We start from the raw sequence: 72089 nt of genomic DNA, 5'->3' as shown, positions 1-72089 counted from the left end.
TGGTGATGCTTGCATTCTTAGTTCCTGTTCTTTTTCCTAGGTTCCAATCTTCAGGTTTGCTTGCATTTGTGTTTTCTTTATTGTTTCTCTTTTGATGTTTATGTCTTGAAAACATTTACTCATTCCTTTACTTGCTTAATTGTATTACCCTGTATTTCTTTAAAGGATTTATTTGTCTCCTCTTTAAAAGGCCTCTACCTGTCTGAATGTAATTTTGGTCTTTTTAAGGCTTTGCTTATTTCTTCTTTAAAGACCCCATCACCTTCATGAGAAGAGATTTAGGGTCATTGTCTTGGTCTCTAGATATCTCAAGAAATCCATGGCTTATTGTAGCAGGAGAATAAGGTTCTGATGGTAACATACTGCGCTGGATTTTGTTGATTGTGTTCTTGTGCTTGCTTTTAGGCATCTAGTTATCTTTGGTGTTGACATGTCTAGTCACCTTTGGGACTAGCAAGCTTCTGGAACTGGTTGTCCTATGTGGCAGCAGGCATCCCGAAACGCAGGCAGAGCAGTGGGCTGGTTGTTCTGGTTGGAAGTAGGCTACCTTTGAGGTAGGAAAAGCAGTGGCTGGGATGTGCGATGTTGATTTTAGATTGCAGGTGGAGGTGAGGACCACAAGAAAGACAGAACTCAAAAAAGATGTTATAGAGCTCATAGCCGACGTGCTTGCTGATGGCCAATCAGGCAGGGAATTGGGGTATGGGTGTCTCATCTGATTGTCCCTGGTAGGAGCAGACCTCCAAGGAAGGAGACAGAGATATAAGCTGGGGAGTGAGATGTTAATCCAGGATGATAATTAGAGATATGACTCAATACCATTTCTTTATTGTGTTTCTAACATTATTATCGATAATACAAGAGGAAGATACTTTTTCTAATCCTGAGTGTTTGGTGTTCTGTCATCTTTTTGTACTTGGGTAAGCATCAGTTTTATTGAGTTAAGGAAATTTTTTGTGTAACTTAAGTGAAGATCCTTTCAATGCCTTTGCTAATCTGTTCTCCTCTGTCTATGATCATAACGTAGAAACTTGGTCTTGTCCTGTTATCTCTACACTCTCATATTCCATTCATACACATTTTAAATTTTTTATTGCCTGTCACTAGGTGATCCAGTTCCTCTAGTTAATCTTCTCTCACCAACTCTGCATTTTCAACAATAAGATTTCCATTTGCATTATTGCATTTTGCTTCCCAGCATATCACAATGCAGAATACATTCATTGTCTTAAGCTCCTTATCACTAGGAAATCGAGCCTGCTCAGAAAAGCTTTCCCTCAGATTATTAGGTGAAAACACACTCAGAGTATTAGGTGAAACACTGTGATACTTTTAAATAGATTTTGTAGAACATAGAAGGCATTCTTCCACACTCTAATGTCTTCAGAACAAGGTGATCAGTGGGTGAATTTGCTCTTCTAGATGCAAGAATAGCTCACAGTGATACCTCTACTCAGTGATTGATCCAGTATGAAAGCAAATAATAAGAATGGGGAAGTATGAATACCACAATATGAGCAGGGGACTTTATTTTTGCAATGAAATCAAAATGATACATTGGAAGTGAGGAATAGAGTGGAATATCAGTTTTTTCATACTGGGAAATACACTGATTGTGTTGAGTGAAGATATAAATGTATCATACAAAAAATTGAAGACATATATATTCAGGAAGAAGAATAGACTCCACTGGTTATCTTTGATTTGAAAAGCATGGTTCACTTATTTTGCCTGTGCATGCATTGTCATGGACATTTTCCAGTCCTTCTCCCTATTCACCTTCATGGTAATTTCTGATGTATTATGATTCCTCCAGCCAACACTGCTGGTTTCTGAAAATTTTCTTGCTTCAAAGTTGGGCAGAACAGCCCAATAAGGAAGCTAATTAGGGAGCTCTTGCTGTCTATCTTCTTGCCATAAATCATGGTGTCTGGGGCTGTAGAATATCCAAAACATATTCCTAACTTGTTTTTAAGCAGGACATGGTGCCTCATATGATAAACCTAAGGAAAGAAAGAGTTTCAGACTCGCACTGGCAGTGGAGGAATGCCAGGAAGAACATGTGGGTAATTAGTGTGACAGCTGAACTCATTAACAAAGTTATTAGCATTTGTGATCACAGACTCTTGGACTCAATATATATCTCCTGGTGTCATTAGATTTGTGTCCATCAGTGTTAAGGATGATCATGTACATGCGTTAATTGGTTATTATGGATTTTTATCTTTGGGCTTCTTTATATTCCCAAATTGTGTGCATGCTTTACTGACAATGACTCATTTTTAAAAATTAAGGAATATTTTTGCCATGATGGAGATGTGATAGTTGGTACGCTTTTTCCTACTTCATATATTCTATGCATGGAACAAAATTCCCAACATAAAGAAATCATAACATTTCAAGGACATTCACATAGTGTAATTACAATTATTCATTCTAAGAATTTAGAATTTTAGTGACTAAATGAACTTATGAATTAAAACTTCCTTGAGTATTTCACAATTACTATTTTACATCATCAAATTTTTTGGCAGTTTTTTTAAGACATTTCCTTTATTTACAATTCAAATGTTTTCCCCTTTTCTGGTTTCCTCTCTGAAAACCCCCTAACCAATCTGCTCAACAACCCACCCACTCCCACTTCCCTGTCCTGGCATTTCCCTATAATGGGGCATCGAGCCTTCTCAGGACCAAAGGCCTCTCCTTTCTTTGATGTCTAACATGGCCCTCCTATGCTATATATGCAGCTGGAGTCATGGGTCCCTCCAGTGCACTCTTTCGTACATCAACAATTTTTTAAGGATAATTTCATGTGTACATCTTTTCCTCTTTACAAGGAAAAGTGATCATTTTGATGTTATTCATTTCACTTTCCTACATAATTTCAGAACATCATGGTGTTCCACATTCATGAGTAAAATGAATCAAATTAAGATTTTCTTATACATGGTGGGTAGGGTATTAGCAGGAGCAGCCCATATCCCTCTGCCCCCAGTGCAGCCCTGCCCTGCCTCCCAGGCAAGCCAACCCTGGAGCCTCCTGACCTGCCCCTCAGCTTGGGCCCACCCCATGCTCTGGCGGCCCCACCCCAGTCCTGTCCGTGCGTCCCTCAGTCCACCTGCACCAGACAGGAATGCAGGATCCTGCAGCTCCATGACCATAAGGCGCTCAGTGAGGCCAGAGCTTTGGGCTTTTCCTCCCAGGTGGAGGAATCCACAGGCAGCCTTGCAGCACTGAACCTTTGAGGCAGGGGCAGCTATGGCAGCGGAGGCTGTGGCAGCAGTGCATAAAAAGGCCACTGCAGGGTAATGTGGTCACCTCTGCTGCAAGTCCAGAAGCTGAGTGTGCCTCGGCCATAAGCTTGTCAGATCCGTGCTTGTCATCTCCCCGTCTTCTCTCTAGCTCCCCATCTTCTCCCGTCGACTTGGGACCACTCAGCGGGTCTCAAGCCCCCTCGTCCTTTTCCCCTGTCCCTCCCCTGTCCCCATCCTGGTCCTCACCCCGGGGGCAGTTGTCCCCATTTCCATCATTGCTCTGAAAAGAATCCAGCAGAAATTGAAAGATCTGGGCTGAGATCCTCCAGAAGTGTTCAGAAGGTCCGGTTGGAGATATGTTTCATTGGCAGGCTACAATAATGGGGCCAAATGATAGCCCCTATCAGGGTAGAGTACTTTTCTTGATAATTCATTTCCCAACATATTACCTATTCGAACTACCTAAGGTTGAATTTACAACAAGAATTTATCATGCAAAAATTAAGAGTAAAAGCAGCATTTGTCTTGATATTCTACGGTCACAGTGGACTCCAGCACTGTTTCAAAAGTACTTTTGGCTATCTGTTCTCTGTTGTGTGATCCCAATCCAGTTGATCCTTTAGTTCCTGAGATTGCTTGGATCTACAAAACATATAAAGTACAACAGAATAGCTCAGGAATGGACTCAGAAATATGCGATGTAATTAAAGAAATTATTAGATAACCTCTACAATTAAAGCTAGGGGAACTCTGAAAATGAAAGTCCTTTTGATTTTCATTTGACTGCTTTCTATGAGCCCAGACCTCATCTTCCTCTGTGCACATATTTACCTGTCACAGCAGTGCTGCATGTTGTACATACTTGGAGCAACACACTAGAAATACTGTACTTCTGTACCAACATTGCCTCCTAGCAGAGAAATGTGTTCGTGTGTGAGAAGTCAGTCCTCCGGGCATAACCAAGGCATGAGACTAAAAGCTTTCCTTATTGACTTAACTTTGGATAATGGCAAAAAGTGAGGGGTAGTGGGTACACAGTGTATGCTTGAATGGGAGGAAAAAGGTCCAGTGACCCATAGGAGACTGTCCTTAAGTGGAATCCATCCAATCAGGAACACCCTCTGCAACACCGTCTCCAAGTGGTGCAGGAAGCCAGCTATACACCCAGCAGCCAGCAAGGAGGAGGTAACCTGCACAAGTGAGACCAGCCCCGCAGATCAGAGGATCCAGTCCAGAGGACTCTGGCAAGATCCTTATGGTTTCCTCCTTCAGGATCAGGAACACCCTCAGCCACAGCATGCCATCTCCAAGTTGTGCAGGAAGTCATCTATACACCCAGCAGCCAGCGATGAGGAGACAGCCAGCACAGCCTGCATCCAGAGCTGATCCAGGCCACAGAGCTACATACCTAAATACAACTACAAGAGGGTGAGTTTCGGCCGCCATCTTTGCTTCTGTGACTGTGTAACAGATTGGTAGTCAGGTTACACCAGTGTAGAGGGTCACCTGGGATTCACCCCACCAGAACTCCAACTGCAACCAGGAACACAGCAGCACCACAACAACTTGTGCCAGGGGAAAGCAGCTCACCCAGGGTTGCAGAGATAGGCCTGCAGGCACACAGGAAGGGCAAGCTCCAGCCAATGACAGCAGGCCCAACTAACACCAGAGATAAACAGATGGCAAAAGACAAATGTGGGAATATTGCTAACAGAAATCAGGGCAATATGGTACAATCCAAGCCCAATTGTCACACAACAACCAGCCCTGGATACCCCAACACACCAGGAAAACAAGGAATACCCAAGACACAATTCACATATCACATGATGCCCAAGAAGGAATGAGTGGCCCCTGGTCCTGGAAAGGCTCAGTGCAGCAGTGTAGGGATCACCAGGACAGGGAAGTGGGAAGGGGTAGATTGGGGAACAGGGGGAGGGAAGAGGTCTTGTGGGACTTTCGGGTAGGGGGGATCCAGGAAAGGGGAAATCATTTGAAATGTAAATAAAGAATGTATTGGAAAAAATACCTGAATGCAAAAAAAAAAAAAAAAAAAAAGGAAACCATCCAATCTTAGTCATAAAAAGCAAGGTGAAGAACGTGAAGCTGTTTCTGTATTCATTCCATCCTGAAGGACCTACAACTTAGGTGAATGTTATGAACAAACAGAGTAAACTCCGTGTTGTGTTTTAAGGTCTGAGGTTAACTGATCAGCATTGAAATGGACTGCATCTGTTAGTACATAGAGTGTGGTGGACTCTGATCCCTGCATCCTCCCATCTCCCTGCCCTTTCAGCCTTTCTCCTTTTGACTCCTTTCCATAATCTTTGATTTGTATGTGGTTTCTCAGTTAATTCATAGCTAATATCTCTTATTTTCTTGTGTTTTATACTGCTTTAGGACTATTTCTATGTTAAGAGTGAAAATTTATTTGATGGAAAACACTCATGTATATTTAAAGACCCAGTTTGCTCCTGTGGAGCTTGTACATTCCAGAATGATTAATCTGTGTAATAAACTGATTACCTCCATCATTACATATAATTTTGTGTGAATAGGCTTTTGTTTTATAAACTTGGTTTAGCTAAGATTAGTGGTGGATTTTTTCCTCACCCCTGAATGGTTTTCATTTATATTCGTTGCATTTCAAAATCATGAAACAATTCCAGTTTACATACTAAAACAAATACAAGAGTAATTTCATTAAACAAGATAGAGAAATAAGCTTAAAGGCATCTTCATGAATCTTATATGTGCACCATTCCAGGAACAGGACTTTTATACTAAGTAAATTCTCTTTGTTAATGAAACTGAGCAACATTTCACCAAAACCTTGTGACAGTGTCTTGGTACACAGGACATAGAGCATAAAGGTGTTGCAGTTTGACAAGTTAATTAATTGTAATTATAAAGAGTAACTGACCAAACCTGGAAAATATGAGAACAATCTTGTATTGGAGAGTCTACATTATTACTTTGAACTAACATTTGTGGGATGTCCATTGGTTTTAAATTGTACTGTATGTGACAGTACAATTTTGAAGTCTTCCCTTGACTCTAGTAAAATGTAGCTTGAAATTTATTTTTTTTAAAGTTTCATTCATCATCTTTATTTTTTAATTCATATTCTTTTTGTTTTGTTTTGTTTTTGTGTTTGTTTGTTTTTCTTTTTCTTTTTTTGTTTTTTGTTTTGGATTTTGGGTTTTTTGGGGGGGTGTTTTCAAGACAGGGTTTCTCTGTTGTGGTCCTGGCTGTCCTAGAACTCACTCTGTAGACCAGGCTGGCCTCGAACTCAGAAATCCACCTGCTTCTGCCTCCCGAGTGCTGGGATTACAGGCGTGCGCCACCACCGCCCGTCGTAGCTTGAAATTTATAAACAACTGTTAATCCAGAAACATTCATGTGAACTAGGCAAGTTCCCACCTCATCCCTTCTCCTAACCTTGATGTGAGTCAGGCTGGCTTGAAGGCCATGGCTGATGCTCTCTGGTCCTCATGACCTGTGAAAAGCTTCTTAAAACTCTTGCACAAAACTGAGAAATAAATGACCACTGCTTTTGGTTTTAAGAAGGATTCTGCATATAGAGAGAATCTGGAGACAGGATGCTTCCAGGCTCCACCTGCTCTCTGGAAGTAAGGCTATCCCACAGCCCTCCAAACCCAAAAACCTCCCAGAAGTACTCTCACTCCTAAGTCAAAAGATTAGATCACCACTTTTGTTCCAATAGCTGTCCAAAGAGGGGCCCACCAGAAGCAAAAGGACACAGGAACAGTGGAGAAGCTGGGTACAGGATACTCTCAGTCTCCATCTGGCAGCAGAGCTAAGGTTGTCTCACAGGTGTCTGCACTGAAATCACACCCAGGGGAGAGCTGGTCTCCCTAGAAGTGCTGAGAAAGCTAAGATCACAGGTTCAGAGTCTCACAGACTCACAGGTTCACAGGCTCACAGACTCACAGGTTCACATGTTCACAGGCTCACAGGCTCACAGGTTCACAGGCTCACACGCTAACAGGCTCACAGGCCCATAGGAACTCCTGTCAGAGACAGCAAGACCAACTAACACCAGAGATAAGCAGATTTTGAGAGACAAGTGCAAGAACCTTAGCAGCATAACACAAGGGTATTCGGCATCATCAAAATCCAGTTTGCCTACGACAAGGCCTGGATACTTCATCATACCAGAAAAGCAAGATTCGGATTTAAAATCACATGCCATGATAATGATGATAGAGGACTTTACAAAGGAAATAAAAACCTCTCTTAAAGGAATACAGAAGAACACAGGTAAGCAGGTAGAAACTCTTAAAGAGAAAACAAAAATCTCTTAAAGAATTAAAGGAAAGCACACCAAACACTTGATGGAATTGAACAAAACCACTTGGGATCTGAAAATGGAAATTGAATCAATAAAGAAATAACATAGGGAAACAACCCTGGAGATAGAAAACCTAGGAAAGTGATATGGAGTGATAGATGCAATCATCACCAACAGAATACAAAAGATAGAAGAGATTATCACAGATGCAGAAGATGTCATACTAAACCTTGACACAACAATCAAAGAAAATGAAAATTCAAAAGGCTCCTAATCCAAAACATCCAGGACATAATAAAAACACCAAACCTAAGGATAATAGGTATATAAGAGAGTGAAGATTCACAACCTAATGGGCAGTAAATATCTTCCACAAAATTATAGAAGAAAGCTTATGTAACCTAAAGAAAGAGATGACTTTGAGAATACAAGAGGCTTACAGAACTATAGACTGGACCAGAAAAGGAACTCCTCCCATCACTTAATAATCAAAACACCAAATGAACAAAACAAAAGAAAAGAATATTAAAAGCACTAAGGGAAAATTTAGGTAACATATAAATGCATACCTATCACAATTTCACCAGACTTCTACCAGAGCCTATGAAAGCTAGAAGATCCTGGCCAGATGTCTTAGAGACCTCCTTCAGTGAATGCAGATGCCAGTCCAGGCTACTAGATTCAGTAAAACACTCAATTACCAAAGATGGGGAAACCAAGATATTCCATGGCAAAACCAAATTTACACAATATCTTTCCACAAATCCATCCCTACAAAAGATAATGGATGGAAAACTCCAAAACAAGGAGGGAAGGTACACCCTACAAAAAGCAAGAAAGTAATTTTCTGTCAACAAAACCAAAATAAGATAGCCACACAAACATAAATCAAACTCTAACAACAAAAGTTACAGGAAGCAAAAATCACTACTCCTTAATATCTCTTAACAGCAACAGACTGAATTCCCCAATATAAAAGACATAGATTAACAGACTGGATATGTAAACGGTACCTAGAATTTTACTACATACAGGAAACACACATCAGGGACAAAGACAGGCACTTTCTCAAAGTAAAAGCCTGGAAAAATCCAAGCAAAAAGAAAGAAAGAAAGAAGGAAGGAAAGAAGGAATGAAGGAAGAAAGAAAGACAGACAGAAAGAGAGAGAGAGAGAGAGAGAGAGAGAGAGAGAGAGAGAGAGAGAGAGAGAGAGAGAGAGAAAGAAAGAAAGAAAGAAAGAAAGAAAGAAAGAAAGAAAGAAAGAAAGAAAGAAGTTGGAGTAGCCATTCTAATATGTAATGAAACCAACTTTCAACCAAGTTATTAAAAAAGATGAGGAAGGACACTTGATATTCTTCAAAGGAAACATATACTAAGATGAGAACACTATCAATAGGAAAAAACGGCAACAAACAGATTGGGAAAAATATTTAATAAACCCTACAACTGATAGAGGGCTAATATCCAAAATATATAAATAAATCAAGTTAGACTCCAGGGAATCAAATAACCCTATTAAAATTGGAGTACATATCTAAACAAAGAATTCTCAACTGATGAATACTGAATGCTTGAGAAGTACCTAAAGAAATGTTCTACATCCTTAGTCATCAGGGAAACGTAAATCAAAACAGCCCTGAGATTCTGCCTCACACCAGTCAGTATAGCTAAGATAAAAGTCAGGGGAAAGCAGATGCTGGTTAGGATGTGGCTATAGAGGACTACTCCTCCATTGTTGGCGGGATTGCAAGCTGGTACAACCACTCTAGAAATCAATCTTTCAATTCCACAAAAAATTGGACCTAATACTACCTGAGGTCCCAGCTATACCACTTCTGGCCATATACCCAAATTATTTTGCAACATATAAGAAGGACACTTGCTCCACTATGTTCATATTAGCCTTCTTCATAGTAGATAGAAGCTGTAAGGAAGCCAGATGTCCATCTACAGAGGAATAGATGTAGGAAATGTGGTATATTGACACCATGGAGTACTACTCAGGTATTTAAAAAAATGCATTCATGGAATTCTTAGCCAACTGGATCCAATTAGAAAATATCAGCCTGAGTGAGTGAACACAATCACAAAAGACACAATTGGTATGCACTCACTGATAAGTGGATATTAGCCCAAAAGCTCAGTATACCCATGATACAACTCATAGATCACATGAAGCTCAAAAAGGAAGATGCTTCAGTCCTTCTTAGAAGAAGGAACAAAATACTCAAGGGAGAAAATATGGAAACAATATGTAGAAGAGAGAAGGAAGGAAAGGCCATCCTGAGACTGCCCTACCTGGGGATCCATACCATACGCAGATACCATATCCAGACACTATTGTGCATGCTGAGAGATGCTTGTGAACAGGAGCCTGATATATCTGTCTACTGAGAGGTTCTGCCAGAGCCTGACAAATACAAAGGCAGATTCTCCCAGTCAACCATTGGACTGAGCCCTGTGTCCCTAATGGAAGAGTTAGCAAAAAGACTGAAGGAGCTGAAGGGGTTTGCAATGCAACCCAGAGGAAGAACAATAATATCAACCAACCTTCCCAGGGATCCCACAAACTGAACCACCAAGCAAAGAGGGAGGGACCCATGGCTTCAGATACATACATAGCAGAAGATGGCCTTGTTGGACATCAGTGAGAGGAAAGGCCATTGGTCCTGTGAAGGCTCCATGCCCAAGTGATGGGGGATGGCAGGACAAGGAAGCAGGAGTGGGTGGATGTGTAGAAGAACACTGGCATAGAAGCAGTAGGAGGATGGGTTGGAGAAGGGATTTCTGGAGGGAAAACTGGGAAAGGGGATACCTTTTGAAATGTAAATAAGTAAAATATCCAATTAAACTGATTGTGCATATATTACTTAATGCTGGAAATTAATGTGGCACCCCCATTTATTTTTTGTCTTTTTTAAATTCTTTAATACTTTTTTTTACAGTCTGTCTTCATAGCTCTCCAGGTTTGCGCTCCCAACCCCTTTCCATCCCATACCCACCCCCTGCCCCCTAGTTTCCAAGAGCATGTTCCCACACACATCCTGAACACAGCAGACCTTCCCACTACCTAGAGCCTCAAGTCTTTTGACCATTATGTGTGTCTTCCGTAACTAAGGACAGACAAAGCTATCCTCCACTTTATATGTGTTAGAGGATTCATATCAGCTGATATATGCTGTCTCATTGGTGGCTTAGTATCTGAGAGATCTCAGGGGTCCAGGTTAATTGAGACTTCTGGTCTTCCTAGAGCGTCTCCCTTCTCTGTTTCTTCCAGCTTTTCCCTAATTCAAACACAGAGGACTGCAGCTTCTATTGGTTAGGTGTAAATATTTGTATCTTCGGGCTTCTGTTTGGGTCTTTTGGGGGGCAGTCATGATAGGTCCTTTTTGTGAGCACTCTGTAGACTCAGTAGTAGTGTCAGGTCTTGGAGCCTCCCCTTGAACTGGATCCCACTTTGGACCTAGAACTGGACCTCCTTTTCCTAAGGCTCTTCTCCATCTTTGTCCTTGCATTTCTTTCAGGTAGGAATAATTATGGGTCAGAGGTTTGACTGTGGAATGGTAACCCCATCTCTCACTTGATGCCCTGTCTATCTCCTGGTGGTAGACTCTACTAGTTCCCTTACCCCACAGTGGGGCATATCTTCTAAGGTATGAGTCCTGAGACTCTCTCACCTCAGGTCTCTGGTACATTCTAGAGGGTCCCCTAAACTCCTACCTCTTGAACTTGCCTGTTTCCATATTTTCTACTGGCAGTAAGGGCTTCAGTCCTGTTCTTTCCTCCATACCTGATCATGTTTCTACCATCCTCTCCCTGTTAACTCTCCTACCCCTGTTACTATCTCTCTCTTCCCCACATGATTGCTTTCTTCTCCCTCCCATGTAGGGTTGAGGTTTCCTCACTTGGGCCCTTTGGCTTGTTAAGCTTTTTGAATTCTGTGGCTTGTATCCTGGGTATTCTGTACTTTTTTCTCTAATATCTACTTATTAGTGAGTGAATACCATGCATGTTTTTTAGGTCTTAATTACCTCACTCAGGATGATATTTACTAGTTCCATACATTTACCTACAAAACTCAGGATGTCTTTGTTCTTCATAGCTTAGTAGAATTCCATTGAGTAAATAAACAACATCGTCTGTATCCATTCTTCTGTTGTGGAACATCTGGATTGTTTCCAGCTTCTGGCTATAAGCAATAAAGCCACTGTGAACAAAGGGGACCATGTGCCACTGTGGCATGGAATGGCATCTTTTGCATACATGCCTAAGAGTGGTATAGCTGTGTCTACAGTTAGATCTATTTCAAATTTTTTGAGGAAACTCCAGATTGATTTCCAGAGTGGTGGTACCAGTTTTCAATCCCATCAGCAATGGGGGAATGTTCCTCTTCTCCACATCCTTGCCAACATGTGCTATCATCTGATATTTTGATATTAGCTATTCTGATTGGTGTGAGGTAGAATTACTGGGTCATTGTGACTTGCATTTCCATGATCCCCAAGAACTTTGAAAATGTCTATAAGTGCTTCTCAGTCATTCAAGATTCCTCTGTTGTGAATTTCTGTTTAGTTTTAACCCACATTTTTATTTGGATTGATTGATTTTGTTGGGTGGTTACCTTCTTGAGTTCTTTATATATTTTGGATATTAGCCTTTGACAGGGGTTAGTGAAATTTTTTTCCAAATCTATAGGATGTTGATTCATTCTTTTGGCGGTGTCCATTGCTTTACAGAAGTTTTCCAGGTTCCTGAGATCCCATTCATCAATTGTTGATCTTACAGCCTAAACCACAGGAGTTCAGTTTAAGAAATCCCCCCCTGTGGCAATGAGTTCAAGCTATTTTCCACTTTTCCTACTATTAGATTCCATGTACCTGGTTTTGTGTAGAGATCCTTGAACCACTTGGACTTGAGCTTTGTGCAAGGATGTCACATCATTTGTCCATGACTCTATGGCTGTAGATGTGTGATATTTGTGTGTGGGTCCTCAGTTCTAATCCATTTGTCAGTGAGCTGATTTTTGGCTGTCCCTCAGGACTTCAGTCATTTTCCCCAACCCCCAGTACCTGATCATGTTTCCAGCATCCCCTCCCTGTTCCCTTTCCCACCAACGTTCCTCCCTCTTTCTTTTCCCCAAGGTTGCTTTCTTCTCCCTCCCAAGTAGGATTAATGTATCCTTATTTTGACCCTTTGGCTTGTTAACCTTTTGGAGTTCTGTGGATTTTATCCTGGGTATTCTGTATTTTTTGATCAATATATACTTATTAGTGAGTACATACCATGCATGTCCTTTTGGATCTGAATTACCTCCCTTAGGATGATATTTTCTAGTTCCATACATTTGCCTGCAAAACTCAGGATATCCTTGTTCTTAGTAGCTGAGTAGAATTCCATTGAGTAAATGAACCATATTTTCTGTACCCATCCTTCTGTTGTGGGATATTTGGGTTGTTTCCAGTTTCTGGTTATCAGAAATTAGGACACTGTGAACATAGGGGATCAAGTGTCATTGTGGCACGGTAGGGCATCTTTTGGTTACATGCCTAAGAGTGGTATAACTGGGTCTACAAGTAGATTTATTTCAAATTTACTGAGGAAACTCCAGATTAATTTCCAGAGTGGTTGTGCAAGTGTGCAATCCCAACAACAATGGAGGAGTTTCCGTTTTTGCCAACATGTGCTGTCACCTCAGGTTTTGATCTTAGCTGTTGTGTAAGGTGTTATCTCAGGATCATTTTGATTTGCATTTCCATGATCAGTAAGGACTTTGGAAATTTCTCTAAGTGCTTCTCAGCCACTCAAGATTCCTCTGTCATGAATTCTTTGTTTAGTTCTATACAGCATTTTATAGTGTTGTATGGTTATTTTAGGTGGTTATCTTCTTGAGTTCTTTATATATTTTGGATATTAGCCCTCTATGGGATGTGGGGTTAGTTAAATTTTTTTCCAAATTTGTAGGTTGCTGATTTGTCCTATTGCCTATGCCCATTGCCTTACAGAAGCCTTCCAGTTTCCTGAGGTCCCATTCATCAATTCTTGATCTTACAGCCTAAGCCACGGGGGTTCAGTTTAAGAAATATTCCCCGGAGCCAATTAGTTCAAGGCACTTTCCCACAGTTTCTTCTATTAGATTCCATGTACCTGGTTTTATTTTGAAGTCCTTGATCTACTTGGACTTGAGCTTTGTGCAAGGATGTCATATCATTTGTCAAAGATCATATGACTGTAGAAGTATATTTTTGTGTGTGTCCTCAGTTCTAATTCATCTGCCAATGAGTCCATTTTTAGACAGTGCCATACTGTTTTTAATACGATAAATCTTGAATTTAATGTTGAACAGGTAATTGAGATGCCTCTAGCAGTATATTTTTTAGATTTTTATTGGTTATTTTATTTATTTATATTTCAAATGTTATCCCCTTCCCAGTTTCCCCTCTTCATATCTCTTATCTGAACCCCCTCTCCCTTGTTTATATGAGATTGTCCCCAAACCCACCCACCCATTCCTGCCTTACTGCCATAGCATTACCCTACATTGGTGCATCGCGTCATCACAGGACCAAGGGCCTCCCCTCCCATTGATACCAAATAAGGCAAAACTCTGCTAAATATGCATCTGGAGCCATGGATCCCACCATGTATATTTTTTGGTTGGCAATTTAGTCAGAGAGAGTTTTGAGGAGTCTGGTTGATTGATATTGCTGTTCTTCCAAAGTGGTAGGTCCCTGACCTCAGTCAGATTGTTGACTGCAAGCATCCATATCTGTATTGATCAGGCTCTTGCAGAGCCTCTAAGAAGGTAGCCATACCTGGCTCCTATCAGCATGCAGTACTTAAGCATCAGCAATAGGGTCCAGGTTAGGTGTCTGAAAATGGGATGGATCCCTAAGTGGGGCAGTCTCTGGGAGGGCTTTCTTTCAGTCTCTGCTCCACTCATTTTGTGGAGATTACATTGAATACTTGCTTTTTGTAAGATAGAAATTTTCACAAGGTCATTCCTGCCAATCCACAAACATTTGTACTTCTCCAGCTTTTGGTCCTTTTCAGTGTTTTAAGAGTTTCCTCCTTTCTGTTATATCCACATGGCATATGTCTGTTAACTCTGGAATTTCTTTTATTTTTTATTTTTTATTTTTATCTAATCTTCTTTTTACATTCCAGATTTTATCCTCCTCCCAATCCACCCTCTGACTGTTCCACATCCCATACCTCCTCCCCCTCAACCCCTGTCTCCACAAGGATGTCCCAACCACCACCCCTACTCCACCAGACCTCTCCACTGCCTGGCGCCTCCAGTCTCTTGAGGGTTAGATGCAGTCAGAGGGTTCTCTGACTGAACGCAGACACAGCAGTCCTAGCTGTATATGTGTTGGAGACCTCATAACAGCTGGTGTATGCTTCCTGGTTGTTGGTCCAGTGTCTAAGAGACCTCAGGGGTCCATCTAAAGTGAAATAGTTGATCCTCCTAGAGAATCACCCTCCTCCTCAGCTTCTTCCAGGTTTTCTCTAATTCAACCAAAGGATACAGTAACTTCTGCCCATTGGTTGGGTATAATTATCTGTGTCTGACTCTTAGCTGCTTGATAGGTCTTTCAGAGGGCAGATTTGGTAAAGTCTTTTCTGTGACTGCCATGCCTTAGAGTCTGACCTTGAGCTGGAAATCACTTTGAGTCTGTAACTGAACCTAATTTTTCTCAAGTTCTTCTCCCTTTTGTCCCTGTAGTTCTTTCAGATAGGAACAATTATGGGTAAGAGTTTTGACTGTGGGGTGGCAACCACAGGGCACTTGATGTCATGTCTTTCTGAGGGTCATGAGCTTAACAAGTTCCTTCCCTCCACTGGAGGGCACTTCATCTGAGGTCCCTCCCTATTAATCCTGAACATCTCTCTCCTCCTAGGTTTCTGGTATATTCTGCAGGATTCCCCACCTTAAACCTCCTGTGTTTCCCTGTTTCCATTATTTCGGCTGTCCCTCAGGACTTCAGTCCTTTCCCTCCTGCCCACCCCCCAATACCAAATCATGTATTCCTCTTCCACTCCTGGTCCTCTTTCCCACCCATGTACTTTTCTCCCTTCCACCACTCCAGTAATTGTTTTCTTTTCCCTCGCAAGTGGGGCTAAAGCATCCTCACTTGAGCCCTTCAATTTGTTAACCTTTCTGAGTTCTGTGGACTGTAACTTCAGTATTCTGCACATTTTTGGCTAATATCCACTTAGTAAGTATATACCATGCATGTCGTTTTGGGTCTGAGTTACCTCACTCAGGATGATATTTTCTAGTTCCATCCATTTGCCTGTAAAACTCAGAATGCCCTAATTCTTAATAGCTTGAGTAGTATTCCACTGTGTAAATGAATCACATTTTCTGTATCCATTCTTCTGTCTTGGAACATCTGTTGTGTTTCTAGCTTTTGGCTATCACAAACAAGGCCACTATGAACATAGTGGATCATGTGCCCTTGAGGGACATGTTCCACTATGGTGGGGCATCTTTGAGTATATTCCACAGAGTGATATAGATTGGTCTGTAGGTAGATATATCTCCAATTTTCTGAGGAACGTTCAGATAGATTTCAAGAGTGGGTGTACTAATTTGCAATAACAACAGCAGTGAAGGAGTATTTCTTTTTCTACACATTCTTGGACACATGTGCTGTCACCTGAGGTTTTGATCTTAGCTATTCTAACTGGTATAAGGTGGAATCTTGGCTTTGTCATTTTGATTTGAATTTCTCTGACCACTAAGGCCTTTGAAATTTTCATTAGGTGCTCCTGAGCCATTAAAGACTCCCCTTTATGAATTCTTGGTGATTTATATAACTCATTCTTTGATTGGGTTGTTTGGAGTTTTGGTCGTTAGTCTCTTGAGTTCTTTATATATTTTGGATATTAGCCCTCTATTGGATGTATAGTTAGTGAAGATTTTTTCCACAATCTATAGGGTGCTAATTTGTCGTATGGACTATATCCTTTGCCTCACAGAAGCTTTCCAGTTTCATGAGGTCCCATTTATCAGATCTTGATTACAGAGCATGAGACAATGGAATTCTGTATAGGAAATTTCCCCTTGTGCCAATGTAACCCTGGCATTTCTAAGATTAATCTATACCATTACTGGAGGCAGTTATTCAGTTTGCCAATTTTTCTTCTCCTCTTGCGCTGATCATAATTATGAGATTTGGTCTTTTCTTTGTATGCCCGAACTCTATCATGCTCCCTTCATATACAGTTTTGAGTTTCTCAGTGCCTGTTACTGAGTGATCCAGTTCACCCTTACTAGGTCTTCTGTCCTCAACTTTCTGTTTATAACATCAATGTTGTTAGAGTGGCATTACACTGAGGTTTGTATTTGCTTTATTAGGCTTTCCCTTTGGGAATAGATTCAGTTGGGTTTTCTTGAAAAATTCACACTATATGTTCATATCATAGTTTGAATTTCCTATTTAATTGTCCTTTACTTTGTACTACATTTAAAGTCACTCTATTAAATTCTTTGTAATTTCTTCCTATTAGTCTCCTTGTATCATTTCCATGGGATTTTTAATTTTGGTAGGTAAATTCTTACTTTGGTTTTTCATGTATACAATTTTTTTATTTTTAGTTAAAACATAATAATGTCATTTCTGCATTGGAATATACAAATGTTTGGGTAGTGTTTTTTTGAGGGGATGGCAATTTTTTTCCAAAATCAACTTTGATCTTTCATTAGAAGTGTTTACATTGTTCAGAATGGGGCAATTCAAAGCAGCTTTGGAAAGATTTGAGCAATTTACTATTTTTATTTTGTTGCATTGGAATTATGCCCACATATAAGCTTGTGAAATATATGCATGCCTGTGGTCTTTCCAGACCAGAAGTAGTCTTTTGATTTCCTAAATTTTAGGTACCAATAGCTGTGAGCTACAATTTCATTGCTGGAAAGAGATCCCAAGTCTTCTGCAAGAGCAGCTAGTAGCTTTAAATGCTGAGCCACAACTTCATCTATAATGATGGGGCCTTGATTTACAGTGTCTGCTATTTGAGGATATAGTCTGAATTCAGGTATTCTTTTTCATGGCTTAAGCCCCTTTCTTTCGATAGTTAGAAAAAGGAATCTTCAAAAACTTTCCTCCAGTAGTGGGAAGTGGTTCTGGGTCACAAATGTGGATAGAGCACCTTAAGAATGCTAGTAAGGCATCTTGCACCAATCTATGACTCTGTGCCATGTATGGGCCTACAGATTCTCTAGGTGTGCCAGTTGGAGTATCTACAACTTTTGTCATTGTATGAGGTTTTAAATGAGACCCAGAGGAATAGATGTTAGAGGAAATATAAATTTAAAACTTTGAATTTACTCTCATAACACAGAAATTGATAGTTATAAGGGTAAGCATAATGTCAACATATGCTGTTCCTGCTAGAGATGTGTACATGAGGATGAGGGCTACACAATTTCACCTTAAAAGTCAGGGCATGACCACATTCTTCATAGGCAGTCTCTTCTTCTCTCTACCTAATTCATTTTTTTAAATGTTTACCCTTAACAAAAGAATTTTTTATTTTTCTCAGATTATGGTATCTATGTCAGTAATGAAGAGATTGCATTTTCATAGTCACTCACTTCAGACATTTTAATAATGATTTTTGTCATAACATGCTAAGAACAAAAGAGATTTTATAGATGCCAGGTCCTGTTTCCAGGACAATTCCTCAATCCCATGTATTTAAGTATTATGATTATCTGTAAACAAAGAATCTGCTTGAAAAATTCATCCATGTTCTTCCTGTGCTACAGTTCACACCAAAAAATAAACAGTTAAATTTTTTTTTATTGAAATTAAATAGGTAATTTGAAAGTGAGAAATGAAGCAGGACTATTAGCTTTTCCAAAATAAGAAATGAATTGCTGTGCAGACATCATTCTTTTCTGCAGATAAAATATATCATAGAAGAAAATTCTGAGACAAGAAACAGTAAATAGGAAGAATAAAATCCAAAAGTTGTCTTTTGATTGTGACAGCATGGACCAATGTTTTGTCCTGTGCATGAATATCATGTACATTTTCAGGCCTTCTTCCAATTCATCTACCATTGCAACCTCTGAGGTAGCATGATTTCCTCAGCCAAACTTGTATTAAAAGTTTCAAACTTGGCCAAAACAGCCCAGTCAGGAAGTTGGTCCTTTAGTTCCTGGTGTCTACATAGTTGAAATCATGGAGCCTCTGGCTAGAGTAGAAGATCCAAAACATATTTTCTGACTTGTTTTTAAATAGAACACAGAGCCTCAGATGCAGAGCCTAAGGGAAGAAAGAGTCCCAGAACTCTGATTATCAGTGGAAAAAGAGTCATTAAGAACTTGTGGGTGATTAATGTGACAGCTGCACTCATTATCAGTCAGAAGAACAAAATGTTCAGAAACATGTGAACTAAATATATACAACCTGAGCATCATTAGATATGTATCCATCAGTCTTTTGGCTGAGCAGATATATATGTTAATAGAATGTTCTGGATTTTTATTTTGGGGCTCCTGTATATTCTCAGTTTTGTGTGTGCCTTTACGGACAATGAATGCTATGTAACAAGCAATGATTACTTTTACCACAATGGAGATGTGACAATTGGTGCAATTTTCCCTCTTCATATTGCATACACAGGCAATAAAGTTCCTGATAAATATGTGCCATACAATTTTCAAGATCTTCGTATACAGTGAGTACAATTATTCATTCTAAGAATTCAGAATTCTTATGACTTAGTGGATATAGGGGTTAAAACTTCCTTTAGTTTTTTTTTCACAATCCTGCTCGTCCATTCTCAAATCTCTTAAAGTATATTTTCTTGTGTACTTCTCTTCCTCTTTAGAAGGGAAAGTTATGATTTTGTTGTTGTTCATTTTGCTTTCTCTGTTGTTATTTAATATCCACAATCTTTTGTTTATCATGTGTATGACACCAGATAATTTGAATATTTTCCATGTTAGGATTTCAGAGTATGGATAAGTTAATCTGATTATGACCTTGAACTGCTGGGTTTTCTTGAAGTCCAGATGTGCTCCTGAACTTGTGTAACTGAGTGAAGACACTCATGTGTGCCTAGAATGTTGTGAGAGTGACAAATACTGACTATGTTACACCCAGCTGATTTCTGAATAGAACTGCCAAAATTAAAATTTGCAAGCAATTTCTGTTCTAGATAGCTTTTCATATCATTGAGCTTTTTTTTTTTTTTTTTTTTTTTTTTTTTTTTTTTTTTTTTGGTCCTAAACTTTTTTCTCTCAGACAAATTTTAAAAGGTTATCTGCTTACCATATGTGTTGATAGCGATTTTCCTCCTTCATATGTATGTGCTCACAAAATACTCTATCTGGGATGATCCACACTTGCGGCAGTTTTAAGCTTTTCTGAAATTTGCTTCAGAATTTAAGAAACCGCTTCAGAATAGTCTGATCTCTTCAGAAAGTAAAGGGAAGAATTAAGTTCTTTCCCTTCATAGAGGAAATAGAGAATGCCTACCCAAAGCATATATCTGGAATCTCTATGGATCAATTAAAAAATACCATGAAATAGAAAAATAGAGCTTGTAAATATCTGTGAACATATGAGAAAATCAGTAGGAAGAAAATGGATAAAAAGAAAGAAAACATACTTATGAATGTGTATTGTGCTCAGTGTGACAACTCTGTTTGATTGTTAAATCCTAGGTGGAGTTTTAAGTAAAACAAAAACAAAAGGAAAAAGAGTAGATGAAGGAATATGTTCAGAAGTAACAACTCGTGAGATATTAGGGGTCTTGACAAATATATAATTTGAGCCTAACACAGCAAAGATGGCCACAGATCCAAAATTTTATATCTTAATTTTTAACTTTTTATATTTTATTTTGTGTGGTATGAATTGTACATTTCAGAGGACAAACTGTGGGAATGAGCCCACTGTGAGGTTTGGGTTTTAAGCTCATATCATGTGGGTTAACAGCAGGCATCTTTGTACCTGCTGACCATCTTGCCAGGTTGTGGCCCTGGCTGTCCTGGAACTAAGATATCAGCCTGTTTCTCCTCCTCCTCCTCCTCCTCCTCCTCCTCCTCCTCCTCCTCCTCTTCCTCCTCCTCCTCCTCCTCCTCCTCCTCCTCCTCCTCCTCCTCCTCCTCCTCCTCCTCTTCCTCTTCTTCTTCTTCTTCTTCTTCTTCTTCTTCTTCTTCTTCTTCTTCTTCTTCTTCTTCTTCTTCTTCTTCTTCTTCTTCTTCTTCTTCTTCTTCTTCATCATGTAATTGCTGGTTGCTGGGATTTGAACACAGGACGTTGGAAGAGCAGTCAATGCTGTTAACCTCTGAGCCATCTCTCCAGGCCCCTAAATTTTATATCTACATGCCATAATTCATATCTCAAAGATCTAATTCATGGTAGACACAATTGCTTAAAGATCACATCTTAAATGACATCACAGATATGTGTTATATGCCTAGCAGCCTGGGAACACTGGATGCAGGGTATATGTCATCCTATTTCATTATAATTAAGACCTCTTCTTCCTCTCAGTTTCCTCTTTTCTCTACTTTCAGCAGCCCAGGCACTAATGTATGTGGTAGTTTGTACATCATTTAGCAACAGGCCCATATGTGGAAAGACGCTACTTTCCGACCCATGAGCCATAAGTAGCTGGCTTATACATGATAACTGACAGAATTTTATCCTATAAAATTATTCATTTTATAGTCAATTTTTATATAGTCAAAAATAAAATCAAAGTGATGCATTACTGGAAAAGAATATTTTCACTATAAAATATTAACAACCATGTATTGTTTTAATTTTTTTTTTTTTTAGTTTTTTTTTTTAAGACAGGGTTTTTCTGTGTAGCACTGGCTGTCCTGGAACTCACTATGTAGACCAGGCTGACCTCAAACTCAGAAACTTGCCTGCCTCTGCCTCCTCAGTGCTGGGCTTGATTAAAAGTGTGTGCCACCACAGTCCAACAACAAACTTGTCCCATAAGTTCCCAGACAGTTTTTCTATATACAGTTACATTTGTACTGTATTTTCACAAGTAAAACAATAAAAAATGTAGCTCCTGCAAGTTTTCTAGGACATTTTTGGTGTCTGAAAGAGATGCAAATTTGCTTTGTCTAATTTACCATTCTGTGTATTCCCAGTGAAAATAGTTCTATCACTAAATGTATCTTTATCATGAGCCCATTTCTCCACTCTTGCCTGTGGCATTATAATTGAGGTCTCTACTTCCATGAATTGCAGCCCTCTGAACTTTGTTACTTACACAGTCAGAACGGTCATTGAGTATTCTTTAAATCCTTTGCTGGAAGTCTATCAGTTATTGGGATTGTATTCATTTATTTGAGATGTACAACTGTGGTGTTTGCTTTAGTGTATTCTCTGATATTTTGTCATCTACACTTTATTATTTAACTGGCCCTTGGGTTGAGCTTTCTAGCTTCCTTTTTCTTTGGATAATTAATAAAGAAGCTTTGATATACAAAGGTAATTTCCTGCACAGGAAACACAAACACAAGCAGCCCTTCTAGTGTGTACCACTCACTCTGATTTATGAGATTTTGCCTTGTTTTGCTTAGGTGAGTGATGATAGAAGTCATTATCAGCACTGTGGATATTTTTCTACCATATATGTCAAACTATCACTTTCAGAAATAGATATAGATTACAGAAATAGATGTAGAAAATATTTCGAACTTTGTAGGTTAATTTTCTTTTAAATTAAGAGATTAAGAAATTATTGAGTTGTATGATGTTTTAATTTGATCTACTCCAATTGAATAAGAAAATAATTCATAAAGTATTCTCTAAATTACAATGTAAGTTATCTGATGTGCTAAACATTTAGAAATAATACAAGAAATTGTTCAGAATTCTGACCATTTCTCCAGATTTTTCTGCATGTTGTTAGTGTTATTATTCCAATAAGAATCTTTTAAGTAACCTATCGTTAAGATTATTTTTTGAGTTTTCATTATCCTATACATTTATTAAACTATTATTATCAATTTTATAATATTTTCATATTGTCTAAAACATTTGTAGATTTTTATCTCATAATTTTTTGTTGCTGGTTAGTTTTATGTCAACTTTCCAGAAACTAGAGTCATGGGAGAAAAGGAAGACTCAATTGAGTAATTGCTTCAATAAGATCAGCAAAAGTCAGGACTGTAGGGTATTTTCTTAAACATTCCTTGATGTGGGAGGGCCCAGACCATTGTGGGTAGAGTTCTACTATGGCAAATGTGGTCCTGGTTACAATAAGAAAGCAGATGTTTTGTGAGATATACCAATCCAAGGCTTTCTCTGGGGCTCTGGGGTATGGAGGAGGAACTGATTTGGCAAAGAATGTAATAGTTTAGTGTTTGTGCCTTAGGGGAGCCTTTTCCTGGGGTTCTGACCCCAGGAATAGAGATGTAATTCCTTGTCTAAAACCAGGAATATGCTTAGCAAGGCCAGTAATGGCCTGGACCTTGGGCTTTAAGGAAGTTGTGATTTTTGGATCTTGGAAACCCACTTCATCCCCCTACTGAAGGGCTTCAGTTATTTGTCCCAAGGCCACTGTGTCTCTGAGCACTGGAGATATCCTGAGTTCCCTTTGTGCAACATTTCTTGATTAATTTCCTGATAACTTTTCCTCATGTATGATGGATTTCTGCCGATTGTCACATTTTCCCTTGCAAACTTTATATAATACACTATATTTATTAATAAACTTCCTTTGTATAAGGAATCAGCTTTAAAAGAAAGCAGACTTAGCAAGCCACAGTAAGCAAACCAGTAAACAGCATTGATCCTTGGCCAGTGGATCAACTCCTGTGTGCAGGCTCGTACCCTATTGGAGTACCTGTACAGACTTCCTCCAATAATGAACAGCAATGAAGAAATGTAAACTAAATATGCTGCAAAGTTTTGTATCAACGTGAGACATGCTAAATTCATCAAAAACGAGGGAACCATCAACTAAGAAAATATCCCCATGAGATTGCATATTTTGTAGGATAAACTGTAGTGTTACCCATTTTGAATGAATCCATTCTGAGGCTGGTAATCATGAATTGTAAATCAAAGCAGGTTGAGAAATACATTACGAGAAAGCCAGTATGTAGAATCTCTCTGTGTCCTCTGTATCATCTCCTGCCTCCACATATTGGCCTTGTGTTATATTTTGTCCTGAAGTCTTCCTGAGATGTGTCTTTCAGGGATGGATTATAATGTGGAGCCAGTCACCTGATAAAATCTTTCCTCCATACTCCCCATCTTGCTTCTGGTCAGGGTCTCTGTTTCTCTGTCTCTCTGTCTCTGTCTGTCTCTGTCTGTGTCTGTCTTTCTCTGTGTCTCTCTCTGTCTCTCTGTCTCTGTCTCTCTTTGGCTGTCTCTGTCTCTGTCTCTCTCTGCTTCTTTCCTCTTTTTTTCATTTCTTGAGACATGGATTTCTTGTGTAGTCTTGGCCATTCTGAAACTTTCTATGTACACCAGGCTGGCCTGTAAATCAGAGGTCTACTTGCTTCTGCCTCTTGGACAATGGTATTATTGGTTTGTACCATCAAACTCAAATTCCCTGTTTTTTGAAATAAGTGTTTGATTCTTTATCAATGTTTTTTTAAACACACAAACACACACATGAGAGAAAGAGAGAGATAGAAACAAATATAGAGCATGGATCTCAATGGGTAATAATATGGTGAGAAAAAAGAAAGAAGTGAGACAAAATAAAAAAATGTAGTCATCATAAGCAAATAAAAACATACATGTTCCTGAACAGCAGATTCTTTAAATATATTAAAATGGATGTTTAATGTGAAAGATCTGTATGACAAGAACTTCAAGACTCTGAAGAAGGAAATGGAAGAAGACCTCAAAAAATGGGAAAACCTCCCATGCTCATGGATCGGTAGAATCAATATAGTTAAAATGGCCATTTTGCCAAAAGCAATATACAGATTCAATGCAATACCCATCAAAATCCCAACTCAATTCTTCACAGAGTTAGAAAGAGCAATTATCAAATTCATCTGGAACAACAAAAAACCCAGGATAGCTAAAACTATTCTCAGCAACAAAAGAAAATCTGGGGGAATCAGTATCCCTAACCTCAAGCAATACTACAGAGCAATAGTGTTAAAAACTGCATGGTATTGGTACAGTGACAGGCAGGAGGATCAATGGAACAGGATTGAAGATCCAGAAATGAACCCACACACCTATGGCCACTTGATCCTCGACAAAGAGGCTGAAAACATCCAATGGAAAAAAGATAGCCTTTTCAACAAATGGTGCTGGTTCAACTGGAGGTCAGCATGCAGAAGAATGCGAATTGATTCATCCTTGTCTCCTTGTACTAAGCTCAAATCCAAATGGATCAAGGACCTCCACATAAAGCCAGACACTCTGAAGCTAATAGAAAAGAAACTGGGGAAGACCCTTGAGCACATCGGTACAGGGAGAAAGTTTCTGAACAGAACACCAATAGTGTATGCTCTAAGAGCAAGAATTGACAAATGGGACCTCATAAGGTTACAGAGTTTCTGTAAGGCAAAGGACACCATCAAGAGGACAGATCGGCAACCAACAAATTGGGAAAAGATCTTCACCAATCCTACATCAGATAGAGGGCTAATATCCAATATATATAAAGAACTCAAGAAGTTAGACTCCAGAAAACCGAACAACCCTATTAAAAAATGGGGTACAGAGTTAAACAAAGAATTCTCACCTGAAGAACTTCGGATGGCGGAGAAGCATCTTAAAAAATGCTCAACTTCATTAGTCATTAGGGAAATGCAAATCAAAACAACCCTAAGATTTCATCTTACACCAGTCAGAATGGCTAAGATTAAAAATTCAGGAGACAGCAGGTGTTGGAGAGGGTGTGGAGAAAGAGGAACACTCCTCCACTGCTGGTGGGGTTGCAAATTGGTACAACCACTCTGGAAATCAGTCTGGCGGTTCCTCCGAAAACTGGGCACCTCACTTCCAGAAGATCCTGCTATACCACTCCTGGGCATATACCCAGAGGATTCCCCACCATGTAATAAGGATACATGCTCTACTATGTTCATAGCAGCCCTATTTATAATTGCCAGACGCTGGAAAGAACCCAGGTATCCCTCAACAGAAGAGTGGATGCAAAAAATGTGGTATATCTACACAATGGAGTACTATTCAGCCATTAGAAACAATGAATTCATGAAATTCTTAGGCAAATGGATGGAGCTAGAGAACATCATACTAAGTGAGGTAACCCAGACTCAAAAGGTGAATCATGGTATGCACTCACTAATAAGTGGTTATTAACCTAGAAAACTGGAATACCCAAAACATAATCCACACATCAAATGAGATACAAGAAGAAAGGAGGAGTGGTCCCTGGTTCTGGAAAGACTCAGTGAAACAGTATTTGGCAAAACCAGAACGGGGAACTGCGAAGGGGTGGGAGGGAGGACAGGGGAAGAGAAGGGGACTTATGGGACTTTTGGGGAGTGGGGGGGGGGGCTAGAAAAGGGGAAATCATTTGAAATGTAAATAAATTATATCGAATAAAAAAATTAAAAAAATGGATGTTTAATCAATCAATATAACCTATTTTAAACTCACTTAATGAAAAAAGGATAAAGTATCAAGTAAGATTTTGTTGCATTTAAAGAGTTTTAATTACCATATATGTGTTTTCTCAAAATATGAATCTAAAATAAATCTTAAAAATGAAGACCCTATCCCCTTATCATTGCTTTATGTTGGGAAGCTTGGATTCCCCTGAGCTGCTTCATCATAAAATATGAAGTGGTGATTACACTGGATAGTCTCTTTGCAAGCCTTTGTTTACTTGTATGAAATAGCCAAAATGATACATATCATATTTATATATGTGTGCATTTAAATCTATACTGTCTACTAACAAAAATATCTTGCTTCTAACAGTTCTGACAAAATATGCTTTCATTACATATACTTTTATAAATTTAATTTTGCCTTCAAATGCAGTTAATTTTTATGAGTTTCACACAAAGTATTTTAACCATATAAACACACACCACCCCATCATCTAATATCCTTTCTTTTGACCCCTATTCTCTTATGAAACTTGTTTCTTTTCATTTTTCCAGTCAAGTACAGTTTGTGTTCTGTAAGCACTATTTCACTAGAACCTTCCTAAGGGTCACAACAGTGAAGAAATTGAGTATTGCTCACCCAGTAACTACCTAATCTCAATAGGATTTTGACTCAGGGTGACATTATATACCTATTTCATCAATGTTGGTATTTTGTCTTGTTTAAATGAGTACACATAGTCTTGTACATGCTTTCATAATCATGCTCGGTTCAAATGTGCAACTCTTGAGGACTGAAAATATTCTTTCCTTGAGGTTATCCAGAGCTTCTGGTATTCACAATCTTCCCACTTCTTTTCTGTCAGCACCTTGTTGGGAGGAGTATGATATCTAACCCACATTTATGGATTAGCACTGCATAGTCTATTATAATCTGTATCATGATCAGCCATTGATTCATGTATTATTTGTCATTTTGTATAAAAAAGAATTTATCAGGCTGGCTGATGGATGTGCTAATCTGTGGGTACAATGATAAGTCATTAGTGGTTAATTTTGTACTTTCGCATAATAAGATTATTAAGTTATCCCTGTAGATCTATGACTTACCTTATCACAAAGTCTTGCCATTTTTGTGGTGTGATGCATGTTTTCTATTCTATGGAGTGAATCCTATATTAAATCAGACAAAGTTTGGATCCACATGTAACGTGTATGCCCAGTATAGTACCAGATGGCTTATCAGATAATCCCAGTCATTGCTATATCCCTCAAGATTCACATCTTGGTGAGAATAATGATTATTTTATTTTCCTTGGTAGCATGCATAGCATCTTACAACAGTATGAAATCTAGCCAGGAGAAGTAAAGTAAGTAAGTAACTGTGTGATTTCTCCATGTTTTGTGATTCAAGTATGTAGTGTCCTCAGAAATGGAGACTTTCCATAAAGTTCTACAGGATCCAATCTTGTATCTTCCTGATATATATTCTAGATAAAGAGTATGAAAGACGTATGATATTTGACTTTCTAATGTGAATTAGAATGGTTATTCTGATTTCATGGAAGTTTACTGAAATGTACATACTCATAGTGTGGCTAATTGTTATTCTAGTGCTTTTGATTTAAGAATTCCTTTTTTTTAACTATTCTTTAATCCTCTTTTACAGTAAGTCTGCCCCCAAATACTCCCTTTTCCATACCACATCCCTCCTGTCTTCTAGAGAATTTCCCACCCCCATTCTCCTATCCCACCAGACCTCCCACTTCCTGGGACCTCATTTCTCTCAAGGGCTAGGCGCATCTTCTCTCACCGAAAGCAGACCAGGCAGTCCTCTTCTGGACATTTCAGTGGGCATATGCTGCCTGGTTGTTGTAACAGTGTTGGAAACATCTTGGGCATCAAGGTATATTGAGACTGCTGGTCTTCCCATGAGGCCACCCTCCTCCTAAGCTTCCTATATAATACATTTTTTACTTAAAATATTTTCATTGCTGCTCTTTCCATTCCTGTCTTAGTCTATAGTCGTTTCTGCTCCTTATGAGTTCTGTGATTGTCATTATTTCATCCTAATAAATACGAGCACATCCTTACATATTTGTTTTAAATTGTGATATACACGAAGTCTTTTGTTTAATTTTGTGCCATGTTACTAGAAATATCCACATGGTTTAAAAGAAACACACATCATGGCATGGAAAGAGGTATGGAGAAGGGAGGAACAAAGTGAATATTCTATGACTCATCATACACGTCACATATGTGGCATACCAGGAGCTACATGAGTGGAAAAAAGGAACTTTAGAGAAGGAGTAGTGAAATAAAAAAATACCAGAAATGCACACATTCATTAAAGCAAAAAAAAAAAAGGAAATGACAAAAATGAAAATTAAAAAAAAATATTAAAAATGACAAAATTATGCAGAAACTTCTACATCTAAATATGCCTTGTTTATTTTCTTTTCAAGTATATTTAGAGGAGAAATAGTCTCCTTCCCTATATATAGAAAACATAATGCTGCTTTTTTGTGGAAACCCTGAAAATGTCTTATAAAATATTTTTATATCCAACTGAAGAACTATTTGCTAAATATAAGTTTAAGGAAACTGTTTTGGGAACAGCATACTTAGATACTAAATTCAAAGCTCTTTCATTGTGTGTGTGGTTTTGGCATCATTAATGGTCTAGTTTTTCTCTTATCACATTGTTATTATTAGACAAATCTACAGCTGCCTTACAAGATAAACTGCTCTAGATTCAATTTGAGGACCTGAGTTCAGACCTCACAAAGATAACAATTATGTGGAAGGTAGAACAATAAGATGTGAATCCTGCAAGTTGGCTGGCTAGAGTTCAAGGCTTATGTGCTGAAAACAATAAAGGAACTGCAAAGTCAGTTTGCATGATACTCTTTTTTTTCTCTTCTCAGGAGCACTGGGAAAGGAGAGATAGAAAGTCTTCATAATTTCGAGTTCAAATTTGTTTACAGAGTGTGTGCTGGGCCAGCCAAAGCTACATTGTTAGATTCTGTCTCAAACAATCAAATAAGTTAGTCTGTGAGTCAATAATTAAACAATTCATTAAGAGATTGCATGTGAAATCATGTGGACATTTGGGACTGACCCTGGATGTCCTTCTGTCTTGCTTTCATAGTTCATGAAACTGATGAAATCATACCTGCACAAAACCTCATATGCACAAAAGTGGCACACATAACTCATAAATACACACAAAGGTAAAATAAATTTGGGTGTGGTTTCACATAAATTAATCCCATCAATTAGAAGTAGAGCCAGGAAGCTCTTCATTACTTCACAACAGCCAGTTCTATATAGTGTGTTCCAGACCACCTTATGAAAAAGACACAAACATGACACTTGTGGGAATATATTATTTGAATTAATTTTATGCTAATTTTTAAGGTGAATATTTTCATAGAAAAGAGGGTGATTGAAACGAGATACATTGTCCTTTCATAATTGTAGAGACTGAAATGCAAAGATTCAAACAGCAAGAGTTCTGATGTTTTTCAGAACCTAATTCTTTATTCAAAGACCTTTTTCCATTCATGAAACATGAATAAAGCAATATGATGATAAAGCATAGTCCTAGAGACCATAATTGATAAATGTAGGACATTACTAACCTCATCTGCTTAAAATTTCCATTCTGATGCCAGTTATTTATGAGACGATATTATAATAGTGATTTAATAGAACCATTGGCATTTACATTATAAAACCACTGCACTAAATAGAAATCTTGTATGATCTATGGCTTCCTCCTGTGTAATTTTGTGAAATCTCTGCAGGTATAAATTTAAGAACTACCAGTTTGTCTTGGCTCTCATGTTTGCCATTGAGGAGATCAACAGAAACCCTCATCTTCTACCCAATACTACTATTGGATATGATATCTATAATATGCTATATACTGAAAAGAATATTCTTTATAGTGTCTTTCTTTGGCGTACATGGATAAGACATCCCCTTCCTAATTGTGACTGTGGAAACAAGAAAAAGTCACCTGTTGTACTCACAGGGCCATCATGGTCAGCATCTGCCCACATTGGAGCACTTCTAAAACTCTACAAAATACCTCAGGTGAGGAACAGGATGTGGCAACTAGGAGACAAGCATCCTTTGTTGACATTATAGGTGTCTGTAAATTTAAAATAGGGGCATTGGACTTAGTAACCTATCAAAGAAAAATAAGGAAATACTTTATATTATTTCCATAATCACATTACTTAAAATAGAATGAAAGGAGAGGTGGGTAAGACTAGCTACATTTTTGCAACTAGAGACCTGTCAGCAATTTTTGTAGGAAAATGTAATGGGTTTACAAGACATGACAATCTTGATCTTGACTGTTTCCATCTGTGGATTTTGGACTAAGATTTTGTCTGATGCCAATGTATTTGGTTATCTCTTCAGCTCACTTTTGGGCCTTTCGATTCTATCTTGAATGACCAAAGTCAGTTTAATTCTCTCTATCAGATGGCCCCCAAGGACACATCTCTGTCACTTGCCATAGTTCTTTTGATGCTTCATTTCAGCTGGTCCTGGGTTGGTCTGATCCTCCCAGATGACCACAGAGGGACTCAGATTCTATCAGACTTGAGAGAAAATATGGAGAGCCATGGCATCTGCATAGCCTTTTTGAAAATGATCTCTGGGACATGGAATGCATTTTCCAATGCATTATGGAAAAATATGGAGAAGATTGAGAAATCATCAGCAAATGTGATAGTTATATATGGAGATATTGTTTCTGTACAAGGTTTAATGCGACATATTGTGCATCTGTTAGTGACATGGAAAGTCTGGGTCTTAAACTCTTCATGGGATGTTGATACCCATTCTGATTATTTTATGGTTGAGTCATTTCATGGAAGTCTCATTTTTTCACACCACCATGAAGAGATAGTTGAGTTTATGAATTTTGTCCAAACAGTTAATCCCTACAAATACCCAGATGACGATTATCTTCCTAAGTTTTGGTATTTGTTTTTCAAGTGCTCATTTTCTAAATTTGATTGTCAACTTTTGGAGAACTGCCAACCCAATGCTTCTTTGGATTTACTTCCCAGACACCTTTTTGACCCAGCCATGAGTGACGAAGGCTACAATATATACAATGCTGTGTATGCTGTGGCCTATAGTCTCCATGAGATGAATCTTCAACAAATACAGACCCAACCATATGCCAATGGAGAAGATATGGTATTCTCCCCCTGGCAGGTAATATCCCTTCCTGTATTTTATGTCAGCCATGTGGCATTTTTATTTTTTATGAAGGCATTAAATTGAGCATCATTTGTTCTAGGCTATGCTGCCAGTAAGCAAAGGAGTGAATATTGTTTCTCTGTCTAGAGGTCAATGTTAAATCCCAAGTAAGTGTTATTTATACATGGAATGCTAGGAACAAGAGAAAAACTTGAGATAATATTGAATTCATCTACCAATTTGCCTCACAGTTTTGTTCATAATATCTTCAATGTGAAAAGCTGAAATGTCCTGTATATATTTCTCAGAGAAGAGAACAGAGCAGTAGATCTTAGCGTTAAGATGCCCCTGAGCACTACCACAGGGTTATACAGTGAAGCATTACTTTAAAGTATAATTAAGATGTTCAGGCCCTATCTTTAAGGACAGAAATTCTAAATATATTCCAAAAGTGCATCGGTAGGGTTAGCTTATCAAAGAAATATGAATTAGCTCAATCCATATAAATTGTTACCTGTGTGTCTTGGCTGTGTTCAGTTCAAAGATTTATATTGTATAGAATGAGCCTTTTGAAACTTAATGCACTTCAATCTAAGTATCTTTCACTTACTCAGTATGTTTGAAAGCTCCTTTCATGATTTTTCTTTCTTTTTTTAAATGTTTTTATTTTCTATATTTTTTGTTTACATTCCAAATGATTTCCCCTTTCTCGGATCCCCCCTCCCCATATGTCCCATAAACCTTCTTCTCTCCATCCCTTCTCCAATCACCTCCCTCCTTTTTCTCTGTCCTTATATTCCCTTCTCATGCTAGATCAATCCTTTCCAGGATCAGGACCCTCTCCATGCTTCTTCATGGGAGTCATTTGTTATGCAATTTGTGCCTTGGGTATTCAGGGCTTCTGGGCTAATTAGTATCCATTTATCAGAGATTGCATTCCATGTATATTCTTTTGTGATTGGGTTACCTCACTTAGGATGATATTTTCTAGATCAAACCATTTGCCTAAAAATTTTGTGAATTCATTGTTTCTAATTGCTGAGTAGTATTCCATTGTGTAAATATACCTCATTTTCTGTATTCATTCCTCCTTTGAGGGGCATCTGGGTTCTTTCCAGCTTCTGGCAATTATTAATAAGGCTGCTATGAACATAATGGAGCAGGTGCCTTTATTGCATGCTGGGGAATCCTTTGGGTATATGCCCAGGAGAGGTATAGCAGGGTCCTCTGGAAGTCTCATGTCCAGTTTTCTGAGGAACCTCCAGACTAATTTCCACAGTGGTTGTACCATCTTACAGCCCCACCAGCAGTGGAGGAGTGTTCCTCTTTCTCCACATCCTCGCCAACACCTGCTGTCTCCTGAGTTTTTGACCTTAGCCATTCTGACTGGTGTAAGGTGAAATCTCAGGGTTGTTTTGATTTCATGATTTTTCTTATCATGTGGGCTTAAAAGAATGAGGTCCAGGGCCAACACTGTGAGTTGTTAGGGTTTCTCAGGAGAAGATAATGTGTCTGTGAGAGAGGAGACCCAGACATGATTATAAGGGGAATCACAAGTCTCTGTCTAACTAGCAGCCAGGTAGGTTCATCATTCATATGGATTCCACAGAAGAAAGACACCCTAAAGATAATACAAGAAATATAGATAATATAATTTTGTCTCCAGACATGGTTTTGATTTTTTCAACACATCTTGGGGTTCAATCAAAATTAGAAAAGAACAATGAGAATAGATTTTATTTTTATTATCTAATCTAAATCATCAACTCAATGAATTTAGGGAATGTACCCACCAAAGCAAGTATATTACATGGTACCTGCTTTTTAAAAAATATTTTTATTTTCTATATTCTTTGTTTACATTCCAAATGATTTCCCCTTTCCCAGGTCCCCCCTCCCCATATGTCCCATAAATCTTCTTCTCTCTGCTTTTAGGCTGAGAGTGTTTTCACTTTTAAAGCACTCCAGACAAACAGAAAATTTTTGAACTAGTTGTTTCATGAATGGCGATACTAATATATAATGTTTTTATATCATTTTATCATGTCTACTCTTAAATAGTAAAAGTTCATTTTAGTCAATCTAAATTTAGTCAATACTTACTAAGTTCTGATACTCAACTAGTATACCAAATACGATGCCCTATGCTTAAACTACATTTTCAGACAGCTCTAAGTCTGAAAGTAAAAAAAAAAAAATGGTCTAGATTCAGTTACCAGTTCTCCTGGCCAGTCAGAGTTTGTCAAATATTTGTAAGTTTAATCTGTTCCATCCATAATGTTTGGGTTTGCTTAGGGGGCAGAAAATCAAGAAGATCGCTGGAGTCACTGCCTCACTTAGAAATTTCTAATTTTGTGCTTATCTGTGTTTCTCACAATCTCCAGGACATAAGGAAGACTTCCAAATAGAGCCAAATGAAATTATTTTCTTAAAAATCAGAAGGACTAGTAAGTTTATGACTTTCCTAAAAATTTAGACAAGATTTTCTCAGGAAAATACATATTATGAATCATAATGCAGAAAGTTCCCAATAATGCAAGAGGCAGAGACCAAAACCAGAATGGAAATAGAATAACACTGACCCAAGCATTTGGCTTACCTTTGCTGGAAATATGACAAACAGCTGTCCTGGCTTCATGACTTTCACCATTTCCATTGCACATGCCTGTTTCAAATGAGATTATTTGTAGTGTTTTTAAAAATCATTTACTATCTTAACTGTTTTAAAACGTTTATTTTTGCATTTTTTTTTAGCTTCTCCCTTTCCTAAAGAAAATGGTAAAGAAAAGTCATGTGAGAGGACACACAGTAATTGATGCAGAAAGAAACTTAGACACATATTATGACATTCTTAATTTTTGGAATTTCCCAAGTGGTCTTGGATTAAAGGTGAAAGTGGGAAGCTATTCTCTAAGTGCTCACCAGGGTCTACAGTTTTCTTTATTTGAACAGATGATACAATGGCCTATGGGGTTTACAACGGTGAGTTGTGACTTCTCTTACTGTTCTGACCTTTCATAAAAAGTAAGGTAATTCTCAGGATGTCATGATCATTGGACTCTCACTCAGTACCAATAAACTTTGAATTACCAGTAAAAATCTTCACATAAAAACAGATAACATAACTAACATATAATATAACTATTACTTATTCCTTGTTTGGATGAATGGATATGTTTATTTTAACTTTGTTAATGCCCAAGCATTTCTTTTAAAAAGAGTGTCTATTAGTTACTGCCTCAGAACACTGATAGGTTCATTTTGTTACCTAGATGAAGAAATTACATTAAGTAAAGTGACATTTTACTTTCCAAGCCTCTGAAAAGGAATAATTGCATGACAAGTGTGTGTGTGTGTGTGTGTGTGTGTGTGTGAGTGTGAGTGTGTGTCTGTGTGTAATGCTTGACTTGCTGCTTCATGTAAATTGTCCACAAAAGTAACTGAGGGGGGCAGGTTTTTTCGCTGACTCTGTGAGCATTCATTATATTGTGGGAAAAGGATGTTTTAAAAGCCAATGGAGGTGATGACAACATATTCATAGAGAAGAATTAGAGGGAAATTAGAGATCAAAGAATGTGGTTGCACACTTCTGTCACCTTTTCTTTCTGTGTGTGACAGTATCCAGTGAAATACTGACCTCGATTTTGTGGTGGTTTTTCTTATCTCAGGTAAGTGCATGTATAAATCTGCTCATAATGATATGTAAGATTTACTTCTATGATGAATCCAATTCCTGTAAAGTTGTCAGTCAACATTAACAACCACTTTCACCATAAACATTCTCCCTAGCAGCCAATAAGCATAAAGACAAGTTAAATCTGAATGAATAGCATTACTTCCTTGTACACTACTTCAAACACCTATACTTATCAATGTTTTCAGGAATTGGTCCAAAAGTTAAACATGTGAGCCATGTAACCCCAAACCTGATAAAATTAGTAATACCATCAACCATTAGCTTCAATTGTAAGTGTAAGCTGATGTAATTTGAAAATTAACTGCTCAATTATACTTACTAATTCTCTATTACTCAAAGCATTCAAAGAAGTCCAGGTATTTGCTAATAGCTTTTATTTCTCTTAGATTCCTCGGTCTGTGTGTAGTGAAAGCTGTAGGCCTGGATTCAGGAAAGCTGCCCAGGAAGGCAAGGATGTATGCTGCTTTGATTGTACTCCCTGTGCAGACAATGAGATTTCCAACGAGACAGGTAAATACAGGCTTACAAACAAGTTTCCAGATTGTCCTGGGAGTCTGCTGTACCTAAGCCAATGGGAAAAGACTGGAGATAAGTTAGAGAACATCTCTTATTCACTGATTAAAAAATTAAGCATTGCTATTAGTTGCATTTCCTTTTGAAATCCCACATTCTAGATACTGAAATCTTCCTCGACTTACATTGTTGACCCATTGTACATATTTTCCTCTGAACACTCACCTATCCCACCAATTAATGGTCTGTCTTATTTCACCATGGACACAGTGTTTTTGGAACCATTTCTTTATATTTTCAAACAGCATACAGTCACATGTAAGATTAAAATTTGAATTCCTCACGTCTTCTATTTATCATTATTTCCAGTACTGGGATTTTTGTTGTTGTTGTTGTTGCTGTTGCTGATGCTGTTCTTGTTTTTGTTGTTGTTATTGTTTTACACAGTAGGTGACTAAGCAGGTAGATTTGCTTTCTCCAGTACATATATTTTAATGTTTATTATTGCTAAGTTTACTTTGTTTTACTTATGTTATCTGTTCATTTAAAATGTTAGTCTCAAGCCAGACAGTGATGGAGGAAGAGATAAGCAGAATTCTGAATAGGAGGCCAGCCTGGTCTACAGAGTGAGTTCTAGTACATCCAGGGCTACTCAAAGAAACCCTGTCTCAAGAAACCAAAGAAACAAAGTGTGTCTCCCTTTTATTGAACATAGATTCTTTTCTCACACAATATACTCTGAATATATTTCCCCCTCCTCCATTTCTTCCAGATTATTTACCACCTCCTCTCTCATCCAGATCTACTTCTTATCTGCCTGTCATTAAAATTAAATATTTTTCTATAAGATAACAACAAAATATAATAAAATAAATAAATATACATATATATTATAATATAATAATACTTTTAAAAAAGCATCATGCTGAAGTTGGAGAAGAAAAGAGAGTAGTAAAATAAAAGTTCCAAGAGAACATTCAAGAATCAGAGAGTCACTTGCTTAGGAGTCACATAGAATCACTAAACTGAAAGCTTTCATCTACATGCAGATGACCCAGTACTGATTTGTTTAGACTATGATTCCTGCTTCATTCTTAGTGTTCATGTAAGCATTTGCATACATGAGTACACATGAAGCAACCCATGGCTTCAGACACATATGTAGCACATAATGGCTTTGTCAGTCATCAAAGGAAAGAAAGGCTCTTGGTCCTGTGAAGGCTCAATGCCCCAGTGTAGAGGAATACCAAGGCAGGGAGGTAGAAGTGGGGGCATAGGTTGAGAAGCAACCTCATAGAAGCAGGAGTATGGGGGATGTGATATGGGGTTTAAGGAGGGGAAACCAGAAAGGGACATAACATTTGAAATGTAAATAAAGAAAATACTCAATAAAAGAAAAGAAAAAATGTGGTTGAAAGAGTGAGCCTGGCATAAACTGATGTGCCCTGCACATATGTAGCTGAAGGGAGCTTGTTAATCATGTGGAGCCTAGAACAAGTGCAACACGGACTGTCCCACCATTCCATGTTCGATGAGTTGTGCTGTGCTATCTGGAGCAGTGTGAGTTTGCTGTCAGTTTTTGCAGAGCACCCTATTATCAACAGCCTGTTTATTTTGACATTTTTTGTTTTTATTTTTATTTTTTTGTTTTTGGTGGGGGGAGAGATTCTACTGCACCTTTTTAACCATCATCTCATATTCATAAAATCCAGTCCAAGTACTCTGAGCTTCATTTGTTGACCAGTGTCATTCTATTTCCCTCACTATATGGAAACTTCATTGGGATCACTTTCATATATTATAAGATGTTTCAATTGCATCAAGTTTCCATGTTGCTTCTTCAATTGCCTTTATTTCTAGCTGTTCTTGTCCTCATTCCCTCCCTCAATTCCATCTCCCCTCCCTCCTCCATGATCATCATATTTTTATACCCCTTGGCTCAGTCCACCCAGAAATTCTATCCTCCCATGCAGATCAATGAGACTGCCTAGTCCTTTCCTCTATTCCTAACCACTACAGTGTGTATCTTTATTGTAATCTATTTAAAAGCTAATATAAAGATATAAGCAAATACATACAATATTTATCTTTCTAATATTTCTATACCTTACTTGGGGTTTCTATTTCCATATATTTGCCTGCAAATGTCATGGTATCTTTTTTAATATCTGAGTATTAATATTCTATTAAGTAAATGCATTATATTTGCTTTATTCATTTTTCTGTTGGGGGACAACTAGGTTGTTTCCAGTTTCTAGATTTTGTAAGTAGAGCATGAGTGAACATGGTTAATCAAATGTCCCAATGGTAGGATGATGCATACTTTGAATATATTCCCATGAGCAGTTAAGCTAGATCTTGAGATAGACTGATTCCTATGTTTCCGCAGAAATGGCATTCTGATTTAATATTACTTGGTGATACCAATTATATTTTCTTACACATATGTACATATTTTAAGTAACTTCAACTGTACTTGTTTGCAAATACAACTCCTCAAATGAGCTCTCTATATAGCTCTTCATTCACATATTCCATATTGTATTCCCCTCTTCTCTCCATTTTTCATTTGATCTTCCTACTCCAGTCTCACATCCAATTCATTCATATCTATTCATTTTTCTGCTTCATTTCTTCACTCTCCTAGGCCATAACTTTATACCTAACACCAGTAGCTATAGGGAATTTTATCCTGCTGCATTAATACTTAACAGATAAAATCCTCTTATAAATGATTAGACCGCACTTTTGTCTTTTTTTTTTTTTTGTCTCCTCTTACTCAGGATGATTTTTTTGCACCTTTAATTTACCTTGTAAATTTCACAGCATGTTTAAGATCCAAGATTCACTCTCATTGTCCTGTTTCACTTGAATAAAAACAGTAAACTCAGCCGGGCGGTGGTGGCGCACGCCTGTAATCCCAGCACTCTGGGAGGCAGAGGCAGGCGGATTTCTGAGTTCGAGGCCAGCCTGGTCTGCAAGTGAGTTCCAGGACAGCCAGGGCTACACAGAGGAACCCTGTCTCTGGAAAAAAAAAACCAAAAACCAAAACAAAACAAAACAAAAAAACAGTAAACTCAAGATCATGTGATCAGTCTCCAAAGAAATTTATTTTGACATCTGACATGTGATGTACAAAATACTTTGGGAAATACATATAAAACATATTTATGACATCACCCATGATGAAGAAAAATATTTTCTGTATATATTTTATATATTATGTTAATTCTACACTTGGGTCACTTCTAACATTTCTCTAATGAATGTCACCCATACAGGTGAAGGTCTTTAAGCCTTAAAAATATGATAATAATCATTAACTCATCCATACCAATGTGTTTAAAATAAGAGCGTATTAACAGAATGTTTGACTCTTACATAGATTAATATAGAATCTTGTGACAACTAGGAAAAATGCAATAATGTCATGTAACTGAATTATTGAATGTTAGTTGAATATCTATGTAAATATACATGTCTTGAGCTACTGAAACTAAACACACTGATATGAAAACATTGCTAGTTCTTGGCCAGGATGTTCACAATAGAAAATTCTAGTATCAAAAGGAATTCAGTGAAAATAAATCTTGTACAGAGTAAGTGAAACCAAGGACCTGGATGTTGAGAATTGAGGAAAGATATTGAATAGAAACAGAAATGCTAAATCAACCATGTCTAACATCTAAATCATTAATCAGAATGTATTTAGATACTGAAAATTTTTATAAAAAAGTATTTCTCAGAAAAAGATTTGCATTACTTTGTCTTTCCATAATTTATTTTTTATTTGAGATGCCTCTATTGAAAATTCTCTGTTTAGCTCTGTATCTCATTTTTTAATTGACTTATTTTACTTGTTGCTATCTAATTTCTTGAGTTCTTGGTAAATTTTGCATATAAGAGCTCAGTTGAATGTATAGTTTGTGAAACTCTTTTTCCGTTCTCCAGGCTGCTATTTAATCCTATTGATGATATCTTTGACCTAGAAAAAGCTTTTTCATTTCATGAGCTTAAATTTATTAATTGGTGATCTTAGTCTTGGGCTATTGGTGTTCTCTTCAGAAAGTTTTCTCCTGTACCAATGAGGTCAAGGGAGTTCCCCATTTTATCTTCTATTATATTTATTTTGTCAGGTTTTATGTTGAGGTCTTTGATCCATTTGGACTTGAGCTGTGTGCAAGGTGATAAATATGGCTTTATTTTCATTTTTCTACATGCAGATATCCAGTTACACCATCACCATTTGCTGAAGATGCTTTTTCCATTGTATACTATTGACTTCTTTGTCAAATATCAAGTGTCCATAGTCATGAAGGTTTATTTTTGAATGTTTACTTATATTATTTTGAACACATGTCGGTTCTATGTCAGCATCATGCAATTATTACTACTATTGTTCTGTAGTATACATTGAAATCAGGGATGATGGTACTTCCAGTTTTTTTCTTGTGCAGGATTGTTTTACATATCCTGGTTTTAGTTTTTTCAGATGAAGTTGAGAGCTAGTCTTTTAATATCTGTAAAATTTGTGGAATTTTGGAGGGAATTGCATTCAATCTACAAATTGCTTTAACAAGATATGTTTATTTACTATGTTACTCCTCCTGGTACATGAGCAAGGGTAATCATTTCATCTTCTGAAATCTCTTTCTACCTCAATTTATTTCTTCATCAGAGGCTTAAAGTTCTTATCATACAGTTCTTTCACTTCCTTGTTTATAGTTACAGCAGGATATTTTATATTATTTGTGGCTACAGTAAAAGACGTTTCCCTAATATTTTCTTAGCCTAGGTACTGTTTGTTTAAAGAAGGGTTATTGAACTTTTTAAGTTTATTATTTTTATTCGATATATTTTTTATTTCCATTTCAAATGATTTCCCCTTTTCTAGACCCCCACTCCCTGAAAGTCCCCTCAGCCCCCTTCCCTTCCCCTGCTTTCCTACCCAGCCCTTCCCGCTTCCCTGTTCTGGTTTTGTCCCATACTGCTTCACTGAGTCTTTCCAGAACAAGGGGCTACTCCTCTGTTCTTCTTGTACCTCATTTGATGTGTGGATTATGTTTTTGGTATTCCAGTTTTCTAGGTTAATATTCACTTATTAGTGAGTGCATACCATGATTCATCTTTTGAGTCTGGGTTACCTCACTTAGGATGATGTTCTCCAGCTCTATCCATTTACCTAAGAATTTCATAAATTCATTGTTATTAATGACTGAATAATACTCCATTGTGCAGATAAACCGCAGTTTTTGCATCCACTCTTCTGTTGAGGGATACCTGGGTTCTTTCCAGCTTCTGGCAATTATAAATAGGGCTGCTATGAACATAGTGGATGTATCCTTATTACATGCTGGGGAATCTTCTGGGTATATGCTCAGGAGTGGTATAGCAGGATCTTCTGGAAGTGAGGTGCCCAGTTTTCGGAGGAACCGCCAGACTGCTTTCCAGAGTGGTTGTACCAATTTGCAACCCCACCAGCAGTGGAGGAGTGTTCCTCTTTCTCCACATCCTCACCAATATCTGCTGTCTCCTGAATTTTTAATCTTAGCCATTCTGACTGGTGTAAGGTGAAATCTCAGGGTTGTTTTGATTTGCATTTCCCTAATGACTAATGAAGTTGAGCATTTTTTAAGATGATTCTCTGCCATCCGAAGTTCTTCAGGTGAAAATTCTTTAACTCTGTACTCCATTTTTAATAGGGTTATTTGCTTTTCTGGAGTCTAACTTTTTGAGTTCTTTATATATATTGGATATTAGCCCTCTATCTGATGTAGGGTTGGTGAAGATCTTTTCCCAATATGTTGGTTGCTGATTTGCCCTTTTGATGGTGTCCTTTGCCTTACAGAAACTTTGTAATTTTATGAGGTCCTATTTGTCAATTCTTGATCTTAGAGCATACGCTATTGGTGTTTTGTTCAGGAACGTTCCCCAGGACCGATGTCCTCAAGAGTCTTCTCCAGTTTCTTTTCTATTAGCTTCAGAGTGTCTTGCTTTATGTGGAGGTCCTTGATCCATTTGGAGTTGAGTTTAGTACAAGGAGACAAGGATGGATCAATTCGCATTCTTCTGCATGCTGACCTCCAGTTGAACCAGCACCATTTGTTGAAAAGGCTATCTTTTTTCCATTGGATGTTTATAGCCCCTTTGTCGAGGATCAAGTGGCCATAGGTGTGTGGGTTCATTTCTGGATCTTCAATACTGTTCCATTGATCTGCCTGCCTGTCACTGTACCAATACCATACAGTTTTTAACACTATTGCTCTGTAGTATTGCTTGAGGTCAGGGATAATGATTCCCCCAAAATTTCTTTTATTGTTGAGAATAGTTTTAGCTCCCCTGGGTTTTTTGTTATTCCAGATGAATTTGGGGATTGCTCTTTCTAACTCTGTGAAGAATTGAGTTGGGATTTTGATGGGTATTGCATTGAATCTGTATATTGCCTTTGGCAAAATAGCCATTTTAACTATATTAATCCTGCCGATCCATGAGCATGGGAGGTTTTTCCATTTTTTGAGGTCTTCTTCCATTTCCTTCTTCATAGTCTTGAAATTCTTGTCATACAGATCTTTCACATGTTTGGTAAGAGTCACCCCAAGATACTTTATACTGTTTGTGGCTATTGTGAAGGGGGTCATTTCCCCAATTTCTTTCTCAGCCTGCTTATGCTTTGAGTATAGGAAGGCTACTGATTTGCTTGAGTTGATTTTATAACCTGCCACTTTGCCGAAGTTGTTTATCAGCTGTAGAAGTTCTCTAGTGGAGTTTTTTTGGGTCACTTAGGTAGACTATCATATCATCTGCAAATAATGATAGTTTGATTTCTTCCTTTCCAATTTGTATCCCTTTGACTTCCTTATGTTGTCTAATTGCCCGAGCTAGTACCTCAAGTACAATATTGAAAAGATAAGGACAAAGGGGCAGCCCTGTCTAGTCCCTAATTTTAGTGGGATTGTTTCAAGTTTATCTCCATTTAGTTTGATGCTGGCTACTGGTTTGCTGTATATTGCTTTTACTATGTTTAGGTTTGGGCCTTGAATTCCTGTTCTTTCCAAGACTTTAAGCATGAAAGGATGCTTAATTTTGTCAAATGCTTTTTCAGCATCCAATGAAATGACCATGTGGTTTTTTTCTTTGAGTTTGTTTATGTAGTGGATTGCCTTGATAGATTTCTGTATATTGAACCAACCATGCATCCCAGGGATAAAGCCTACTTGATCATGGTGGATGATCGTTTTGATGTGTTCTTGGATTCAGTTGGCAAGAATTTTATTGAGTATTTTTGCATCGATGTTCATAAGGGAAATTGGTCTGAAGTTCTCTTTCTTTGTTGCATCATTGTGTGGTTTTGGTATCAGCGTAACTATGGCTTCATAGAAGGAATTGGGTAGTGTTCCTTCTGTTTCTATTTCGTGGAATAGTTTGAAGAGTATTGGTGTTAGGTCCTCTTTGAAGGTCTGATAGAATTCTGCACTGAAACCATCTGGTCCAGTGCTTTTTTTTTTTTTTTTTTTTTTTTTTTTTTTTTTTTTCTTGGAAGACTTTCTATGACCCCTTATATTTCTTTCGGGGTTATGGGACTGTTAGATTATCTATTTCATTATGATTTAATTTTGGTATTTGGTATCTGTCAAGGAAATCGTCCATTTCCTCCAGATTCTCCAGTTCTATTGAATATAGGATTTTATAGTAGGATCTGATGATTTTTTGGATTTCCTCAGTTTCTGTTGTTTTATCCCCTTTTTCATTTCTAATTTAGTTAATTTGGATACTTTCTATGTGCCCTTTGGTTAGTCTGGCTAAGGGTTTATCTATCTTGTTGATTTTCTCAAAGAACCAGCTCCTGGATTTGTTGATTCTTTGTGTGGTTCTCTTTGTTTCCACTTGATTGATTTCAGCCCTGAGTTTGATGATTTCCTGTCTTCTACTCCTCCTGGGTGAATTGGCTTCTTTTTGTTCCAGGGCTTTCAGGTGTGTCGTTAAGCTGACAGTGTATGCTCTCTCCATTTTCTTTTTGGAGGCACTCAGGGCTATGAGTTTTCCTCTTAGCACTGCTTTCATTGTGTCCCAAAGATTTGGGTATGTTGTGCCTTCATTTTCATTAAATTCTAAAACGTCTCTGATTTCTTTCTTTATTTCTTCTTTGGCAAAGTGTCATTGAGTAGAGTATTGTTCAGCCTCCATGTGTATGTGGGCTTTCTGTTGTTTTTGTTGCTATCGAAAACCACTGTTACACCATAGTGATCTGATAGTAGGCATGGGATTAATTCAATCTTATTGTATTTGTTGAGTTCTGTCTTGTGACCAATTATAAGGTCGATTTTGGAGAAGGTATCATCAGGTGCTGAGAAAAAGGTATATTCTTTTGCTTTAAGGTGAAAAGTTCTATAAATATCAGACAAATCCAATTGGTCCAAAGCTTCAATTAGTTTTACTGTTTCCATGTTTAATTTCTGCTTTCCTTATCGGTCCATTGAGGAGAGTGGAATGTTGAAGTCCCCCACAATTATTGTGTTAGGTGAAATGTGTACTTTGAGCTTTAGTAAAGTATCTTTTGCGAATGAGGGTGCCCTTGCATTTGGTGCATAGATGTTCAGAATTAAAAGTTCTTCTTGGTGGATTTTTCCTTTGACCAGCAAGAAGTGTCCCTAAGTGTCTCTTTTGATGACTTTAGGTTGAAAGTCCATTTTATGTGATAGTAGAATGGCTACTCCGGCTCGTTTCCCGAGACCATTGGCTTGTAAAATTGTTTTCTGGCCTTTTACTCTTAGGTAGTTTTTGTCTTTGATATTAGGTGTGTTTCCTGTATGCAGCAAAATGTAGGGTCCTGTTTCCTTATCCAGTCTGTTAGTCTTTGCCTTTTTATTGGGGAATTGAGTCTATTGATTTTAAGAGATATTAAGAAATAGTGATTATTACTTCCTGTCATTTTTGATGTTCTTTTTATATTTGAGTGGTTATCTTCTTTTGGGTTTGATGAAGGAAGGTTACTATCTTGCTTTTTCCAGGGTATCGTTTCCCTCCTTGTATTGGAGTTTTCCTCCTGCTATTCTTTGCAGAGCTGAGTGTGTGGAAAGATATTGTGTAAATTTGGTTTTGTCATGGAATGTCTTGGTTTCTCCATCTATTGTGATTGAGAGTTTTGCTGGGTATAGTAGTCTTGGCTGACATTTGTGTTCTCTTAGAGCCTGGATGAGATCTGTCCAGGATCTTCTAGCTTTCATGGTCTCTGGTGAGAAGTCTGGTGTGATTCTGATAGGTCTTCCTTTATATGTTACTTGGCCATTTTCTCTTACTGCCTTTAATATTCTTTCTTTGTTTAGTGCATTTGGGGTTTTAATTATTATGTGGCGAGAGGTATTTCTGCTCAGATCCAGTCTGTTTGGAGTTCTGTAGGCTTCTTGTATATTCATAGGCATCTCTCTCTTTAAGTTGGGAACGTTTTCTTTCATAATTTTGTTGAAAATATTTGCTGGCCCTTTCTGTTGTAAATCTTCACTCTCATCTATACCTATAATCTTTAGGTTTGGTCTTCTCATTGTATCCTAGATTTCCTGGATGTTCTGGGATACAAGCTTTTTGCATTTTGCATTTTCTTTGACTGTTGAGTCAATGGTTTCTATGGTATCTTCGGCATCTGAAATTCTTTCTTCCATCTCTTGTATTCTGTTGTTTATATTTGCATCTATGGCCCCTGATTTCTTCTCAAGGTTTTCTATCTCCAATGTTGTCTCCCTTTGTGATTTCTTAGTTGTTTCTACTTCTGTTTTTAGATCCAGGATGGTTTTGCTCAGTTCCATCATTTGTTTGTTTGTGTTTTCCTGTAATTCTTTAAGAGATTTTTGTGTTTCCTCTTTCATGACTTCTGCCTGTTGACTCAAGTTCTCCTGCATTTCTTTAAGTTTTTTTTTTTTCGTTTCTTCTTTATTCGTTTCTGTCTCTTCAACCTTATTCTCCTGCATTTCTTTAAGTGATTTTTGCGTTTCCTTTATACGGGTTTCTAGCTTATTCATGTTCCCCTGTATTTCTTTAAGAGATTCATTCATGTCCTTTTTGTGTTCTTCTAGCAGCATCATGAACAGTGATTTTAAATCCAAATCTTGTTTCTCTGGTGTGTTGGCATAACCAGGACTTGCTGATGTTGGAGAGTTTGGTTCAGATGCTGCCATATTGCCTAGATTTCTTTTAGTAGCATTCTTGCGTTTGCCCTTTGCCATCTTGTTCTCTGGAGTTAGTTGGTCTTGTCTCTCGCTGGTATTTGAGCCTCCTGGGGGGCTCTGGGGCTATTTCTGCAACACTGGATGGCTGGGTTTCCCCTGGAGCAGATTGCTGATGTGCTGTCTTCCTCTTGGGTGTCCTTGCAGCCCTAGTGTGCTTTGCCCCAGATTGTATCTGTGAACCATATATTGCCCGTTTGCTCTTTCAGGGAGTGCTGAAGGGTGTATGATGCGGGTTTATTTCTTAACCACTTTTGTAAAGGTGGTTTTCAGTTGTAGAATTTCTCTGGTAAAATTTTTGGGTCACATATGTATTTTATCATATCATCTGTGAATTGTCATACTTTAACTTCTTCCAGTCTAATTTGTATCACCTTCATCTCCCTTGGTTTTCTTATTGCTCTAGCTAGTACTGCAAGTAATATATTGAATAGATAGGGAGAGAACCGTGTCTTGTATCTGATTTAAATGGAATTGTATTAAATTTCCCTCAATTAATTTAATCTTTGCTGCTGAATTGATATATATTGTGTTTATTATGTTTAGCAGCTCAGATTGTACCCTGGATTTCTCCAAGATGTGTAACATGAAGGGGTATTGGAATTTCCAAGACTTTTTTTCAATATCTAGTGAGATGATCATGTGACTTTTATCTTTTAGTTGTTTATATGGTAGAATACTGCCCCCTATTCAAGTTGACTGATAATTTTAAATGTTTCTCAGGGTAACCAATCACAATTGTCCAACTCAGGCAACCACTGCACTCCCTACCATGATGTTCATAAAAAGGGTGTGCTTTGTGAGCTCAGGGTCTCCTCTTGCCTGTGTGCTGAGGGACCCCAGTGTACATTGGAACAATAAACCTCTTGCAGATTGCAGTGATTCCAGTCTCTGTGGCCTTATTGAGTGTGGGGTCTTCCAACAGACTCTTACAAAACCTTGGCAGATTTTTGTATATTTAACCTTCCCTGCATCCTTGCAATGAATCCTCTTAATGATGATGGATGATGTTTTTGATGCCAACTTGTATTCAGTTTGTGAATATTTTAATGAGTATTTTGTCATCAATGTACATTAGTGAAATTGGTCTGAAGGTCTCTTTGTTGAGTGAGATTTAAGTATTGGGGTGACAGTAGCCTCGTAGAATGAGTGTGACAATATTCCTTCTGTTTCTATTTTATCGAATAGTTTGAGGAGTATTGTTATTAGCTCTTCTTTGAAAATTTGGTAGACTTCTGTGATAAAACAATCTGACCCTGGACTTTTTTGGTTGTTATACTTTAAATCACAGCTCCTAATTACTCAGAGATTATAGGAATGTCTGAGTGATTTACCTGATACCTGATATTGATTTAACTTTAGTGAGTATCTATATAGAAAAGTATCTAGTTGTGTACATTTTCAGATTTTGTGGAGTGATGGCTTTTGGAATAGAACTTAATTATTCTTTGAATTTTTTCAGAGTCTGACAAAGGCCAGGTTCAGCTTGTACACGAGTTGCTGAGAGAAGGGGTATCTGAGAGTGGCAAAAGTATGTCTTGAAGTCAAATTGTGGTTTCTGAGCTGATAGCCTATATTCTGCTTCAGTTGGCTCCCTAGACAGCCCTCTAAAGATAAAAGTAATCCTTGGGTTTTCTGATTAAAATCAGAAAGTTACCAGAGACCTCCATTGGTGGTACCGAAGATAGACAATGTAGTCAAGATAACTCAACCTCGATCATAACTGTCTGGTGGTACCTTGAATTCTGCTTCTTTCACCCATCCTATGTGCCTATCTGCCAAACCTGTTACATCACTCACTGTCTAATTTCTATTGGAGTTGGAGATGCCAGGAACAGCCAGCAGGACTTGTACTCTGGTCTTACAAGGGGAAAATTATGACAATCTGAGGGCAGCCATTCGTTTAGATGTAGAGAGACTAGAAACTTCCATCAGTGACCTTCAAGAATCACTAACTTTATTATCAGAAGTAGTACTGCAGAATAGGAGAGCTATACACTGCCTTAGCTGAGTAGTGCTGCTTTTACAAAGACCTTTCCAGGGTTGTTAAAGTGTCAATGGGCAAGGAAAGGAAAGGGCTAGCCAAGCAGAAAAGAGAGAACAGAGTCATGGCTGGTTCGAGTCTTGTTTAACCACCTGCATATCTACCCTATTATGATGCTTAATTGTTCTCCTATTGTTGACCTTTGGCTCATATATTTTAAACTACTTGGTCGCTATTGTGAAGAAACACATAGGTACAGTACAGCTAATGATCATAAAGCAGAGAACTATATACAAAAGACCACAAGTACGAGCTATCAGAACACCTGCAATTGCTTTAGGATTAAGCATGTATAAAGAGAAGGGGGTCAGCACAGGAACTTTGGAAAACTGATGGAACACTTGCCTCTCTCAGAATAAGAGGCTAAATTATATTCCTCAGAAAACAGGGAGGATGTCCCTGCATCTAAGGGAGGCCCAGAGTTTTTCCAGGACTATTGAACACCTACCTCATTCCCTAACAACCTATTAGTTTAAAGGTAACACTGTTCCACCAATCACGTTGTGCCTAATAGCCACTGCCCTTAAGACTGTATAAAGTCCTACTGTGCATAGGCTGCACATGGTCATTCTTTCCCCATGTGCAGGGCAAGCCCAGCATGCTGCATTAAATAAAATTCCTCTTGTTTTTTGCATTGAAAAAAAGAAAACCAGAAAGCCAGAAAACTTTCCAATAATGTCATGTTCTCTCTTCATACTTCCTTCTTTGAATAGGAACTAGAAAATATTCTAAAAAAAAAAAAACCTGTTGTCAATCTAAGTAATTCTTGGGATTTCTAGCCAAGGTCAGAAAATCAGTTAGAAAAAAAATATTTTAAAAGAGCTATGAAAAGTTTTAAAAGAGCCGTGTTCTTTCTCCGTGGATATTTTCAACCAAAATCAGAAATCATGTTTGAAAAAATCTTGAATATCTGTGTTCACACCCCAAAGATCTCTAGATAGCTCAGCTCTCCCTAGAAAAATATTCTATAAAAGAACCGCTATTGCTCTCTGTCAGCCCATCACATGCAGACCAAAAAGCCCTGTTTTATATTTACAAATAAATTCAGTCTTTTTTCCAGGTTCCCTCTTCGACATCCCATGAACTAGCTCTCCAAGACCTTAGCCCAGTGACTCAGGATAAGGACAGCAAGTACTTTTTGTAACATTGCAAAAGAATTCAGAGATCTCCTTACCTTTGTAAACTAAGCTGGATGGGACCTTGCCCTGGTATTAATACTCCATAAATATATTTTCCTCTTTCTTTAGTATCTATTTGACAAAGTGATTCATAGTGCTGTGGCACATATTTTTCTAGGTCTGTGAGTCCCCTCATATAAATATTATTGCATAGTTGAGAAATCATCATTTTGAACTAATGTTTTTAGAGTTCTTTCCCACAGCCATATGGGCTATCCTGATGGTGACACCATTCTACCATTTTGCTGAGAATTTACACACATCCTTGCCTCCCACCCTTGTGCTGTTTATGTTTATCATGGAGTCATTCACTTTAGCACAATAGCCTTCAAAACTCATGGAGGGGCTCCCTTGGGTGGCAATGATTTCATTAAATCCCTTAAGTGGGCTAGCAGTGTCTGTTGTTAGGTCTCCCTTTTCTTTTTTGATTTTGTTAATTTGGATCCTTTCTCTCTGCCTTTCATTTAGTATGGATAAGGCTTTGTCTATCATGTCAATTCTCTCAAAGAACCAGTTCTTCATTCTGTTTATTCTTTGCTTTATTCTTTTGTTTCTAATTGGTTGATTTCAGCCCTAAGTTTCATAATTTCTGGCCACATACTCCTCTTAGGTGCATTTGCTTTTGTTCCATAGCTTTCTGGTATACTTTGAAATTGCTAGTATGAGAACTCTCCAAATTCTTCATAAAGGTACTCAGTGCTATAAAATTTCTTCTTAGCGCTCATGGTTGAGTAGAGAGTTGGTCAGTTTTTCATGATTATATGGGCATTATGTTGCTTCTGTTTATCTTAAAAATCCAACTTTAGTCCGTGGTTGTTGCTATTGAAAACCACTGTTACACCATAGTGATCTGATAGTAGGCATGGGATTAATTCAATCTTATTGTATTTGTTGAGTTCTGTCTTGTGACCAATTATAAGGTCGATTTTGGAGAAGGTATCATCAGGTGCTGAGAAAAAAGTATATTCTTTTGCTTTAAGGTGAAAAGTTCTATAAATATCAGACAAATCCAATTGGTCCAAAGCTTCAATTAGTTTTACTGTGTCCCTGTTTAATTTCTGCTTTCCTGATCGGTCCATTGAGGAGAGTGGAGTGTTGAAGTCCCCCACAATTATTGTGTTAGGTGAAATGTGTACTTTGAGCTTTAGTAAAGTATCTTTTGCGAATGAGGGTGCCCTTGCATTTGGTGCATAGATGTTCAGAATTAAAAGTTCTTCTTGGTGGATTTTTCCTTTGACCAGCAAGAAGTGTCCCTAAGTGTCTCTTTTGATGACTTTAGGTTGAAAGTCCATTTTATGTGATAGTAGAATGGCTATTCCGGCTCATTTCCCGAGACCATTGGCTTGTAAAATTGTCTTCTGGCCTTTTACTCTTAGGTAGTTTTTGTCTTTGATATTAGGTGTGTTTCCTGTATCCAGTCTGTTAGTCTATGCCTTTTTATTGGGGAATTGAGTCTATTGATGTTAAGAGATATTAAGGAATAGTGATTATTACTTCCTGTCATTTTTGATGTTCTTTTTATATTTGAGTGGTTATCTTCTTTTGGGTTTGATGAAGGAAGGTTACTATCTTGCTTTTTTCCAGGGTATCGTTTCCCTCCTTGTATTGGAGTTTTCCTCCTGCTATTCTTTGCAGAGCTGAGTGTGTGGAAAGATATTGTGTAAATTTGGTTTTGTCATGGAACGTCTTGGTTTCTCCATCTATTGTGATTGAGAGTTTTGCTGGGTATAGTAGTCTTAGCTGACATTTATGTTCTCTTAGAGCCTGCATGAGATCTGTCCAGGATCTTCTAGCTTTCATGGTCTCTGGTGAGAAGTCTGGTGTGTTTCTGATAGGTCTTCCTTTATATGTTACTTGGCCATTTTCTCTTACTGCCTTTAATATTCTTTCTTTGTTTAGTGCATTTGGGGTTTTAATTATTATGTGGCGAGAGGTATTTCTGCTCAGATCCAGTCTGTTTCGAGTTCTGTAGGCTTCTTGTATATTCATAGGCATCTCTCTCTTTAAGTTGGGAAAGTTTTCTTTCATAATTGTGTTGAAAATATTTGCTGTCCCTTTCTGTTGTAAATCTTCAATCTCATGTATACCTATAATATTTAGGTTTGGTCTTCTCATTGTATCCTAGATTTCCTGGATGTTCTGGGATACAAGCTTTTTGCATTTTGCATTTTCTTTGACTGTTGAATCAATGGTTTCCATGGTATCTTCGGCATCTGAAATTCTTTCTTCCATCTCTTGTATTCTGTTGTTTATATTTGCATCTATGGCCCCTGATTTCTTCTCAAGGTTTTCTATCTCCAAAGTTGTCTCCTTTTGTGATTTCTTAGTTGTTTCTACTTCTGTTTTTAGATCCAGGATGGTTTTGCTCAGTTCCATCATTTGTTTGTTTGTGTTTTCCTGTAATTCTTTAAGAGATTTTTGTGTTTCCTCTTTCATGACTTCTGCCTGTTGACTCAAGTTCTCCTGCATTTCTTTAAGTTTTTTTTTTTTTTTTTCGTTTCTTCTTTATTGGTTTCTGTCTCTTCAGCCTTATTCTCCTGCATTTCTTTAAGTGATTTTTGCGTTTCCATTATACGGGTTTCTAGCTTATTCATGTTCCCCTGTATTTCTTTAAGAGATTCATTCATTTCCTTTTTGTGTTCTTCTAGCAGCATCATGAACAGTGATTTTAAATCCAAATCTTGTTTCTCTGGTGTGTTGGCATAACCAGGACTTGCTGATGTTGGAGAGTTTGGTTTAGATGCTGCCATATTGCCTAGATTTCTTTTAGTAGCATTCTTTCATTTGCCCTTTGCCATCTTGTTCTCTGGAGTTAGTTGGTCTTGTCTCTCTCTGGTATTTGAGCCTCCTGAGGGGGCTCTGGGGCTATTTCTGCAACACTGGATGGCTGGGTTTCCCCTGGAGCAGATTGCTGATGTGCTGTCTTCCTCTTGGGTGTCCCTGCAGCCCTAGTGTGCTTTGCCCCAGATTGTGTCTGTGAACCATATGTTGCCCGTTTGCTCCTTCAGGGAGTGCTGAAGGGTGTATGCTGCGGGTTTATTTCTTAACCACTTTTGTAAAGGTGGTTTTCAGTTGTAGAATTTCTCTGGTAAAATTTTTGGGTCACATATGTATTTTATCATATCATCTGTGAATTGTCATACTTTAACTTCTTCCAGTCTAATTTGTATCACCTTCATCTCCCTTGGCTTTCTTATTGCTCTAGCTAGTACTGCAAGTAATATATTGAATAGATAGGGAGAGAACCGTGTCTTGTATCTGATTTAAATGGAATTGTATTAAATTTCCCTCAATTAATTTAATCTTTGCTACTGAATTGATATATATTGTGTTTATTATGTTTAGCAGCTCAGATTGTACCCTGGATTTCTCCAAGATGTGTAACATGAAGGGGTATTGGAATTTCCAAGACTTTTTTTCAATATCTAGTGAGATGATCATGTGACTTTTATCTTTTAGTTGTTTATATGGTAGAATACTGCCCCCTATTCAAGTTGACTGATAATTTTAAATGTTTCTCTGGGTAACCAATCACAATTGTCCAACTCAGGCAACCACTGCACTCCCTACCATGATGTTCCTAAAAAGGGTGTGCTTTGTGAGCTCAGGGTCTCCTCTTGCCTGTGTGCTGAGGGACCCCAGTGTACATTGGAACAATAAACCTCTTGCAGATTGCAGTGATTCCAGTCTCTGTGGCCTTATTGAGTGTGGGGTCTTCCAACGGACTCTTACAATACCTTGGCAGATTTTTGTATATTTAACCTTCCCTGCATCCCTGCAATGAATCCTCTTAATGATGATGGATGATGTTTTTGATGCCAACTTGTATTCAGTTTGTGAATATTTTAATGAGTATGTTGTCATCAATGTACATTAGTGAAATTGGTCTGAAGGTCTCTTTGTTGAGTGAGATTTAAGTATTGGGGTGACAGTAGCCTCGTAGAATGAGTGTGACAATATTCCTTCTGTTTCTATTTTATCGAATAGTTTGAAGAGTATTGTTATTAGCTCTTCTTTGAAAATTTGGTAGACTTCTGTGATAAAACAATCTGACCCTGGACTTTTTTGGTTGTTATACTTTAAATCACAGCTCCTAATTACTCAGAGATTATAGGAATGTCTGAGTGATTTACCTGATACCTGATATTGATTTAACTTTAGTGAGTATCTATATAGAAAAGTATCTAGTTGTGTACATTTTCAGATTTTGTGGAGTGATGGCTTTTGGAATAGGACTTAATTATTCTTTGAATTTTTTCAGAGTCTGACCAAGGCCAGGTTCAGCTTGTACAGGAGTTGCTGAGAGAAGGGGTATCTGAGAGTGGCAAAAGTATGTCTTGAAGTCAAATTGTGGTTTCTGAGCTGATAGCCTATATTCTGCTTCAGTTGGCTCCCTAGACAGACCTCTAAAGATAAAAGTAATCCTTGGGATTTCTGATTAAAATCAGAAAGTTACCAGAGACCTCCATTGGTGGTACTGAAGATAGACAATGTAGTCAAGATAACTCAACCTCGATCATAACTGTCTGGTGGTACCTTGAATTCTGCTTCTTTCACCCATCCTATGTGCCTATCTGACAAACCTGTTACATCACTCACTGTCTAATTTCTATTGGAGTTGGAGATGCCAGGAACAGCCAGCAGGACTTGTACTCTGGTCTTACAAGGGGAAAATTATGACAATCTGAGGGCAGCCATTCGTTTAGATGTAGAGAGACTAGAAACTTCCATCAGTGACCTTCAAGAATCACTAACTTTATTATCAGAAGTAGTACTGCAGAATAGGAGAGCTATACACTGCCTTAGCTGAGTAGTGCTGCTTTTATAAAGACCTTTCCAGGGTTGTTAAAGTGTCAATGGGCAAGGAAAGGAAAGGGCTAGCCAAGCAGAAAAGAGAGAACAGAGTCATGGCTGGTTCGAGTCTTGTTTAACCACCTGCATATCTACCCTATTATGATGCTTAATTGTTCTCCTATTGTTGACCTTTGGCTCATATATTTTAAACTACTTGGTCGCTATTGTGAAGAAACACATAGGTACAGTACAGCTAATGATCGTAAAGCAGAGAACTAGATACAAAAGACCACAAGTATGAGCTATCAGAACACCTGCAATTGCTTTAGGATTAAGCATGTATAAAGAGAAGGGGGTCAGCACAGGAACTTTGGAAAGCTGATGGAACACTTGCCTCTCTCAGAATAAGAGGCTAAATTATATTCCTCAGAAAACAGGGAGGATGTCCCTGCATCTAGGGGAGGCCCAGTGTTTTTCCAGGACTATTGAACACCTACCTCATTCCCTAACAACCTATTAGTTTAAAGGTAACCCTGTTCCACCAATCACGTTGTGCCTAATAGCCACTGCCCTTAAGACTGTATAAAGTCCTGCTGTGCATAGGCTGCACATGGTCATTCTTTCCCCATGTGCAGGGCAACCCCAGCATGCTGCATTAAATAAAATTCCTCTTGTTTTTTGCATTGAAAAAAAGAAAACCAGAAAGCCAGAAAACTTTCTAATAATGTCATGTTCTCTCTTCATACTTCCTTCTTTGAATAGGAACTAGAAAATATTCTAAAAAAACCTGTTGTCAATCTAAGTAATTCTTGGGATTTCTAGCCAAGGTCAGAAAATCAGTTAGAAAAAAATATTTTAAAAGAGCTATGAAAAGTTTTAAAAGAGCCGTGTTCTTTCTCCGTGGATATTTTCAACCAAAATCAGAAATCATGTTTGAAAAAATCTTGAATATCTGTGTTCACACCCCAAAGATCTCTAGATAGCTCAGCTCTCCCTAGAAAAATATTCTATAAAAGAACCGCTATTGCTCTCTGTCAGCCCATCACATGCAGACAAAAAGCCCTGTTTTATATTTACAAATAAATTCAGTCTTTTTTCCAAGTTCCCTCTTCGACATCCCATGACCTAGCTCTCCAAGACCTTACCCCAGTGACTCAGGATAAGGACAGCAAGTACTTTTTGTAACATTGCAAAAGAATTCAGAGTTCTCCTTACTTTTGTAAACTAAGCTGGATGGGACCTTGCCCTGGTATTAACACTCCATAAATATATTTTCCTCTTCCTTTAGTATCTATTTGACAAAGTGATTCATAGTGCTGTGGCACATATTTTTCTAGGTCCGTGAGTCCCCTCATATAAATATTATTGCATAGTTGAGAAGTCATCATTTTGAACTAATGTTTTTAGAGTTCTTTCCCACAGCCATATGGGCTATCCTGATGGTCACACCATTCTACCATTTTGCTGAGAAATTACACACATCCTTGCCTCCCACCCTTGTGCTGTTTATGTTTATCATGGAGTCATTCACTTTAGCACAATAGCCTTCAAAACTCATGGAGGGGCTCCCTTGGGTGGCAATGATTTCATTAAATCCCTTAAGTGGGCTAGCAGTGTCTGTTGTTAGGTCTCCCTTTTCTTTTTTGATTTTGTTAATTTGGATCCTTTCTCTCTGCCTTTCATTTAGTATGGATAAGGCTTTGTCTATCATGTCAATTTTCTCAAAGAACCAGTTCTTCATTCTGTTTATTCTTTGCTTTATTCTTTTGTTTCTAATTGGTTGATTTCAGCCCTAAGTTTCATAATTTCTGGCCACATACTCCTCTTAGGTGCATTTGCTTTTGTTCCATAGTTTTCTGGTATACTTTGAAATTGCTAGTATGAGAACTCTCCAAATTCTTCATAAAGGTACTCAGTGCTATAAAATTTCTTCTTAGTGCTTATGGTTGAGTAGAGAGTTGGTCAGTTTTTCATGATTAAATGGGCATTATGTTGCTTCTGTTTATCTTAAAAATCCAGCTTTAGTCTGTGGTTGTCTGACAAGATACAGGAAATTATTTTTAATTTTCTTTATTCTATTGAGACTTGCGTCGTAACCACCTATATAGTAAATTTTGGAGAAGGTTCCAAGAAGTGCTAAGAAAACACTCTTCTTTTATGTTTGGGTGAAGGAGTATATAGATACCTTATAGATCTATTGGATTCATAACCTCAGTTAGTTTCTCTATTTAGTTTCTCTCTTGATCACCTGTCTTCTGCTGAGAGTGGGATGTTGATATCTCCCACTATTAATGCATGAGGCTTGAGGTATGATTTAAGCTTTAGTAATTCTTTTATAAATGTGGGTGCCTTTGAGTTTGGGGTGTATATGTTCAGAATTGAGATGTCATCTTGGTGCATCTTTCCTTTGATGAGTATGAACTGTACACACTCATCTCTTTTGCTTACTTTCATTGAAAGCCTATTTTATTAGATATTATAACAGCTACTCCAGCTTGCTTCTATACCCCAACCCTTTGTCTCTGGCACTTACATTGAGACTCCCCCAAGTGAGATACGGCGACCCAGATCGATGGAAAAACAAGAGGTTTATTATCTGGCATGTTGGATTTGACCTTCAATTAATCTCTGAAGGCATGTGACTAGAGGGTGATCCCAAATGTCTATTACAAGCAGTTTTTATACTTTTTAGGGTCACAAGTTTTACACTTTAACTTAGTGGCTAAGCATATTGGCCTTCAAATCTATTGGCTAGCAAGCATGGGTAAGTCGTGACTCAAACTTAAATTCTACCTGGAACTTTCTGAGGGTCAGGTGACTATCAGTCAGTACATTCTGCAGTTTGTCTGAGACTATTTTACTCCATAATGTTCCTGTGTGTGGTGTGGAGAATGTAACTTGGCCTAGCCTTGAACCAAGGTGGGTGGGTGTAAGGCTGGTGAGAGCCCCTAGGGTCCTCTCTTCTTTGGTGTGTTTCTTCAGAAGCATATTTCCAGCACTTTACTGTAAAGTAATGACTATCTTTGTTGCTCGAGTTGTATGCAGCAGAACAATGTTGCTACTCTAGAGTGTGGAGACAGTGCTATGATATGGGGAATGCTGGCCTTAGCAGGGATGGCAAGTTCTGCTTGAGCAGAGAGGGGGAAGCTGGACAACCATGCCTGTTCCCCAGGAACAAAGCAGTGAGATGATGGGGTGTTGGATACGGGATGGAGACTGTGGAGGGGGGCTGGACTAGTATTAAGGACAGGATCATTGGGTGGGAAGTGACTGTGGAGAGCAAAGGCAGCTCCCAATGTTGAAAGCTTCACGAGGAAACTCTCTGCCCCAGAAAATATTACAATTAGATAGGTTTGGTGTGTTGTTGTTGTTGTTGTTGTTGTTGTTGTTGTTGTTGTTTAACAGCGAAAGACCAGGGAGAAGACAGGGTCTTTCAAACCTGGATGGGGTGAGCCTGTCTCAGCTTGAGTTGCAAAGTGGCTAATCTGTTTATAATAGTTGCCTGTTTTGTTTGTGTGTGGAAAATCTTTTTGGCCAAAGAGGGTATCAAAAACGCTTTGGGGTGTCACCTCAGTCTCAATTTTGTTTGATAAATGGTGAAGACATTTATCCTGAGATAGTTTTTTTCATTGTAAAAATATGGGAAGGGACAGGGAGGAGTGACATATATAAATATGTCTTTTGTCTAATACCTTATGTCTAAGGTGTGTGGATGTGATTTTTTTTGTCTGAGTTTTTTAAGTCTGAGGCTTGGAATGGGTACTAGTTGAGTGCTCTAGTTTGATTGGAGTTAATATTAATGGGGAACATTTAGGTGTTTGGGGATTTTAGTTCTGTATCAGTGTCTTGAGTAGTATGGAAGGCAGGGTTTGTTTTTTAAGGGAGCCAAGAAAAGTATGAAGTTGTATGTTAGGTGGCTGGGGTGAGGACTATGGAATTGTTAGGTTTTTGTTTAAGCTTTGGTATGGTAGGACTTTGGATTTTGTGGTGCTGGGAAGAGAGAGGAGAGATGCATGTATCTCATTGGGTGGGGGAAGGTGGAGTACAAGGAAAGACAAGTGGAAGGCCATTTTTATTTTAATGGAGCCCTGTGTTTGGGTGAAGGAAGGAAGATCAGGGAGAGTAGATGGTTCATTTTGTGCTTTTTTAAAGGATAATGGGGCAGGACTGGGTAGATGGATTTTATTTTTCTTGTTAGTGCTGTGAGATCTGTGACATCTCGAAGAGTGTGGTCTTTAGGACATTGATCTTTGGACTCATCTGACTGAGGGAACCCTGGAGCTATGTTATTAACCTGCATTGTTTTAGATGATCTTATATATTGTTAAATTATAGCTAAGTTTGACAAAAAAAAAAAAACAAAAAAAAAAACAGGAGGGTTTTTTTTCCTTCTTTATTATCTCTCTTTCATATGAGAGAAGTTACTTGAGTCCATAAGTCAGGGCTGTAAATATTACCATTGGTCATATATGGTGCTATCTGAAGGACTTTTCCAAAAATAAGGAGGTTTTGGTTTGGGCTACTTTTATTTTGTGGGCTTTTAGTAGGGTATATATCTCCCTAACTTGGAGGTATTTTTATGTTATTACAAGTTATCTAGGACAGAAAGAAAAATGTCTTGTCCAAAGTGAACGTTCCTTTGGCCTGTTGGCTTTGGGGGAATTTTACACAGATCTAAACCACTAAGCCTTGTAAGTGGCTGTTGTTTTAACAGATTTTTTTGTTTTTGTTTTAAGGAGAAGTTAAATAGGGAGTTTTCTGTCAGTGACTTTTATGGGCTGTGGAGTTTCAGACAGGTGCTAGAAGGACCTTTAGCCAACACCAGAGAATAGCTCTGGCCAGAAGTCATTAGCAGTCTGTTTAATTTTCCTAAATCTACAGGAAGTCACTTTGTCTCTAGAGTTGGGGTGAGGGAGGAATGCTCCCCTTCCCTTCATATTGGTTTTAGTGTGTTTTCTGTTCTTGCCCTATGTGGTTGCCAGTTGTCATTCTATTTTACCAGTTTGTATACACTACCCAAAAAGATCTGTGGGGACTCTGCTCTGGCTAGAGTAGTCAGAAAATTATTCTCTCTGATGGAGAGAGGAGAGTCAGCTCAAGATAGCCACTGTTCTCTTCTCCGCTATTGCTACCCTAGAACAGAAATATTACTACAAGGCAGATGGGCTGGCACAATCAGAGACGACCATTTCTACTCATCTGCCTCTGCTGATCTGACTGCTGGTCTGAGATGTTAGGAATGCCTCATCTACAGAAGAGATTGGGGTGGAGCCCCTATGTAAAAGATTGTCATGACCCTCCCCATATGGTGCTGAGGTCACATAACAGGAGCATGATCAGGAATAGGTGAAACACCTACCATCCTCTGCTATGACATTCAAGGGCTTCCAACCTCACTCATGCTTTCTAAGTTTCCTGACACTGCCCACTGCCCAACACTTCTATTTTATTTTTTCATTGGTGTACAATCACATATTACCTGTACTTTCTTGTGTGTAGTTCACCTTCTAGTGTTTGAGTTTTCCTTCTAATATTTTCTGTAGGGCTTGATTTGTGGATATTGTTTAAATTTGCTTTTGTTTTGGAATATCTTATTTTCTCCACCTATGGTTACTGAGTGTTCTGCTGGGTAGTATTTTAGGTTGGCACCTGTGATTTCTTAGAGGCTTCAAGACATCTCTCTATTCATGTCTTTCTAAACTTTAGAGTCTCTGCTAAGGTTAATAAGTTGTGTGTAATTCTGATAGTCCTTTGTATGTTGCTTGATATTTTTCTCTTACAGCTTTTAGTATTCTTTCTTTGTTTTGTAGATTATTATGTGGTAGGAGGATTTTTTTTCCAGTCCAATTTAGTTGGTATTGTGTAAGCTTCTTGTATGATTATAGGAATCTGTATTTTTTTAGGTTGGGGAAATTTTCTTCTATGATTTTGTTGAAAATAATCTTTAGAGCTGGTACTGTTCTTTTTCTTCTATTCCTATTTTTCTTAGGTTTGGTCTTCCCTAGATGTTCTGTGACAAGAATTTTATAGATTTCCTCAGATCGTGCTTTCTTTTTTTGTTTGTTTGTTTGTTTGGGGGTTTTTATTCTTATTTTTTGTACACTCTAGATTTTATTCCCCTCCCAGTTGACCTTCCAACTGTTCCACATCCCATACCTCCACCCTGCCACCCTGTCTCTATGATGATGTCCCCCACCTCACCACCCACCCCACCAGACCTCTAAACTCCCTGGGGCCTGCTGTATTTTGAGTGTTCTCTCATTGGACATGTTCTCTAATTGGACACAGACCCAGTAGTCCTCTGTTGTACATGTGTTGGGGGCCTCATATAAGCTGGTGTATGTTGCATGGTTGGTGATTCAGTGTTTGAAAGATCTCTGAGGTGTAGGTTAATTGAGGCTGCTACTCCAACTACAGAAACAGCCTCCTCTTCAGTTTCTTCTAGCCTTTCCCTAATTCAACCACAGGGGTGAGCAGCTTCTGTCCATTGGTTGGGTTCAAATATCTGCATTTGACTCTTTCAGCTACTTGTTGGGTAGACTTTACTTTGTGTGGTCATTATAGGTCCCTTTTTGTGAGCACTCCATAGCCTCAGTAGCAGTGTCAGGCCTTGGGGCCTCCCCTTGAGCTGGACCTACTTTGGGCCTGTTGCTGTATTTCTTTCCCTCAGACTCTTCTCCATTTCTATCCCTGCAGTTTTTTCAGAGAGGAACAATTATTGGTCAGTTTTGATTGTGGAAAGCAACCATATCGGTCACTCAGTGCCCTATTTTTCTGCTGGAGGTAGGCTCTATTCTCTTTCCTCACCATAGGGCATTTCATCTAGGGTCCTTCCTTTTCAGCCCTGAGAGGCTCTCACCTCCCAGGTCTCTGGCACATTCTGGAGGGTCCCCCAAACTCCTACCCACATGGCTGCTTGCTTCCATTCTTTCTGCTGGCCCCCAGGGCTTCAGTCCTTTCCCCCCAACACAATACAATATCATATTCCCATCCGGTCTCCCCTTCCCTTCACTCTTGTGGTTTCTCTCCCAGCTCCCTCCTTCCAGTCCCCCTGTGGTTGATTTCTTCTTCCTCCAAAGTGGGACTTAGACATCCTTACTTAGGCCCTTCAGCTTGTTGACCTTTTTGAGTTCTGTGGACTGAATCTTGGTTTTCTGTACTTGTTTAATTTTTTTGTTCTGTTTTGTTTTGTTTTGTTTGTTCTAATATCCACTTATTAGTGAGTATATACCATTCCTGTACTTTTGGGTTTCAGTTTTATAGATTTTGTGTTTTGATTATTATGTGGTGGGAGGATTTTATTGTCTTGTCCAATTTATTTGGTATTGTGTAAGCTTCTTGTATGATTATAGGCATTTGTTTCTTTAGGTTGGGGAATTTTTCATCTATGATTTTGTTGAATTTTTTTGATTTTGGTTTTATTTTGCAGTCTTTGGAGGTTTTACTGTTCACCTTCTTCTATTACTATTTTTCTTAGGTTTGATCTTTCCTTGATGTCCTGTCAGTAATTGAGTAGATTTTTTCAGATTGTGTTTTCTTTATTGCTTCTATTTCCATTTCAGGTCTTGTACTATTTTATTCATTTACTTTACCTGTTTAATTGTATTTTCCAGTATTTCCTTAAGGGATTTATCAGTTTGACTTTAAAGGCCACTACATTTTTTATTTTCCTAAGTTTTTAAAGGGACTTATTCATTCATTTTCTCTTTAAAGGCATCAATCATATTTATGAGGGTAGATTTAAACTCATTTTCTTATGCTTTGGTTGTGTTAGAATATCCAGGTCTTGCTGAATAGGATATCTTTGCTCTGACAGTTCCATGCTGCCTTGGCTCCCGTTGTTTGGGTTCTAATGTTGGCCACTGACCATCTGGCTATCTGAGGAAATTCCTAATGTACTAATTATTGGAAAGGGAGGCCAAATCTGGATGTTCTTTGTGTAGGCAGCCTCTAGTGGTCAGTTGTGTACCAGATGTTCATGGTGTAGCAGATCTGGATATTCCATGTTTGTTGGGCCTGATGGAGGCCAGCAAAGTTGAGACCAAATAATGGAGCTCAGAGGTACAACCTGCATCTAGCTCAGGACTTCTGGGCATGACCTCAGATATATGCAGTGGAATTGGGCCAAAGGGATAGGGGGATATGACCTGTTTGTTTCCTGTTTAAAGGACCTGTATTTATCTTGTTCAGTAGGCCTGACGGAAGCTGGCAGAGTAGCAGCTAGACAATACAACTCTGAGGACAGGACAAATCTCTCTCCTTGAAAAATAAAACCATATTTAAATTGGATTTCCTCTTTTATATTGTTAAAACTCTGTTAATGAACAAAGATTCCACTTCCCACATAAATGTTGGATTGTTAACTAGTATTGCCATTGTGCTGGTCCTAATTAGATGATGATGTTGTATGGAGTTTCATTCCTCTGGCCTCTTGTTGAAATGCTGTATTGAAATCATTCATTATTACTGTAAAGCTGTGGTTTTAGATCCAATATTTTTAAGGTAAATGGGAAGATCACATCTGGATATATCTCTGTGTAAAATCATGTGCTATTCTTGGCTTCTGCTAAACTAACATGTGTAGTTTGTTTTTTTATTTTGTCATTTTCCTAATTTTTTGAAATTATTCTATGATTAACTCATTCTTTTATTTTATACCCCCATATTGTTTCATAAATTCTTCCTTGCCTTTTTTTCAAATTTACTGCTAATTTTATTTTATTTTTTATTTTCTTCTTTTAGTGAAAACAATTTTTTATACAGTATATCCTGAGTATAGATTCTCCTCTCTCTATTCCCCTAGGTTCTTCCCCACATACGGATTATGTATTTATTTTCACCATAGAGCTTCTGCTATCAGTTTTCTGTTAAGAAAGTCTTCACCTGTTCCAATGAATTCAAGGATATTCCCCACTGTATCTTCTATCTAGTTCAGTGTATCTTCTTTTACATTGTGGTTTTGGACCATTGGTAATTGAGGTTTTTGCACAGCAATGAGTATGAAATTATTTCCATTCTTCTCTGTGGAGAGAACCATTTTACCATAATCATTTGATGAAGATGCAACCTTATTCCCAGTACATATTTTTGTACTCCATCAAATTCAGATGTCCTTATGTATTTGGGTTTTCAGTTCAATTCCATTGATCAAAGTGTCTGTTTTTATGCTATTACCATCTGGTTTTTGTTATGATATCGCTGTAAAACTGGGTTTGGTCTAGGATAGTTCTACCTCCAGCAGAGATTTTATTGTTCAGGATTGTTTGTCATATCCTGTTTTTTTTTTTCATGTTATGTTGAGAATTAGCCTCTGAAATTCTAAAGAACCATGTTAGAATTTTTAAAGGTGTTGCATTGAATCTTTAGAATGCTTTTGGTAGGATGATCATTTGAATATACTAATCCTATAGACACACAAGAATTGAAGAATGTTCCATCTTCTCATATCAACTTCAATTTCTTTCATTAAGCAATTGAAGTTATTATGACAGAAGACTGTAACTTACTTTATTAAAGTTATGCTAAGATATTTAATATTATTTGAGGCTTTTGTGAATTGGTTCTAATTTCCTGATTTCTTTCTGAATCCCTTTAGGTATATAGGAAAACTACTGATTTATTTTTAGTTAATTTTATATTCAATCACATTGCTGAAACCTGGTGGAGGTTTTATGGTGAGTTATAGTATCATATCATTGGCAAATAACAAAACATTCACTTCTACTTTTCCAGATTTTATTCCCTTGGTCTCCTTCAGTTGTCATATCGCTCTAGCTAATATTTGAAGTACTATCTGAATAGATATGTAGAGAACACACAAATTGGTCTTCTTCCTGATTTTACTGGAATTACTTTGTGTTTCTTTCCATTTAATTTGATATTTGCTAAATGCTTGCTGTAAATTGCCTTCCTTAAAGTTATGTATGGCCCTTGTGTTCCCTAATCACTTCAGCATTTTTATGATGAAGGTACATTGGGTTTTGTCAAAGACCTATATTATATCTAATTATATGAGCATTTGTTTTGATCTTTTTCTTCATTTATATATGTTGAATTTACTTATTCTTTGTATGTTACCATTACTGCATCTGTGGAATAAAGCTTAATCCATCATGTTTGGTTGATATGTGGTTACATTCAGTTTCAAGAATTTTATTTATTATTTCTGCAACCATGTACATAAAAAATTGCTCTGTAATGCTTTTTGTTGAGTCTTTAAGTGACTTCAGTATCAGGGTCATTGCAACTTATCAAATGAATTGGCAAATATTCCTTCTCTTACTTCTTTTAGAGTAACTTGAGAAAATTTGGCATTAATTTTTTTTTGAAAATCTAGGAGAATTCTGGACTAAGATCATCTTTCACTGAAATGTTTTGTTTGGGAGATTTTAACGACTGCTTCGCTTTTGCTGTGGGTTACTGGTCTATTTAAATTATTTATATAATCTTGATTTAGCTTTGGTAATAGTATTAAAAAGTAAAAATTTCCATTGTATTTAGAGTTTCCAATTTGGGAGAGTATACATTTTTAAATAAGTGTTTGTTAAGCCTTTTTTTTTTTGTTTCTTTTTTTTTTTTTTATTTGAAATGTCTCTGAAATACTCAACAAAGGTAAGAGAGAGGCTGGAGAAACCATATCCAGAGGTTAGGCACGGCTCCTAGTTGAGAGTTGGGACCAGCAACCCATAACAAAAATATTGATTCAGAATTGCTCCTGTCTAAGGGAAATGCAGTGACAACGAATAGGGCAGAAACCAGAGGCCATCCAGAGAGGGTCCTACCTAGGGATCCATCCAATCTGTATCCACCAAACCTAGACACTATTGCTGATGCCAAGGAGTGATGGCTGACAGAAGCCTTGTATAGCTGTCCCCAGAGAGGCTCTGCCAGAGTCTGACCAATATACATGCAGAAGCTCAAATGCTTGCAACCAACCATTGGAATAAGCATGGGGACCCCAATGGAGGAGTTAGTGAAATGACTGAAATAACTGAAGGGGTTTGCAACAATATCAACTAACTAGACCCCAAGTCCCAGAGCTCACAGTGACTAAACTCCCAACTAAAGAGGACACATGGAGTGACCCGTGGCTCCAGCTGCACATGTAGCATAGGAATGCCTTATCTGGCATCAGTGGAAATGGAAGTCCTTGGTTCTATGTAGCCTTGATGCCCAAATTATGGGGAATTCTGGGGCACTAAGGTGGGAGTAGGTGGTGGGTGCACCCTCATAGGATGAGGGGGTATGGGGAATTGTTTTTTTTTCCATATCGGCACATTACCAATTGGTTTAATCATGGTCATATTCATTACCATTTGGATTAGACTGTACCTACAAACACAGTGCAACCATCAATTGTTACACATTAAAATTATTAATTCCTTTCTTTGACTATCTTTGAAACAGTTTAGCAAAAAGGATAATATAAATTTCATTTTTTACAACCCATACTTATGCAGAACCCACCAAGAATCTTATCCTTAATTGTTGAGAGCTCCTTAAAGCAATGCATATATTGCCCAGAAGCAGGCAACTCTCAGTCCACATCTTAAAACTGTTATGCATTTATTTCCACTAAACCTTACAATGGATAGTTATTATATACTTTTTTTATGGATAGAGATTAAAGCATCATTGATTTCTTGGTCTTCCACAGGTATATATCAAGGCCTTCATCACACATGACTATTAAGGATCATTGCTTGGAATAAGGATGAGAGTGTCACTCATTGATTTAAATAAAACAAAACATTTATACAGTTGTTTGACAATAAGTAGATTAACCTTAATGGGACCAATGAGTTTATCCTAATGTGATTCAGATTCTTACCGCCATGAAATTTCATATGGGTTCATAGTAACAAATATGAAATAATCCTTTGATAAATATCAGTTCCCTGTACTACTATATAGTAGGTCCACATAAATATTCAGTATATGCAAAATAAGAGAGCTTCAGTCATGAATACAAAATACTGAAAATCTGATTTTAGAGACTATATTTCAAGGAAATATAGTCTTAAGGAAAAATATGGTAAAAATACACATGATAACAAATTAAAATTTAAGATATCACTGGTACAAAATGTAGAAAAATTAAAACCTAATTTTGAAATAAAGTGTTATCCTCCTATAAATTAGTTAATGAAACAGACATTATGTTCCTTAATTAAGTCAAACATGGAATTCTATTCTTTGAGTTTTTTGTTTGTTTGTTTGTTTTTCGAGATAGAGTTTCTCTGTATAGTCCTGGCTGTCCTGGAACTCACTCTGTAGACCAGGCTAGCCTTGAACTCAGAAATCCGTCTGCCTCTGCCTCCCAGAGTGCTGGCATTACAGGCGTGTGCCACCACCGCCCAGCTTGGAATTCTATTCTTGAAACATACATTGTACAGTAAAAAAAAGCAACAAAAAACACTCATAATAGAAACAAAAGGACGAGTTGTTAATGTGTAAAAAAACTTGGTGAAAATGAGTAGTGTTCCATGGTCATAAAAGTAAAAAGAATTAAATAACAAGGAATCACAGGAGAAATTTGATTCTGCTGAAATTAAACTCAATATATGTTAGCTCAAAATATAAAACAAAGACAATCCCTTGATGAGGTGATAGTTTTCAGAATGAGACAAAGGTTTAATGTAATTGAAAATTGGCATCACAAAGGGAAGGGCATATATTTTTTAAATCAAGGTAAAACTCGCAAATGTTTAGGAGCAGAGTATTCCAAACCTATTTTTAATACCTAGTAATAATTCAATCTCTACATGTTGACAAATAATGACATTGCTAAAAGTAACAATATAATACTAGTTAAAGATTTAAGCTTCAAGAATGTAATGGCATTTATTAATTTGAAATCATTCAGACTGTTAACCAAATAGGAGTATCCAAGGGGCTATATGAAAATAAATAATTATGGGCACCAAATCAAGAAAACATCATTTAAGAAATGAATTTCAAACAATAATGTAAGTATTGTACAAAATATTTGTCCAGAATTAGACATTTTTTCATAAGAAGATGAAAGAATCAAGTTACAATAATGCAACACTTTTTTCTAAACTGTTTTGAGTCATAAAATAGATGAAACAGAGTTACAAATTGAGGCAAAGCATACAAGAACAGAGGAAAAGCATTGGATTTTTATTTTTATCACCATAGGCACTGTATAGATTTGAAAAGAGGCAGAGTACACAAAAATGTCTTTCTGAAACAATAAAGAAGGGTGACTCAGGAAACATTTCAATGAGCTAGGAGTAATTAATATATCAGAGGGGAAGAAACACCTGAGGATTGATTCACAGTCACTTTCATTTCTGAACAGATATGGATCGGTGTGTAAAGTGTCCAGAATCTCACTATGCCAACTCAGAGAAGAACCACTGCCTTCAAAAATCTTTCACCTTTTTGGCATATGAAGAACCCTTGGGGATGGCACTCACCATCACAGCACTGTGCTTCTCTGTACTCACAGCTGTGATCCTTGTAGTTTTTGTGAAGCACAGAGACACACCCATTGTCAAGGCCAATAACCGGGCTCTCAGCTATACTCTGCTATTGACACTCTTCATCTGTTTCCTCAGTTCCTTGCTCTTCATTGGCCAGCCCAACACAAATACCTGCGTATTGCAACAGACAGTATTTGGAATTTTGTTCACTGTGGCTCTCTCCACAGTGCTGGCTAAAGCTATTACAGTAGTTATTGCATTCAAGGCCACTGTTCCAGCTAGAATGGTGAGGTGGTTAATGGTATCAAGAGCCCCTAACTTCATCATTCCCATCTGCACAATGATCCAACTTGTTATCTGTGGTATCTGGCTTGTGACTGCTCCACCCTTTATTGATCAAGATACTCATGCTGAGCATGGTCATATCATCATTGTGTGCAACATGGGTTCAACAGTTGCCTTCCACACTGTCCTGGGGTACCTCTGCTCCTTAGCACTTGGGAGCTACACAATGGCCTTCTTGTCCAGGAATCTGCCTGACACATTCAATGAAGCCAAGTTCCTGTCATTCAGCATGCAGGTATTCTTCTGTGTTTGGATCACTTTCCTCCCTGTCTACCATAGCACAAAGGGGAAGGTCATGGTGGCTATGGAAGTGTTCTCCATATTGGCTTCTAGTATAGCACTCCTTGGATTGATTTTTGTCCCCAAGTGCTACATTATTTTGCTAAGGCCAGAAAAAAACTCCTCTCTTGGCATCAGGCACAAAAAACATTCAAGAAGGAATATTCATTTAAATTTTCATTAAAAATCAAAGTTTATCTACAATACTAAGTTATATGTTATGGTTTAAACCAGTTCCAGTGGATTCTAAATGTCTTATTTGGGTATAATATCATGTGATTGTGTACATTTATCATTTCTTCATCTAATTGTATTAAGCTCTCTTTGTATTGAAACCATTGTTTTTCTTTATGTTTTAGATTTATTATGTGCTTTTTGTAACATAGTTTCACTACGTGTCTTTGTTGGCATACTATCCCATAATTATACCAGTGTGGCATAAATTGATAGATACAAAGTGCTTTCCTCTGCATATAAAGTGCTACTGCGGAAGATGTATCAAAATGTCGACCATGTCGGATTCATTTTTACTTCTTTAATCAAAAAAAAATCATGTGATTGATTTATTTGTTTTCAGCTCCCCTTTCCCAGTTACACCCTCCCCATATGCTCCATAAGTCCTTTTCTCTCCATCCATTCTCTTATCTTTCCCTTAATTCTTTGTAAACTGAGCATTATTAGAGCAGTGTCTCTTAAGATTTAATTTCACAGTTTCTTATTTCCAGTTATCAGGAAAAAGAAAATGCCATAGTTTTTAATGACAGTAGAAGATACTTCTATTTTAATACATCATTATTTTGTTACATGAGAGAAAATAGATCTACTTACTCTGTAGAACTACAAAATCTGAGTTAGAATTAGCATTTATTTACAAACTTCAAGTTTAGGAACAAGGGTGTGAGATCAGGTGTTTCATAAGCTGTTAGAGCACATCACTTTGGATAGAGGCATGCAGGTTCAGCTGAGATTAGCAAGAGCATTATGGAAGATAGAAGTACTAGAGATCCACAGCTGATGTAATATGGATGTATACTTCATTGAAAATTAAGTCTTTCTTAGAAAAGTGGAAGTAATGGATAATTGACAATGATTGTTAAAAATTATGTAACAACTTTAAATCTGATCATAGAAATAATGATCAGATATTTTATAACACTGAAGAAAACTTATGACTCTATGAAGATGGGATAGAGGGAACATAGGCCTTCCACACATAGATAAGCATTTGGAAAGTTAAACACACAGCTTACGTATTCAATGAAATGAGGTACATAGCTACTCTTCCTGAAATGCCAAGAATTAAATAGTTTTACAATCTGATGATCCTTTGTCTCTTGACAAGATAGGTTCTGCCCCCATATCTACCAGAATTCATGTTTTTTACTTGCCCCAGAGCTATGTTCCCAAATCTTGAGCATTGCTTTTAGACCATAAACCAATTCTTATGAATGATGTTATTTGTGCTTAACAATAGCCTAAGTGACTTCTATTTTGTATTACTGCCAGAAAAATTCTGACACCTCTGGTCATTATGTCTCAGTGATTTTTAGACTCTAAACCTTGAGCATTGTCTCTGAGTAAACTATACCCATTCTTGTGAAAGTAGCTAGATGTTCCATATAAAGAATCTCAATCTAAGCATGTCTTAAATCATTGTGCACTTGGGGATGAATTCAAATTTTTTATAAAATTTTACTGTCCTTAATATGGCTAAAAGGTGATCTGGGCCAGACTCTAGAAGTCTTCTTTCAGCCCTGTTACAAACCAGGTGGCACTGAGTTTTATTCATACCTCACCCTGATTGTTTTTTCCTCTGCCTGCTATAAACTTGCAGTGGAATCACCACATTAATGTCTCTTATTCTAGAAATACCCTAATGTGTCAATATAAACCAGCATAAGGTGATGTAGTTTGGACAAGTCAGTTCGTTATTTTTGGTGTTTGAAGCATTCTTATTTTTCTAATATGATTGAAAAGATGGACTTTTTCAGAGGTGGAGTGGTGGATTTTTAGTTGAATTGATCCTGTTATATTTCTGATGTAGTGTAAAAAGAAAGAAAGCAGAAGACCAGTCTACCCTCAGCAGAAGTGACTGTTAATTTTCAATTACAAAGACAGACATTCTAAAGTGGGAAAATGGGTATCTGTGAAAAGGGAAGGTCTCACAGAGAGTTTCTGTAGGGAGTTTTCAGGAGATGGAAATTTAAATGCAGATTCAGGTACCTACAGTTTAGTTTTCATGTTCTGGTTGTTCTTCTCATCTCTCTATTATATCTTTAAAAATTGAAGAGGTGCAGCCAGCTGGGAGAAGTCGGTGTGCTCTGGTGAATCCATCAGGCCCCAGCGGGAGCCTCCGGGTGCCTGCTTTGGGATCTGAATGGCCAGGGCCATAGCATTCAGTCTCCAGGAAGTGCGGGAGACCCGGTGTGCACCCAGAGGCAGAATTACAGGAAAGCACAAACAAGCAAGTGAAAGAGCTAAAAAAAAACCATCCAGGATCTAAAATCAGAAGTAGAAATAACTAAGAAAACTCAAAGGGAGACAACTTAGGAGATAGAAAGCCTTGGGAAGAAATCAGAGGACAGAAATGCAAATATCAACAACAGAATACAAGGAATAGGAGAAAGGATCTCAGATGCTAAAGATTCCATAGAAACCATGGACTCAACAGTTAAAGAAAATGCAAAATGTAAAAAGCTTGTAACCCAAAATATCCAGGAAATCCAGGACACAATGAGAAGACCAAACCTAAGGATTATAGGCATAGATGAGAGTGAAGATTTACAACTTAAAGGGCCAGCAAATATCTTCAATAAAATTATGGAAGAAAACTTTCCTAACCTAAAGAGAGAGATGCCCATGAATATACAAGAAGCCTACAGAACTCCAAACAGACTGGACCAGAACAGAAATACTTCCTGTCACATAATAATAAAAACACCAAATGTTCTAAACAAAGAAAGAATATTAAAGGCAGTGAGAGAAAAAGGCCAAGTAATATATAAAGGAAGACCTATCAGAATCACAGCAGACTTTTCACCTGAGACTATGAAGGCTAGAAGGTCCTGGGCAGATCTCATGCAGACTCTAAGAGAACACAAATGCCAGCCAAAACTACTATATCCAGCAAAACTCTCAATCACCGTAGATGGAGAAACTAAGATATTCCATGAAAAAACCAAATTTACCCAATATCTATCCACAAACCCAGCCCTACAAAGGATAATAGGAGGAAAACACCAATACAAGGAGGGAAACTTCACCCTGGGAAAAGCAAGATAGTAACCTTTCATCAAACCCAAAAGAAGTTAAGCAATCAAATTTAAAAAATAACGTCAAAAATGACAGGAAGTAACAATCCCTATTCCTTAATATCTCTTAACATCAATGGACTTAATGCCCCAATAAAAAGACACAGACTAACTGACTGGATACGTAAACAGGACGCTACATTTTGCTGCTTACAGGAAACACACTTCAGGGTCAAAGACAAACACTACCTTAGAGTAAAAGGCTGGAAGACAATTTTACAAGCGAATGGTCTCAGGAAACAAGCTGGAGTAGCCATTTTAATATTTGATAAAATTGACTTTAAACCCAAAGTCATCAAAAGAGACTCTGAGGGACACTTCTTGCTGGTCAAAGGAAAAATACAACAAGAAGAACTCTCAATCCTGAACATCTATGCTCCAAATGCAAGGGCACCCTCTTTCATAAAAGAAACTTTATTAAAACTCAAAGCACACATTGCACCCAACACAATAATTGTGGGTGACTTCAACACTGCACTTTCCTCAATGGACCGATCAGGAAAACAGAAACTAAACAGGGACACAATGAAACTAATTGAAGCTTTGGACCAATTAGATTTAACAGATATATATAGAACATTCTATCCTAAAACAAAAGAATATACCTTTTTCTCAGCACCTCATGGTACCTTCTCCAAAATCGACCATATAATTGGTCACAAGACAGACCTCAACAAATATAAGAAGATCGAACTAATCCCATGCCTCCTATCTGATCACTATGGAGTAAAAGTGGTCTTCAATAGCAACAAAAACAACAGAAAACCCACATACACGTGGAAACTGAATAATATTCTACTCAATGATACCGTGGTCAAGGAAGAAATAAAGAAAGAAATTAAAGACTTTTTAGAACACAATGAAAATGAAAACACAACATACCCAAATCTATGGGACACAATGAAATCAGTGCTAAGAGGAAA

General features: G+C 37.8%; 1 protein-coding gene and 1 pseudogene across 1 annotated transcript; both read left to right on the top strand.

The window, feature by feature from the left end:
• The first annotated feature begins 1982 nt into the window (after nt 1-1982).
• On the top strand, nt 1983-3958 carry LOC127694180 (ubiquitin-conjugating enzyme E2 D2-like; annotated as a pseudogene).
• Nucleotides 3959-19055: 15097 nt separating this feature from the next.
• On the top strand, nt 19056-68039 carry LOC127694106 (vomeronasal type-2 receptor 116-like). Its single transcript, XM_052195558.1, has 6 exons — nt 19056-19264; nt 29924-30215; nt 30549-31355; nt 34095-34322; nt 35424-35547; nt 67108-68039. The coding sequence occupies exons 1-6, from the start codon at nt 19056-19058 to the stop codon at nt 68037-68039; spliced, it is 2592 nt and encodes an 863-aa protein (XP_052051518.1).
• Nucleotides 68040-72089: the final 4050 nt, after the last annotated feature.

This window comes from Apodemus sylvaticus, chromosome 1, assembly GCF_947179515.1.
Source record: "Apodemus sylvaticus chromosome 1, mApoSyl1.1, whole genome shotgun sequence".
In the NCBI taxonomy this organism is placed as follows: domain Eukaryota; kingdom Metazoa; phylum Chordata; class Mammalia; order Rodentia; family Muridae; genus Apodemus; species Apodemus sylvaticus.
Note: the sequence above shows the minus strand (reverse complement) of the source record. Positions and strands in the feature narration are given on the sequence as shown.

Bases quoted from the DNA above. Each gene is read 5' to 3' on its own strand.
- LOC127694106 (XM_052195558.1), top strand. From the start codon at position 19,056: ATGTTCTGGATTTTTATTTTGGGGCTCCTGTATATTCTCAGTTTTGTG. The intron at 19,265-29,923 runs GTGAGTACAATT...AAATCTCTGCAG, and splicing joins TTTCAAGATCTTCGTATACA to GTATAAATTTAAGAACTACC. The intron at 31,356-34,094 runs GTAATATCCCTT...ATTTTTTTTTAG, and splicing joins TGGTATTCTCCCCCTGGCAG to CTTCTCCCTTTCCTAAAGAA.